The 71,216-nt window shown below is 38.1% G+C and overlaps 4 protein-coding genes and 2 long non-coding RNA genes across 14 annotated transcripts; 4 read left to right on the top strand and 2 right to left on the bottom strand.

Moving 5' to 3' along the window:
• Positions 1 to 15,737: 15,737 nt before the first annotated feature.
• Positions 15,738 to 22,262, top strand: LOC110709075. 7 transcript variants are annotated; one of them, XM_021887287.1, is made up of 4 exons: positions 15,738 to 15,914; positions 20,571 to 20,618; positions 21,024 to 21,080; positions 21,156 to 22,262. In XM_021887287.1, exons 3-4 carry the CDS (start codon positions 21,027 to 21,029, stop codon positions 22,014 to 22,016), a joined length of 915 nt encoding a protein of 304 aa, XP_021742979.1. In that variant the 5' UTR covers positions 15,738 to 15,914; positions 20,571 to 20,618; positions 21,024 to 21,026; the 3' UTR covers positions 22,017 to 22,262. The 7 variants fall into 7 exon arrangements, with proteins under 7 accessions (XP_021742979.1, XP_021742980.1, XP_021742983.1 ...); XM_021887286.1 differs by lacking the exon at positions 15,738 to 15,914 and adding an exon at positions 20,071 to 20,292; XM_021887288.1 differs by lacking the exon at positions 20,571 to 20,618.
• Positions 17,066 to 18,424, bottom strand: LOC110709076. Its single transcript, XM_021887293.1, has 2 exons — positions 17,878 to 18,424; positions 17,066 to 17,789 (listed from the first exon to the last, which is right to left on the bottom strand). Exons 1-2 carry the CDS (start codon positions 18,044 to 18,046, stop codon positions 17,167 to 17,169), a joined length of 792 nt encoding a protein of 263 aa, XP_021742985.1. The 5' UTR covers positions 18,047 to 18,424; the 3' UTR covers positions 17,066 to 17,166.
• Positions 22,263 to 29,239: 6,977 nt separating the features above from the next.
• Positions 29,240 to 30,578, top strand: LOC110709077. The gene is made up of 2 exons (XR_002508837.1): positions 29,240 to 29,857; positions 29,977 to 30,578. It is a non-coding gene; the product is annotated as an uncharacterized LOC110709077 (long non-coding RNA).
• A 669-nt stretch (positions 30,579 to 31,247) lies between these two features.
• Positions 31,248 to 34,553, top strand: LOC110709078. 2 transcript variants are annotated; one of them, XM_021887294.1, is made up of 9 exons: positions 31,248 to 31,375; positions 31,737 to 31,998; positions 32,104 to 32,206; positions 32,302 to 32,429; positions 32,510 to 32,588; positions 32,674 to 32,785; positions 32,902 to 33,080; positions 33,170 to 33,290; positions 33,562 to 34,553. In XM_021887294.1, exons 4-8 carry the CDS (start codon positions 32,315 to 32,317, stop codon positions 33,267 to 33,269), a joined length of 585 nt encoding a protein of 194 aa, XP_021742986.1. In that variant the 5' UTR covers positions 31,248 to 31,375; positions 31,737 to 31,998; positions 32,104 to 32,206; positions 32,302 to 32,314; the 3' UTR covers positions 33,270 to 33,290; positions 33,562 to 34,553. The 2 variants fall into 2 exon arrangements, with proteins under 2 accessions (XP_021742986.1, XP_021742987.1); XM_021887295.1 differs by having other exon boundaries at positions 32,347 to 32,429.
• Positions 34,554 to 35,611: 1,058 nt separating this feature from the next.
• On the bottom strand, positions 35,612 to 38,230 carry LOC110709052 (clumping factor A-like). The gene is made up of 9 exons (XM_021887262.1): positions 38,026 to 38,230; positions 37,657 to 37,956; positions 37,039 to 37,122; positions 36,899 to 36,990; positions 36,406 to 36,447; positions 36,253 to 36,315; positions 36,039 to 36,125; positions 35,743 to 35,808; positions 35,612 to 35,650 (listed from the first exon to the last, which is right to left on the bottom strand). Exons 1-9 carry the CDS (start codon positions 38,228 to 38,230, stop codon positions 35,612 to 35,614), a joined length of 978 nt encoding a protein of 325 aa, XP_021742954.1.
• A 1,522-nt stretch (positions 38,231 to 39,752) lies between these two features.
• LOC110709079 lies at positions 39,753 to 44,837 on the top strand. 2 transcript variants are annotated; one of them, XR_002508839.1, is made up of 3 exons: positions 39,753 to 40,675; positions 43,442 to 43,743; positions 43,832 to 44,837. It is a non-coding gene; the product is annotated as an uncharacterized LOC110709079 (long non-coding RNA). The 2 variants fall into 2 exon arrangements; XR_002508838.1 differs by having other exon boundaries at positions 43,442 to 44,837.
• The last annotated feature ends 26,379 nt before the right edge of the window (positions 44,838 to 71,216 follow it).

Consider the following 71,216-nt stretch of genomic DNA (forward strand, 5'->3'; position numbering starts at 1 on the left):
GAAGTTAAGCTTGCTAAGCTGAAGCAAGCAGCAGCTGAAGAGAAGCAGCAGGAGGTTGAGGAGTACGGTAAAAAAGCTGTCGAAGCTCTGAAAACCTTCTGCGATGCTATGGAGATGGAGGTTTTTCCCCCACTGATGGAAGGGGAAAAATTCCTCCAGGAGCATATGGGAGTGGACGTCTCCAAATTCAAGGCTGCTATTGAGAGCCGAATTCAAGAAGGAACTGCTGCACAAGCTGAAGTACAGCAGCGTCTAGAGGCTCTTGAAGCCAGCCGAATGGCTGCTGAAGAGTTGCTCCTGGCCAAAGACGTCCAACTCTCAGAGGCTGCTGCTGCTGCTGGAGCTCAAAGAGCTAAGTTCCAAAAGGCTGAGGATCAACTGCTGATCCAGAAAGTTGAAGTGGCCCAGGCTCAGACAAAGGCTTCCCAAATTCAGCAAGAGCTGAATGAGCTGAAAGGCTCCTCCTCCCAAGTCGCTGATGAGCTGAAGAAATCCAAGGAAGACTTGGAGGAGACCCAGAAGAAGCTGGCTGATGCTGAGGCTTTACTCAAAGTCCGTGTCTATACCCAAGAGGAATATGAGATGGGTTTCAGAAACGGATTCCGAGTATGCCGAAGAGTCTGCCTTCATGCTGAGCCGAAGCTGGACTGGTCTAAATGTGCTGAGTGGGTCCAGAATCCCGAAGACCCTCACATGAAGTTTGCAACTCCAGCTGAAGCTGAAATTCTTAAGGCTGAGGAAGCCGAAGAGGAAGCTGAAAGACTGGAGTTGGAAGCTGAGCAGAGGGAAAGGGAGGCTCGGCAAAGTGCAAAGCCCGCCTCTTCTGCTGCTGGGGCTGAGGCCACCATGGGACTCAACGCTGATCAGTCTGATCCGCCGGCTGAAGCATAGGAACTCGGGCAGTCGTCTTCAGAATCTTGCGGTTCATCATGTGCTTAACTTTAGACTTGCCGCTTTCTGAGTTTTTTGCCTTGTTTTTTGCTTCAGCTTGCCTTGTCGTACAGCAGTTTTATTTTTTTTGCTTATGTACGTATTTCGGCAGCTGTTATTTTCCGCTTGTGGGCGGCTGCCGATACTGAATTATTGAACTTGTAGCTCAATTTTTTTCTTCAGTTGCTTTATTTTTGAATGCTTTACTGTTTCTTTTCTTCAACTCTGCCGAACATAGCTGCACTGCGTGCTTCTTGCCCCCACAGAAATTGAAGTATGACTTTAGTTGAATAAGCAATTTCTGAACTTCTTCAAAATGGATATCCGAAACACAGGGCCAACTGAAGGCAATGCTTCTGGGATACAAGTCTTACTGAAGATTGACTGTCTGAAAGTTGGATATCCGAAACACAGGGCCAACTGAAGGCAATGCTTGGGATATTAGCTTTCTGGGACTAACCTCTTTAGAACAAGTCTTACTGAAATTTGACTTCAGCTGAAAGACCAGCGTTCTTAAAGAAGACGCATATCCGAAACACAGGGCCAACTTAAGGCAATGTTTCGGATAATGGCTCTCTGGGATACAAGGCTCAGTTAAGGCAATATCCCAGGATTGTCCATGGACTCATGTCTTTGGAGAACAGGTCTTACTGATGTTTGATTTCAGCTGAAAGACCAATGTTCTTTAAAAAGACTGAGTTTTGTAAGCCATCTGAAACCCAGTTACCCGAAGGCGAAGGTTTCAGACGAGGCTGATTTAAAAAGGCTGTTATCCTTGATTTTCTGTCTATCTTTGAAAAATGGATACCCGAAACACAGGGCCAACTTAAGGCAATGTTTCGGATAATGGCTCTCTGGGATACAAGGCTCAGTTAAGGCAATATCCCAGAATTGTCCATGGACTCATGTCTTTGGAGAACAAGTCTTACTGAAGTTTGACTTCAGCTGAAAGACCAGTGTTCTTTAAAAAGACTGAGTTTTGTAAGCCATCTGAAACCCAGTTACCCGAAGGCGAAGGTTTCAGACGAGGCTGATTTAAAAATTTTCAACTGTTGCTGTTATCCTTGATTTTCTGTCTATCTTTGAAAAATGGATACCCGAAACACAGGGCCAACTTAAGGCAATGTTTCGGATAATGGCTCTCTGGGATACAAGGCTCAGTTAAGGCAATATCCCAGAATTGTCCATGGACTCATGTCTTTGGAGAACAAGTCTTACTGAAGTTTGACTTCAGCTGAAAGACCGGTGTTCTTTAAAAAGACAGGTTTTGTCAGCAATCTGAAACCCAGTTACCCGAAGGCGAAGGCTTCAGACGAGGCTGAATAAAAAACCCTCAAAGAGTAGATAGAACAAAGAAAATTTTGAAAGGATAAAAAGTTGTAAATTTTATATAAATGGCGGCTCCAAGGCCTGTCATTAGTTCAAAATGTACTTACAAAGATTGTTCTGCCCCGAAGGGTTTACACATGGTATTTTTTCAGTACATCAGCATTCCAGTGATTCTTCAACTCAGTTCCATCCAACTGCCGAAGTCGGTATGTCCCTGGCTGAAGCTCATCATAAATTTCATAAGGTCCCTCCCATGTAGCTGAGAGCTTCCCATGGATTCGGCCTTTCTGAACTGCAGCAGCATTCCGAAGGACAAGATCCCCAATTTTGAGAGGCCTTGCATGGACCCTTCGGTTATGGGAGATGAGGTCTGAACTTATCCCGGGCATATCAGCTGCCGAGAAAGCAAACACATCTCTGTTATCCCGCAGGAGCTGAATAAGTTCACAACGGGTGTTAGGATCAAGGTCCATCCCGATTGTTACACATTTCTCAGCATCTCCTTCGGCCAACTCTGCTGTTTCAGTCTGTTGGTCCATGTCCATTGCCGATGGACTGGACTCTTCAGAATCTGGTCTGCTGCCAATGTCAGCAGGTGTCCCAGTCTTTGTGTTCTTCGGCTGGCACTCTGAGTCTTTCGGCTCAGATGAAGAGTCAACCTTTTCCCTTTCGGGACCTTTTTCTCTGGGCACTGATCCTTGGGCCGAAGCACTTAGGCCTTTCGGCTTTTTTGTGCTTGGCTCTCTTTCTTTTTCTTTCTCCTCCTCATCCTTGTCGTTATCTGGGCGACTACTGGATGGCTTGAGGTAGTTGCACCTTCGGGCGTCCTTCTGGTTGCCCTGTATCCTTTCGGGGAAGCCGGCGTCTGAGACATAAATCATCAGCTGATGATAAGTTGAGACGACCCCTTGGATCTCGTGAATTATGGGTCTCCCCAAAATCACGTTGTACACTGAAGGAGCGTCGATGACCAAAAACTCAATCATGACGTTCCGGGCTGCCTCATCGCAACCGATGGTGACAGGAAGTGTCACCTTCCCATCTGGATAAGTTGAAGCCCCATTGAACCCGGATACCGGATAGGGTACCGGCGTAAGGTGCTTGGGCTTCAGCTTAATTTGGTTGTAGGCCTTTCGGAACAGAATGTTTGCTCCGCTGCCACCGTCAACAAGGACCTTACTGACGTCGTGGTTGGCCACCGTGGCGATGATCACCAACGGATCCTCGTGAGGGAACGTAATCCCCCGGCAGTCGGCGGCTGTGAACGTCATGTTCGGCACCGGCGACTGGGGAGATTGAATGTCAGCGTTGTTCACCTGGTGAGTCAAAGCTCTAAGGTGACGCTTGTGCTCCCTCCGAGAGTATATTCCTCCCGAGATAACATTGATCGGAGGGAATTTCCCCTCCGGTTTTTTACTGTTTTTCCGGGGGAAATCAAGGTCCTGCCGAGGGTCCTTTGCTAGCCTCTCGGATTCTTTTTTCTCGCGGTGATCCGCGATGTATTTTTTCAAGTATCCCTTCCGGACCATGTCCTCTATCTGGTCCTTCAGCTGGATACACTCTTCAGTGTTGTGGCCCGAAGACTCGTGGAACTCACACCACTGATTTTTATTTTTTCGCTGATACCACTCTGGGAGTGGTCTCGGCTTTCGGTAACTCTGCTCCTCCTTCGTCACACTGTAAATTTTGGCGCGTGGAAGAGAGAGCGGAGTGTAGGACTCGTATCTGCCTGTGTATGAGGCAAACCTGTCCTTCTTTAGGTCGCTGGCCGAAGATGGCTCCGAGGCCTTTGATTTTCCCTTTGCCTTATGGCCTTGGCCTTCAGACAAGGGTATTTGCCTCTGTTTCCCTCCCCCGGATTGAGGTTGGGTTTTTGCTTTATTCCATTCTTCGGCTCGGATGAACTTATCCGAAGCACTAAGAGCTTCCTCCAAGGTCTGCGGGGTATGCATGACCATGAAGTCTAGGAATTTTCCTGGCTGAAGGCCATTCTGCATTGCAAAAACAGCTAGCCCCTGGTCCAGCTGAGAGACGCTTGATGACTCGTTACTGAAACGGGTCAGGTAGTCTCGGAGGCTTTCGGTTTCCCCCTGTTGCAGACCCATGAGCTCTGCGGTAGTCTTTTCTCGGCGGTTTGCCGTGGAAAACTTGCTCCTGAACTTGGAGGACAGATCATCCCAACCTGTTATGGAGCCTTGCCTTACTCCCTTGGAGATCCACGCTTGCGCGACCCCCTTGAGAGTGGTTGGGAAATATTTGCACCAAGTCGCCTCGGATCTGGGGCAAAGATGCATATGAGTCTCATACGAGGCCACGTGGTCCTTCGGATCCGTGGTCCCGTCATATGTGATATGCGACGGTATTTTAACCGTGGGTACGCGCTCTTCCAGTATCCATTGCTCGAATGGTGAACTAGCGGGAAGCATAATGGCCTTGCCCTTGTTCCTGGCCGAAGGGACCGCGCTCCGCCCTCTTAGAGAGGTAGGAGTGGTTTTCGTCCCTGGCTGGGAAGTCTGGGCCTCGGCTGCAGGGAACGAGAGGCGACTACGCACGCTCGGTTCCTGGCCGCCGAGTCGGTCAAGGACGCTTCTGCGAGCAGTCTCGGGTTCCCGGCGAGTAGATTCTGGCCGAGAAGCTGAGCTGCTGCTCTTATGCGCTGCTGGTCTTGAGGATGAGGATCCTTTAAATAATTGAGAGTTCTTCTTCCTCTGTTTTTCATTTTTCCAAGAATCCTCCTCCCACTCTTCCAGTTCCCGGAAGGAAGGAAGCTTCCCACCGTCATGGTCTAACTTCCTCCGCTGATGCCGGGTATGCGGAGGAGTTCGATCACGAGGCGGTGGCATATTCTGTGCCCTCATTGCCTCCATGAGTACTGCCAGCGCTCTTGCCACCTCTTCCGAACTGGGCCCCGTCAAAGGGGTCCCCGGCCGAGTGTGGGCATGAGGCCGTGCAGCCGATGGTTGGCTTCGGGACACTGAATATGTCCTATGATCAGACTGACCCCTGCTAGACCGAGAGTGGTCCGGCCTATATTGAGAGTCATGCATTATAGGAGATAGGGAATCCTCCTTGTGTGATCCTCCCCCCGAGCCGGCACCCTTGGGAGAGTTCCGGTCCGGCGTGGGCGATGGTGTAGGGGTTTTAGGCTTTTCGCCCGCTCCTTGACGGAGGCTTTTGCTCTTGCGGTTCTTAGCCATGGCTGCTAAGATAATTGCAAGATGATCTTGGTTAGGAATTTGGCTTAAAGATTTTTGAAAGTCTTCCCCACAGACGGCGCCAAATTGTTTCGGTTGAAAACAATGGGACCTTGCCGAAGGTCCACTGAAATGGAGAAGACTGGATTCGATCCAAGTTGTGTTGGGCCGAAGGTTTCCTGCACAGTGAACACACGTAAACTAGCCTCGGGGGTGTTTCCGAGGAAGGCCCCTCCGATGCTAAAGTCAGTACAATGTGTAGAAGGAAGACACTATGCAAGAGAGTTTGTAGCTTGAGGCTTTTGTGGAATATTTCTGAATGCAAGAATGAGCATATGAATTGGAATGTCAATGATCATATGTGATAATGTATCTGATCTCCCCTTGAATGTGTTAATATGAGGGCTTTTATACCTCATCATACTTGGAGAGGTTGGGCTTTAGCCCAATTGGCTTACTTTGTGGGCTGACTTTTGACTTTTGAGCAATTGGAGAGTTGAACCTTGACCTTGGGCTTTTAATTGGATCATTTAGTGCTCAGGCCCAATTTTGACTAAATTGGACCCAAACAGATAGTACAATGTATTACCATCAAAGATACCTACTAACTTACTAAGTGACATAATGATGCACATGGTTTATAAGCACTAGGAAAATTTGTTAAAAATGACCTTTTATGTGCATTTCTTTGTCTAAAAGGACCTTTTAAAGCCAAAGTTATGAAAGGGGTACAAATTTTGGAAAAAAGTTATGACTTGGGACCACATGCCGGAAAGTGGAATTTGACCCACCAACTCCGGCGTTGACCACCCTAGCCCAACCCCTCCCCCTTCCCCTTTCACGGCAGACCCCCCCACATTAGCCCCCCTCTCCCCCTCCATTGTCTAAGCAGCACCCAAGCCTCCCTTTCCTCCACCCCGAGTCCCCGATCCTTTTCCTCACCCGATTACCCACCCCCTTCGTTTTCAACTTACTCTCCGGTAAGGGTTCTTAATCTCCAAGATCTCAACTTTCCCCAAATTCGTCACAAATTAATCCAATTTTAATTCATACCCTAATTTCATTAAACTCATTTAGAAATTTGATTTCAACTTCTCTCTTTGCTCCATTCTCTCATCCCTAAATTATAAGGTTTGGGTGTAGGAAATTGCTTGAAGATTATACAGTAATCGAGGTGGAGGAAAGGGAGTGGAGGTGGGGAAAGGGGAGAAGTGGGCTGCTGTGAAAGGGATGGGGATGGGGTTTCGGGGTTAGTGTCGGCAACGGAGGAGAAAGGGGGTGGCTTGGACTGTCGACTTGTCGTGAAAGGGGAGGGGAGAGAACGAAGGAGGCGATGGGGTGGAGGAAATTGGTGGCTGCAAGTGTTGGTTAACGCCGGAGTTGACCACTCAACGTTGACATTCTGGCATGTGGTCCCAAGTCACAACTTTTTTCCAAAATTTGTACCCCTTTCACAACTTTGGCTTTAAAAGGTCCTTTTAAACAAAGAAATGCACTTAAAAGGTCCTTTCTGACAAAATTTCCTTAGTACTATTGCAGTAGTAACCCAATTGCGTAAATAATCTTGAAAAAGTGAAATTGGATTAATTGACAAAACAGCATATGGTGTAACAATGAACCGAACTGCAAGCAAGACAGATAATATTCAGTTGATACAGCATACGACTATACGTGTATATAATTGTATTCAATTACAAGTAGTTGATTGACAAGGACTTAGGATATGAAGGATCTACTATTGCTTCCTAGGAATGTGATTTAATTTATGGGTTCTTATATGTAATTATGAAGCACTAATATTGTGTGCATCATCTTTTAACAACATTAAATTTCATTTTGTGAATTATTAATACTATATACACTAAATCATGTTCACAAGCTTTCAAGCCTAGCCAGATGCTTGTTCCTCAAGATCTCAAAAAGACATGAGCTCAAGTTGAGCCTGTTCAAGCTGTTTTTTTATCGATTAGAGCCTCGAGTAGCTCACGAGTATTCTTGGCTCGTTAACACCCCTACCCTCTATAACCATGATTCCTTACAAATACAGGAGAGAATTTCCAAAGAACCTAGTTACTTATTCCTACTTATTATCTGATATGACCTTAAGATAATCAATGACGCGTTAGCAAAACAAACATCTAATGATGAAGTGATACTCAAAAATTTTATCACATGCAAAGATTATATCATCTTATTATCTTTATTAACACTCTCACTCACCAATTTAGCTACAATATTTCCAGTCGTAAGCTTGCCAGAACCATACATAACTCCTGGATAGACCGCGACAATGGGAACCCCCTCTGATGCAGCCTGTAATGCAATCTTATCAGCTGCAAGTTTCGACCTCTCATACTCCGTACAAAAGAATTTCTCATGGTGTACCTACAAAATAAATCAACAGTTTCAATAATTTTGGTTAAGACCCAAGATTACCAAACTTTTCAATACTATACCCATCAAAATTTTCTCATACGAGTGAACAAATTAAAAACATTAAATTTGTAACGTTACATAACATAATAAGCTACCCAAACTATTTATGAAAATTATATATATATAGGGAGGGATCCGGTAAGAACCCCTCCTTATGTAAGAACCCTAGTTATATAAGAACCAATCTCATCCGTAGGATTAGATTAGGATGAGCGGTCAAGATTAAAACAAAAAAAAAAACTCCCCCAAAACCCTCCCCAAACGTTCATACTTTTCTCTCTCCTCAAACTTTCAATCCTCTTTACTTTCTCTCTCCTCAAATCTCAAAATCTAGCCCAAATTGCTGCAAAACAACCTAAATTGCTCAAATTAGGTACGTTTTTCTTTGATTTTGTTCTAATTTTATGAATTTCACATGATATTCAAGTCGATTTTGTGCTTTCAATCGCATGATGTTTGCAAATTGGCGATTTTGATTTTTGCGATTTGATTTTCATGAATTTTGCATGAGTTAAAGCCGATTTTGTATGTTTTTTTCTTTTCGATTTTGTTTAAATTTCTATGAAATTAGCATGATGTTCAAGTGGATTTTGTTTTTCTTTTCGATTTTTTTGAGTTCGATTTTTGAAAATTTAGGGCTCGAATTTAGGGTTCGATTTTTGCGGCTTTAGTGTTCGAATTTAGGGTTCAATTTTAGTTCGATTTTTGTTCGATTATTTTGTTCGATTTTTGCTCGATTTTAGTTCAAATTTTGCTTGATTTTAGTTCGATTTTGCTAATATTTTGATTTTTGTTCATTTTTGTTCGCTTTAATTAGTTCAATTTATGTTCGAATTATTTTGTTCGATTTTTGTTGTTTGTTTTCTGTCAATTTCGAACAGGCTTGTATAATGTTCTAGACTCTTTTTTTTTTAATTATGTTCTAAACTCATTCTATTATGTTCTATGTTTAAATTAATGGATAATGTTCTAAACTCTTTTTTTTAAAAAAATTATGTTCTAAACTCATTCTATTATGTCTACGTTTAAATTTAATGGATACCCGACAACATAATCATAATGGAGGTGGATCTTTGATTTTTACGATATATAATTCCACGTTTTAAAAGCATTGCTAAATGCTGCTGAATTATTCAATGGGAAAATGTACCGAAGAAAATTCAATAATAGAGCATCTAGAACAGAGACAACATAAAATCAGTTATCATCCCGACCCATAGCTGTCAATTCGTTCATAATAGGATGTGACATTACAATCAAAGAGGAATCATAAAAAAGGCGTAAAATTAGAATGCTGTCAAAATTTTGATCAATTATACGAATGTTTGGTTTTGATAGTTCATTATTAGAGTTCATATGAGATTGCAAATAATATGAAGCATTTGCTGGTAGTTGCACAAATTTAGTCATTTAGGTTAGTTCATGTAAAAATAAGAGTATTATAGTAAGATATTAGGTTAGCACTTGCAGTAGATAAATTTGCATAATATTTTATAGGAATGGAATCACTGGATGAACATCCAACTGTATATTTTCCTCTGTCAGACTGATGTAATTTACTTGATAACACTTCCTAGTAGTACTGTAGTAGTTGTGTTGGGTAATGTGTGAGCTATGGTGGTTGTTTTAGCAATAATGGAGGCATTTGAGTTTCTACATGTGATCGTTTTCCTCTACTTCTATGGGAGGGTAGTGTGTTGATCTATATCAAAAACCTATTAGCTCAAGTGGTAGAGCACTATGCAAACTCCATAGATGATGTAGGTTCGAATCCTACATAGGCTATATTTATAAATAACTATATAAAAAAAACTTAATCATCGTTCTTTCCTTAGAATAAATTTAGAAAAAATTAGATCATAATTCATAATGTTATAATTTAGAACATAAGAAATAATTTTAGAACATAGGGAAAAAAATTAGAACATAGGCTCAAAAGATAGGTTTAGAACATATAAAGAATTGAAATTTAGAACATGGACGAAAAAACTAAGAATATAGGAAATGATTTTAGAGCATAGGGGAAAAAAATTAGAACATAGGCTCACAATATAAGTTTAGAACATAAGAAAAAGTTTAGAACATAGATTAAAAAAAAAATTTAGAACATGAAAATGTAAAATTGAACATAAATTGAAAATCAAGCATAAATCTAAATTTAGAACATAGAAAAAAAAAAATTAGAACATAGGGAATAAATTTAGAACATAGGCTCAAAATATAGGTTTAGAACATAGAAAGAAATTTAGAACATACACGAAAAACTAAGAATATAGGAAATGATTTTAGAGCATAGGGGAAAAAATTAGAACATAGGCTCACAATATAAGTTTAGAACATATGCAAAAGTTTAGAACATAGACAAATTTTTTTGAACATAGACAAAAAATTTAGAACATGGAAATATAAAATCGAACATAAATCGGAAATCAAGCTTTTTATGTTCTAACTTTTTTCTGCTTATGTTCTAAATTTTTGTTTGCTTATGTTCTAAATTTTTTCTGCTTATGTTCTAAAAATTTTCCTATATTCTAAATTTTTATTCTATGTTCTAAATACAAACTCTTCAAAATTACAGAAATGCCATTACTAAGGGATCATTTTAGATGGTTGGATCAAAACAAATAAAGGTTAAGACTGGTTCTTATATAAGATTGGGTTCTTATATAGAGGAGGGTTCTTACATGAGTCTCTCTCTCTCTCTCTCTCTCTCTCTCTCTCTCTCTCTCTCTTCTCTCTTTTCTCTCTTTCTCTTCTCTCTCTCTCTCTCTCTCTCTCTCTTCTCTCTCTCTCTCTCTCTCTCTCTCTCTCTCTCTCTCTCTCTCTCTCTCTCTCTCTCTCTCTCTCTCTCTCTCTCTCTCTCTCTCTCTCTCTCTCTCTCTCTCTCTCTCTCTCTCTCTCTCTCTCTCTCTCTATATATATATATATATATATATATATATATATATATATATATATATATATATAGTTTTTTTTGGTGCAGCAAGTCAGTAAAAATAACGGATTCTGACGCGCGCATAACGGGGTTACTGGTTTTGTACAAGCTACTTGTATTTTTCAGGGGTTACTTGTATTTTTTTTTCAAGAGTTACTTGTAATTTTTTTTTCAGGGGTTACTTGTATATTTTTTTTTCAGGAGTTACTTGTATTTTTATTTTCAATAGTTACTTGTATTTTTTTTCAGGGTTACTTGTATTTTTTTTTCAGGAGTTACTTGTATTTTTTTTTCAAGGGTTAATTGTATGGATTAGTTATTCAAGGGTTACTTGTATTTTCAGGGGTTACTTGTATATTTTTTTTTCAGGAGTTACTTATATTTTTTTTCAAGGGTACCTTTTTTTTTTTTTTTTTTTTTTAGGGGTTACTTGTATGGGTTAATTCAAGGGTTACTTGTATGAGTTACTTATTCAAGGGTTACTTATGTGAGTTACTTCAAAGGTTACTTGTATGAATTACTTATTCAATGGTTAATTGTTACTTATTCAAGGGTTGCTTGTAAGTTGGTTTCAAAAAAAAAAAAAAATTGCTTATAGGCCCCATACCAAACCAGTAACACCCTACAAGTAACCCCCGACCAAAACCAGTAACACCCTACAAGTAACCCCTGACCAAAACCAGTAACACCCTACAAGTAACCCCTGACCAAACCAGTAACACCCTGCAAGTAACCTAACCCCTGACCAAAACCAGTAACACCCTACAAGTAACCCCTGACCAAACTAGTAACACCCTACAATTTTTGACGTAGAATGTTCGATTTGAGATTCCACGAAGAAAAGGAGCTCAAATTTCTTTGGTTCTCATCAATTTCACTACTTCAAATGGTTGTTCACGATCTTAAGGATAATTAATCACAATTTTTCACAACAATTTGACACCCAATTTCTACAATTTCGGGCTTTAATTGTAGCAATTTAGCAAAGAGGAGAGAGAAAATTGGTAGAGTAGGGATATGGTTGTTGGAGATGTGTGGTTTGGCTTGAAGAAGAAGCTAAGAAAAGAGGAGAGAGAAAATGGGTGGAGTAGAGATATGGTTGTTGATGATGTGTGATTTGGCTTAGAGAAGAAGCTAAGAAAAAAGAAGAGAGAAGAGTTGTGGTATTTTAAAAAAAATAAAAATAAAAAATGTGGCTGGCCACACGGTGTGGCCAGCCACATACAAAAATTTGTGATATATATATATAAAATCATCCAATTCAAAAACTTGAACTATAACTACGTAGACAATATTTTATAAATCATTTCAACTTTGCATAGATCGACTCAAAAACATCGATTCCAAACCCGAAATCAAGCCAAAGTTCACCCATGTTGACCCGACACACGAACTATACCCAACCCGAAGTTGACCCGATATCCAAAATGATTTGACCTGACCTAAAGTTGACTTGAAGTGTTTGACCAAAACAAAAATGTCATGAACTAAAATTACCATATTACTAATCTAAAAATGTCTAGAGCTAAAAATGACTCAAATTGTTCATCTCCAATCATAGCCAACCTCATAAATTAACTTGATAATTCTTATTATAATAATAACAAAATACGAAGTATAAAATTATGGATTTGAGCTTGATACACAAATTGAACAACCCGGACATGATCCTACCCGAATATAATCCGAACATACTCGATCCGAAAATGGTATGACCCGTATAGACCCAACTCGTACCCCGCCAACCTGAATGTTAGCTAATCCAAAATAACCTAATTTTAATGTGATTCGACCCAAGCCCAACCTGAATGACCCGTTTTCCACGTCTAACTATGAATAACTTGTGTTTTCAATTCAATCACCTGATTCTCGTCAGCAATGACACCACCATCAGTAGGTCCAAGAGCAAAAAATGACGACGTATAGATGATCTTCTGTATCGAGTTACTTTCTTTACAAGCTTGAATCACGTTCTTCAATCCACCGACATTAACCTGCAACCAAAAATTTAGTAAAAGTCAACCTTCAAAAATCAAAAATATTACTCCCTAAGAATATGCATTAAAATATGACTTGAATCTATTAACGACTATCATAGGGTCTCACAAACCGGTCAGTCATCGTTACTGAACCAAGTAATTATAAAATATGTGTTTATGTTTGTTAATTTCTCTAATGATCTTTCTTGTATCAATTATAACAATGTCCTAAGGAAAAATTGGTAATATTAATCTCAACTTTAAGCTATTGTATCAGTCATTTGATCTGTTAAAAGAAAACACTCCTAAAAGTTTATTATTAAAAAAAAAAAAAAAGTTAGGATTAGTAAGGTTGGTGGTTTGGCGGTCAAAACCTCGGACTGAGTAACCATGGTTGAGTAAGGTGTGACATAGTTTACCACCTAAGAAACCTGATGAACCTGTTACAAGTACCTTTTTCATCTCCATGTTTTTTTTCTTACTTGATGGAAGTTTTGCCGGGAGAGGGGATTTTAAAAAGATAAGGGAGTTGGGAGAGGGGATTTTAAAAAGACAAGGGGAGTTTCGGGGTGGGTGGGGTGGGGTGGGGTTGGGTTGGGTCGGGTCGTTTTGAGTTTTGGGTCAACTTTGAGTTTCGGGTTAAGTCTGGTTTATTCCACTTCAGGTTGGGTATGGGTCGGAGTGGGTTGATTTTAGGTTTCGAGTCAATTTCGAATCACTATTTTTGGGTCGATTTTGGGTCATGGGTTAAGTCATTCAAGTAGGGTCATCGGGTCCGGGTCAGGATTCCCAGATCTAGGGGAGTTTTTATAGTTTTTTTTTTTTGGGCAAATACAAGTTTATCTGGCAGATAAATGAATTTTTGTTAATCTGATGGCATTTTTGTAAATATATTGAAAAAGCATGATCATTTATTTAGTATTTTTGGTGAGCTGTCCAATTATTGTTTGCAACTTGCTTTTACTTTTTGGTGTGGAAATTACATATGTACCCCTAAATTAGTACATAAAAAGACACGTATACCCCTCCACTGGTACTTGAAACGACAATTATAATTTATTTATCTGGGTAATTAACTAGGTACATATATTTTTTTTGGGACCCAAACAAAAAAGTGGAAGGACCATATACTATTTGGACTTATCTGAGTAGTATTTGTGGTTGTCCACTATATTCATGTACCCGCTAGGATATTCAAGGCTTAGGGTTTAGTGGTTTAAAAAAAACCTATCCATTGTATATGTATATATATCCCTAGAAAAATTTGTCAATTACTACCGCAAGTTAATATCACTTTGTAAATTACTACCGCAAATTAAAAAAGTTGTGAATTACTACCGCAAAAATTTTTAAGTTGTTGCGATTACTAACAAACCCCATTAAACCCAACTATGAGTCATTATATCACTTTAACCCATGGTTAAAGCTCTTAACCATGGTTAAACATGGGTTAAAGCCCTTAAACATGACGTCATTATATCCCTAACCCATTTTCTTTTTCAGGGGGGCTGGTTAAAGCCCTTAACCATGGTCAAACATGAGTTAAAGGGATATAATGATGTCATAGTTGAGTTTAATGGGGGTTTGGTAGTAATCGCAACATCTTAAAAAATTTTGCGGTAGTAATTCACAATTTTTTTAATTTGCGGAAGTAATTTACAAAGTGGTATTAACTTGCGGTAGTAATTGGCAAATTATCCATATCCCTAGTCAATGAAATTAAATAATGGACTAATCTGTTTTCTCCCATATTTCTCTCATATTCACTTTATTTTACAACACATTATAAGCAGATAAGAATTTATAAAAACTAAAAGACAAAGTTATTGATTTCAAATATCTGATTTTTTATATGTCGAATTTAAAATGTTTTTATTTGGAGCAAATTCATGTTGTGCATATGATTAATGTTGTTAAAATTGGTGATGGAATTTACAAGTGGCTCTCTTACAATGAGAAGGACTTGTACTATGCTTTGGAAAGTAAGGTTAAGATTTCGCCGTACTCGATAATTCACATTGATGGATCATTATGTGGGTTTGTTGCTTGGTCATTTTCTTTGGTTAATTCAAGAAATCAAGAGCACATGTATTTTAATTTCTTTTATTTAATGCGTTTGCATTGTTAGGCAAGGGGATTGTGATATATAGTACTCCCTCCGTCTCCGAAAAAACGACCTTTTTGGGTTGATTTCACGGGTATTAATAAAGTTAAATAAAAAGAATTAAAAGTATATTGAAAAGATAAATTTATATGAGATTTACAAAAAAAAATAGAGAGAGATAGTAATAAAAGTACTACCTCCGTTACCTATTATTTGCAACAAAGGAATATTTTATATTTCACAAATAATACCCCTTTGTTGCAAATAATAGTTAACGGAGGTTGTATATGGAAAAATAAAATTCTATATGGGGAAGCTAATTTTGTACAAATATTGTTGCAAATTGGTGGGTATTTTAATGCTAATGGGTCATTCTTTTGGGACTAAAATTAGGCCAAATGGGTCGTTTTTTTTCGAGGACGGAGGGAATACTATAAAAAAATAAAAAAAACACTAATTACATTGATTTACGCGTGTTTTTGTCATGAATTCCTAATTTTATACAATTTTCAAGAGTGTATTTAATGCTTATATATAACCCTTAGCTACATATAACATTACCCATTCTTTTATGCTAATTTGTAGTAGTTAATGTTTACTCCATGTCTATACTCTATTTTAAATTTAATTGCTAATGGCACGTATATTGTTATATGCACTCCTGCAAGTCTATAACCATTATAAAACATGCAAAAGTATTCACTGTAGCTGGTGAATAGTTATTTTGCGTGTTATTACATAGAAACCCCTGAATTAAATGAAATGCCGAGTTTGCCCTTGCTGCCAGTTGTTTCCTATCTTGCCATGTGTATGGAAGTCCAGCTGTTCTTCATGCCTTGGTTTGCCTGACAGCTAAGGTGCTTGTTGCTTGTATGAGTAGTTTTGTGTCTTGGATTTCTGATTCGGTTTTGCTTGGTTGCTTTGGTTTGGGTCTTTTGCTGGTTTGTTTTGCGAGCTTTTGGGCTTGATGATCTGGTCAGGAATGGAGTTCTCTTTCTGTGGCTCTGGTATGTTTTCCTCAATTGCTAAACATCGCCCGCGAATCTCCACATAAAGCCCACAAAATTAGAGTGAATTGTCACTTTTGCCCTCAAAGTAAAAAACACAATTTCTTCTCTCAATTCTCTACTTCCACTTTCTCTCTCTAAAAAACTTTCCGAGCGATGTCGAGGCGGCCCGGCAAGGAAGTGGCGGCACAGGCGGCGGGTGGACAGCGGTTTTCCGGCGAGAAGGTATTTTTTATTAATTTTGTGTTTAAAAATTAAAAAAAAAAGGTCGGAGGCGGTGGTGGCGCCTAGGCCAGACGCCACCACCACGGCGGCGGCGTCTAGCCCAGACGCCACTACCACGGCGGCGACGCCTAGGCCAGACGCCGTGACGGTGGCGGTGGCGTCTGGCCCAGGCGCCATAACCACGGCACCGGCGTCTGGCCTAGGCGCCGCCGCCGTGGTAGTGGCGTCTGGGCTAGACGCCGCCGCCACCGTCACGGCGTCTGGCCTAGGCGCCGCCGCCTTTTTATTTTTTTTTTTTTAATTTTTTTTTGGTTTTAAATTTGAAATTTAATTTTCGAAAATAATTATTTTTTTTTTTGATTTTTTTTTAAATTTGTTTTTCTTTTTTTTAATTTTAAATTTTATGTTTCTGATTTTTTTTTTTATTTTGTTTTAAATTTTGTTGGTTTTTTTTAAAAAAATTTTATGTTCCTCTTTTTTTTTTTAATTTTTAATTTTATGTTCTTGTTTATTGTTCTTGTTTTTTTTTTTTTTTTGAATTAGTTTTTTTACTTAAAAAAAATTTTATGTTCCCTTTTTTTTGTTATAAATTTTTTTTAAAATTTTGATGTTCTTCTTTTTTTAAGTTTTTATAATTTTATATTTTTCACTTTGTTATTGATGACTGCAACAGGCAGAGCTGTTATTGATGAACTGCAACAGGCAGAGCTGTTATTGATGAACTGGAACGGGCCCTTGAGCAGTGGCAGTGGGCGTCACAGAGAGATTATTGATATGTCGGCAGTGCATTTATAAAACATTTTCCTAGTTGTTTGTAAAAGTTAACATTATCTGTTCTTATAATTATTATTTTAAGTTCTTAGAATTTGACATTATATTTTTAGTTTTTATAACTTTTATTTTAAGTTGTAATTAGTGGGCATACGAAAACTAAATACAGGTTCACATTTAAATGGGAAAACTAAATACGAAAATTAGAATCCGAAAATTAAATAAATGGGAAAAACATAGCAATAGCAATATTAGGTCACATAGAAAAGGCAACTAGATTGTTCCACTGCTGCACCCGGTCATGATATAACGCATCCCAGCCCTCTACGCTTGCTGTACGAATGGTGTACCACGTTGGTATAATCGGTGGGACCGGAAAATCGGGTGACAGGTCCAGTCGGATGAAATGTCTGTATGACGGCCCCAGAAATCCAATAGCAACCTCTCTTACCGGTCTGGTGACGGTCTCACGCGAACACCAAGGCAGAACCGTGGTACACGGATAGTAAGCTCGACCATGCAAACCAAGGCCGAAATGCATCACTGCACACTTGTAGATGTTTGCAACGGCGAAGAGATCAAGGGGCGCGTCGAACCAATGATTTTGACCGCAACGTCCTCCTCCCCACCGGATACGCTGCAGAGACCTATCCAAGTCCTGTCCGTACACGTGGCGATAAACAGCTCGGTTTGAGGCGATTTCACTGTACATCAACTGACGCACTAAACCGTAGTTGTCTTCACCCATCTGAAACACATCAGCCACAACCCGAAATCCACAGTTACCATCTGCAACCACATCATTCCACCCGTCCAGGAACGGCATCATGATGTTAGGGATCCTGTCTTTATATGGAAAATGTTCAATGTCCATTCTGCCTGTTGCACACATCAAAAAACACAATTAACAAGTTAGCAGAAAACTAAACAAACACTCTAAAAAGTAAATTAAACTAAAGTACCGTACCGGTGCCGGGCATATTCACCGACGAAGATGTTTGACTACCACTTGATGACGATGTACGACCACGGCACGTGGCGATAAATGAAGAACTTGGTTTGTCCAATATTTGACAAACTTTTCCCTCTGAGGCACCCACTGCTGCATCACATAGTCTACGATTGCCGGGCACCATTGGTATGCATCCTTGAAGTTATCCAAGGCTCGGTCGTACTCTGCCTCCGTGGTAGCTTGCAGGATCTTCCGCCACTTACCATTTACCAATCTCTCTGCTGAATCTAAGTTCTTGTTGAAAAGGTTGTAGGCTTTGACTTTCACGCATTTGTTGATGTGCCATGTGCACAGTAAATGGCTCGACTCCGGAAACAGCTCCGCTATAGGGGCAAAGAGACCTCCCTCACAATCGCTGACGATGGCCGATGGCTGAACACTTGGGCCGATGTAATTTCTCAACTTCTCCAACACCCAACGGTAACTCGCAACCGTCTCATCCTTCATAACTGCATAACCAATCAAAAAGTTCTGGTTCGTTGGAGTCATCCCAACCATCTCAACCAGTGGAAACTTATACTTGTTTGTCTTGTACGTTGAATCGATCAGAATCACAGATGGCCAAGACGAAATCATATCAGCACAATCAGGATGCACAAGGAACAAATGAGTCACCTCCGATGTGTCTTCATCAGATTCAAACCAGTACAGGTAACCACGTGCTTGTGCCTGGTGTAGAAGCTGCTGTATAGGGTTCCTTCCCTCTGACCGTTCAAACCTCAATTTATGTCTGACGTTGTAGATGTGTCTTCGGTTTGGCTGGTCTTCAGGAAATTTCTCCAACACAGATGCTAATATTTTAGCAGGCTTCACTTGAGCATCACTCATTTCTTTTACAATTAGTTTCGCAGCAGGACTTAGGCCACTTAACTGTCGATGACCCACTTCATATGCGATCATCTCATGGTTGTGATACCCCCATTTACCGTAACTCTTCACTTCCCAACCGTCACCCCTTTGCTGTTGTCGAACCTTTACTCTGAACTGACACCCACAACCTTTCCGCTTTGTATCAAACCGAATCGCTTGACTGAAATCTCGTTCCTCCCTTTTGCGATAACGGTCGCATCTCAAAATGCGATCCATTCTACCATCCCGTTGAGATTTATGAGTTGCTACTACTAAACAAAAACCTGATCTAATTGCAACCTGTTTCGCCCAATCAACCGCTTGTTGAGCATCTTCGAACAGACCATCGTGTACAAAAATCCCACTATAATCATTTCCGTCTCCACCATAATCCTGCAACAATAACATATAAATATAATCACATAAGAGTAGATTAAATTAATACATTTGACACAACATTAGCACAAAAGCAAAAACAATAATAAATTATAAACAACAAACAAAGAAATAAACAAAAAGTATTAAAAAAAAAAAAAAAACAAAACACAAAAATAAAAAACATAAACAAAACTTTAGATTAAATAAATAAAAATAAACCAAAAAAATAAAAACAAAAAAAAAAACATAAAACGAAAAAAATTGTAAAAAAAAAAATAAAAAATAAATAAATTAAAAACAAAAACAAATTAAAACAATTAAAAACAAAACAAAAAAAAAAACCAAAAAAAAAAAGAAAAAAATTGTAACACAAAAAAAAAAAAATAAACAAATTTTAAATTAAATTAAAAAAAAAAAAAAAAAAAAATAGTGGTGGCGCCTAGCCAGGACGCCGCGACCGTAGTGGTGGCGTCTAGCCAGGACGCCGCCACCGTGGCGGTGGCGCCTGGCCAGGACGCCGCCACCGTGGCGGCGGCGTCTTGGCCAGACGCCACGGCCACGGTGGCGGCGTCCTGGCCAGGCGCCAGAGCCACGGTGGCGGCGTCCTGGCTAGGCGCCACCACTACGGTCACGGCGTCCCGGCAGGACGCCAGCCGCCAATTCGTGGTTTTAGATGGCTTCGTACCTCCTTTTCCGGCGTCAACGGCGTCTCTCCGGTGCATCTACCCGACGTTGAGGGCTCTTCGGTTTCACTCGGCGATCCAGTCCTGCTCCACATTTTTTATGAGTGAAAAATTTTATTTTCGGTAAAAATTAAAACAAGGGCAATAATGTCAACATTTTTAAAAAATGTGGGCTTTATGTAGAAAAACGCGGGCGATGTTTAACAAATCCCATGTTTTCTTGCTCTTTTTGTTATCTAGGTTGGGAGTATAATTACTGTTCCTTTTCCTTGCATTGGAATGCCTTACTCTGCATTTTCTAGGGTTATTGATGTCGGTGTGCTTGTTCGCTAAAGTGTATATAAATAGCTTGAGGGTGTCTATTTTTTTGGACATGGCAAGCGATCCGTGCCTAGTAACAGTTTCTTTTTGGTGGTGGATGATTTGAGTTTTTTCCTGTGCACAGTAGTTTATGTCAAAGGTGGTGCTTTGCTGTAGATGATATTACAATACTTATAGTACAGTCTTAATTTCTCCATATGCGCTTTGGTTCGGATTGTTCTAGCAAATTGAACCTTAACTTACTAACAGATTATTATATGTAATGTGATATAATGACTAATATTGAATATACAATTATACAATGTGTGGATATGAATATAATAAGTAGATAGGTTTAATTGTTGTGGTAATAGGAATATCAACAAATAAATTGATTTATTTGCATGTTCTTATTTTAGTTCTTTTTTGGGGTTACAGGTTCAGTGATATCATTGTTTGTGGTGTTGTTGTTGGACATTTGTTCAGGTACTTCTTTTGCTTTCTTTTATGTATTTGATGTTGTATTGTTAGGACCATGTGTTCTATGTGGTGCTTTACTGGTAGCTTAGCTGCATATAACAATTTTTGATTTATTAATCAAGTGTTTATGTAGTCTGTTTCATGTGTGATTTTAGTGAAAGCAGTACCTGTTAACTATCGTATATAGAGGAAAAGAAATATATGTCTGGTTGTTTTAAGATGGCATTGGTCTTTAATTTTAACTAAAGATGGAGTATGAGTGAGTGTTTAGCAATGGTAAACAAGGCCACTAAACCCTACGAACACTGGACTGTAAAAATATAATTTAATTCCACTAATAAGAAATCTGATAAGAAAAGAAAAGCTACAATTCAAAAAATTTTGGGCTGAATATCGTTTTTGCCATTGCAGGTTATGGCTAGATGGTCAAATAGAGTTTTTGTTCCTTTTCAGCCTCTTTTGGAAAAGGTTATTGCTTGGTTGTTGTTTCCATCACCGGTGTATGGATTTATAGATGTTGATAAGAATAATGTCTTTGTGCAGGTTAATAAGCCAAACTCTCGTACAAAGTTTATTTTCTATTGTGGAGATGCCAGTTCAGTTGAAGAGTCTCGTGAAAGAGCGGCCCACAAAGCTGTGAAGAGATTGATGTGTCGGTTTAGTGTGCGCGTGTCTGATTTCACTTATGAGCGCATTAAGATGTATCGATTGTGTGTGAATTTGTTTAAGAATAGATGTGATGAGTTAGTGCAGGACAGAGAAGATTTAAGTCGCATACGTGCAGAATGCAGTACAAGGGAGGATGCATCGTTTCATGATGTTCATGTTTCGTTGGATTTTGCACAGGTTTTGGGAGTTTTAGTTAGGAAGACTGGCGTTTCTGTGACTGGCATTGAAACCACTAGATTAGAAGGACATGGCTATATGTCTTGGTTAATGGTCACCTGCCCTCGTAATAGTATTTCTATGGAATGCATTTTTAGTGACCCCTGTCTTGAAGTGCACATTGCTGAGCAGCGAGTTGCAAAGAAAGAATGTTTCTTTGTAGCTTCTGTTTGCAATCTCGAAATAGTGGATGCTTACTACGGTTCTGCGGCAAAGATTAGTGGGGAATGTTCTTTGCTAAGGGAGAAGTATCTGATTTTGAAGGGTCATCTTGAATGCTTAGAGAGCAATTCAAAGCAAGCTGATTCTGTTAATGGATTAGGAAATGACGCATGTGTGACGCCAACTGATGAAGCAAATCAAATTCCAGTTTTAGTTCTCCCACCAAATCTTCCAGCTAAGCGTAGGATTAATAGCAGTGAGCCATCTACCAGTGGTGTGGGAGTGCAGATTCCTGACAATCTTGTTCTTGGTCTGTCGGATTTAGAAGCTGTCTATAAATGTGCTAGGATTGAATAACTGTTTTTAGTATGCCTAACTATCTTTTGGATTAAGGTGATTGAGGGTATGTAAGCAACTGTTAATCCTTTGGTTGGGATATAGTAAATTAATTAGGCAGCTTTTGTCAATTAGTAATAGATGTAATAGTTGCTGTCATGTTGCTAAAATCCTGTAGTTTAGTCCTTGTGTTGTAATGATGTTCCTACCTTGACTGTACTGCTATTATGGCTTCATTTGAATGAATATCGGTTTTCTGTGTTTCTATTTTAGTGTGTAAATTACTTTTCTTTCTGCCTTAATGTACTTTCTTTGATTATCATCTCTGTTGCATGATTTTTTGCTTTTTTTTTTTTTGGTGTAACCTAATTTAGTATGTAAAGGTTGTTGTTTCTGTTTTTATGTACTATTTTACAGAGGGTTGTTTTGTTTGTTATTTTCCTGCAATTAATGGTTACTTGTTTTTACGAGTATTACAGATGTAATCAACAGAAGGTTTTCAGAAATTCTATTAGGTTCCAATTCTTCAAAACTGCTCTATATTGGTGGAAATGGGTATTGCCCTAGCTGAACTTAGTTTCTCTTTATCTTAGTTGATAAATCTGTGTTAGTGTATCATTTCTACCATATAGTAACTGCTGTATACTGTGTGTTAGATTGTCGTTATGGCATTCCTCGCTTATCTCGGAACAGCTGTAGTAGATTGAATAGGGCAGCACACAGAACATCGCAGTCAGTGTTTGCTAGGTATATAGTTTCATCAGATGTTAGACCATTTAGGATTGCCATTATTGTGCTTGTGATAAAATTGACTTGTCGTATATTTCCAGTCCATCTTTACCAGACACTCGGTGTGCTGCTAAGCGCTCTCGACAAAGTTCTACTTCAAAACGACAAAAATGTATACAAGAACTTAGTATGTCACAGCTACATAGGTACGCTGTATTAATTGAAGTAGGAATCTTTATGCTCATCAGTGCTGTGATGCATGTATTATAATTTCAATAATTAGGTCAGATGCCATACTAGGACAATACTTGTTCTGCTTCATTATCGTGCAGATGCCATAGTAAGATGATCTTTGTTCCATGTAGTGGAGCAGACCCAACAGTACCTGTACCTTCTAAAAAGAAGACTAAACAAACTCATATACAAGGTAAATAGGTATACTTATTATGTACCTTGTGTTGTTTATTACTGTGTTTGATATCAATTAACCTATGTGCATGTCTTTCCCTGTGTTCCTGTAAGATATCCTTGGTGCTGCTATAGATCGGCAGCTTCCAGTGCAGCCTTTCAGACTTTCTATGCCTGTTTTTTTGTGACAAATGTGGTGCGAAGAAATTTATGTTTGAATCCTTGCATTTCTGTTGTGGCAATGGAGACATTATGATAGCTGCAACTGATTATCCTCATGAGCTTGTTTACTTGTTTACTTCAAAGGATGAAGGTGTTGTGCATTTTCGAAAGTATGCTAGATTGTACAACAATTTGTTTGCATTTAGTTCATTAGGGGGCCATTATTATGCAAGCACTTACAAAGGGATTTATTTATTCAAGCTGCACGGCCAAATGTATCATTTTGTGCCGGATTTATTGCCCGATGATAGCAGCCCTAAGTATCTGCAATTATACTTCTATGATGGTCAACATGAAGCAGAAAATAGAGTTGGCTGTTTTCCTCAAATAAGAGAAGATGTGGCCAGCATTTTTATGCAGGTATCTGAAAAAACCCGTATGCTATCTTCTTTCGATCTTTACGAGACAGGGTTATTGATGCAGATACACAAATTGTTCTTAATCGAAGTTCAGTGCTTGATCAGCGCATTTATAATGCTCCTGCTGTTGATGATGTTGCTGTAATCTGGCCAGAAAACTATTCATCAAGCGAAAGCTTAGGCCCTCATATATTAGTCACTAGAAGATCTGATGAGTCTCACCGAATTTATCATAGTTATGGTTTCTATGATCCTCTTCAGTATCCGTTGTTATTTCCTCGAGGAGGATGTGGCTGGACTCAAGGCCTTAAAAAAAATTCTCATCCAAGTAGGAGAACAGCTGATTCGATTCCAGATCCTATAATGTTGTGCGCTGTGCATACTGCAGAAGATTTATTAAGTCAGGAAGAAGCCCATAAGTATTTTAGGTTTTATAAGTCTTACTTCATTTATAAAGCATGAGCTTGGTTCTACTTTTTAAAAGGTTTTTAAAACAATTTCTTATGTCTTGTTGCATGTTTGTAATATGGGCTTCATATTGTTGTTTTTTTTTTAACTCTTTTTCCCAATTTTTAAGTACATGTTCAAAGAGGAAAAATACTAAGCAGACAAGTTCATTTCTGCTAGGGAATACTATGCATACAAGCTGTAAATCCGACCAAACAACATGCTGCTACGAGCAGGTAGATGCTTTCAGCAGTACATAGTAGATATGTATGTAAAGATTGAAAATACCAGGCTTGATTACTTCAGAAACAACCAGGAAACAATAAGGGCTGATTTGTATAAAGGTATATTGGATTCACTAGATTCTGGAGAAACTCTTGGTCATAATGTTGGTCGGAGAGTTATATTGCCTCCTACCTATATTGGTGGTCCTCGGGATATGAAGAAGAGGTACTTAAATGCTATGGCTTTAGTACAACGGTTTGGTAAACCAGATCTTTTTGTAATGATTACATGTAATGCTAATTGGCCTTAAATCAAGGCCGAGCTAACAACTGGAGAGACAGCCCAAGATAGGCCAGACTTAGTTGCTAGAATTTTTAAAGCGAAGTTGCTTGCGCTGAAAAAGGAAATTATAGAAAAGAAAGTATTTGGGGAAGTCGCTGCGATGGTATATGTTGTCGAGTTCCAAAAAAGAGGTTTGCCGCATGCTCATTTTTTTTAATTGTTTTAAAACCTGAGTACAAGCTGAAATCCCCTGCTGACTATGACAGATTTGTTTGTGTTGAAATACCTGCTGAAACTAATCTTACCTTGAGAAGAATTGTATTGGCCCATATGATGCATGGTCCTTGTGGTATATTGAATCCTGAATGCCCATGTATGCGGAAGAATGGCATAAAGCTCAGCTGTAAGAACAAGTACCCCAAGCAGTTCCCTATAAAGTTAAGTTTTGCAATGACAATTAATAAGTCACAAGGACAGACTCTAAGTCAAGTATCCATTTATCTTCCACAACCATGTTTCTCCCATGGGCAACTTTATGTTGCACTATCACGAGCCAAGAAAGCAAAAGATGTTCGTGTCTTTACAACAGGCAGTACAGCTCAGTGTTCTGCAAACACAGTAAAGAATGTGGTGTCTTTTGAACTTTTATATCTAGTAGGCATAATCTGAAAGGAAGGTTCAGCAATATGACTAATTTGCTCCGTTGCTGAAGGCAACTACAAAACGATCTAGGATGCTGTTAATGAACCTTTATAGGTAGGCCGGTCTTTTCTTTTATGTAGCTATATAGTTAGTTATTAGATTTAGTACTACTCAACCTGTATTTCCTTTCCCGCAGTTTGGTATAACTTCTTACCTTATGATGCTATACCTTATACAATACATTTATACTTACATTAGAGCAATTGGCAGCACATTATTCTTTTCTTCAAACACGATAGACAATGAACTTGATTATTACTTATATGGGTGTTTTAGATGTTAACAATTAAGTTTTTTGCTTTTAGCTTCCTTGAATTTGTTATGTAGATTTTTTCCCTTTTTTTCCCCTCTTTTTTGCCTGTGCTTGTATGAATGTGTAGACACCTAAAAATGTCTCCCCAAACCAAACCCGATGATGAACAACCTTTCACCGCCATTATTGGTCGGGTTGAGTATTTAATCTTGGAGTGCTTAAATCCATATTTCCATTTCATAAACCAACCCAACTTCTATCCCATTTCCCCAAACCATAACTTACTTTCCTCTTTTCGTGCCTTTAAACCCAAAATAATTCATTTCGTGTCCATTAAAATCATTCATTTCGTGTCCTTTTTATAAAAACGTTTAATCCAGTTATTTTGGTCCATAATCTGGGTCCAATGATTAAATAGTTGTATGGGGCTTTAAAAGAGCTTTCCAACGATATATTATAAGCCCAAATCCGTTATAACGAATAAGTTATGGCCAAAATATTAAACTGAGCCCAAACCGAACCTAAGCCCACCTTACCTACGACCCAATGATCATGTAGAGGGTCAAAATTATTTAATCTCATTCCTAAACCAATTAGGATTAATTGGAAGCTTCTATAAGTTTCTAAAAGATCTTAATTATCCGTTTTGAAAAGATAAGATTAAAGAGTTTGAAATTGAATAAAACTCCTTTTTTTTTTAAGTCCTAATTCTATTTGAATTAAAAGACGTTCAAAGATAGACAGATATTATTTTTGTGACTCATATTTTTTATCCAAATTTTATATGGTTGGATAGCCCTTGAAATTATCTTTCCAATGATATATTATAATATCAATTCCAAGCTATAACGGAAAATATATGAATAAAATGTCAAACTCTATCCAAAACTGACACCGTCTCACTATTTCGGCCATATATTTTATTATAAAAATTATTTAAATCTGATTCTAATTGGGTTAGAAAGTAGACTTCAATATCTTTCTAACGATATCTTAATCATCTTATTCCGATTTCTGTATCAAAAGATATGATAAAAACAAAAACCGCAAAAACTGCTGTCTATCGCAAGAGTTTTATCCGATTCGAATTCTTATCTTTTCTTGATTCTTCGACCCTCTTTATTCTCTATAAATAGACGTCATATCTCCCCCTTTTTTGGAATCATCAACAAGCTTGATCATCATATCATTCTCTTCTCCTTCTTTAAGCCTAAACACTAACCTCCCTATTCTTCCAAAATACTTCCCTTAAGCACTCCAGGGAGTTCATACTTAACCCAAAGTTCTATACTTAAATCAAAGGCGTGAAAGGTATAAATAACTGAGGGTTTGGACCAAATCAAATCTACATTTATTTAATTTAATTTTCATTTGATTTATATTTTTTATTGAAGTTACTAACAGTTTATTCATGATGTAGCAATTCAAGGAAACGCGGAAAGTGAGTAATTAATCACTTAATTACTCTTATTATTCTTGTTTCTAGTATCATGATTAGGTTATTATTATTATTTGATTTGACTAACACTATTATTGTTAAATTGCTTCCAATATTAATGTTGTTTTTATTATATTATTTTTTATGATCACCATATTGCATGTTAAAGGAAATATGTAATTGAAAATCACGCGTAATAAGATAATTTGGACGACCGGTTTAGGTTCCTTTTTAATCTTGTTGCTTAATTGAAGTGATCACGATATTTTAGAATTATGTGTTGCATTAATATTCAACCAATTTAACTTAATAATAGTTTGGAGCAAATTGAATTTTTGTTTGTATGCCTTTGAGATCGCAGGAATCACTTTTCACTATAAGAATCGAGTAGAGGCCAATACGGGCGAATGTGACTCCATGACTCACTTAGTACCATCATCCTTGATCCTCCTTTCGTGGTTCCGAACCATATGGAATTAGTAATCTCATGGATTATGAATGGGGTGTAACCTTCACGGGTCAATCGTTGTTGCCTTCGTTGTCCCTTTATTCGTGGTTGCCTTTTATGATCCGTGAACGGTTTACAAGTTCCTTAAAAACTTGTTGGTGGCTCCCTACTTTCCTTGTCCCTAATCGTATATGTCAATTCCCACTTCCTATGATTGCCAAGCATATTCACCACATGCTTTTACGTAGGCGCAATTCGAACGACGCCTACAGAATGTTTACTGCTTTTTTACAAGTACATATTCTCCTCTCCTTATTATGTCAAATTTGGTGATTAGTTCAAATGGGTTTGGTGAATTAATGAGTGAATTGAATGAATTAGTATGTTAATTATTGTATAGTTGATTTGTAGTAGTTCCTCAATTTGTGGGTTGTTTAGCTCTAACATATTGCAGAATGTTTTAAGTTTTTCCTTTTTTACAAATATTTTTTTTGCATTCCCCTCTTTTACAGTACTATAGATTTAGAATTTAATATGAAAAACTCTAACAGATTGCATATATTTTGAAAATGCAGCAACTCCAAATTTGTTCAACAATGTCGATTTGTTTCCATCATATTTTTGGATCCCCTTGCTAGCAAGACAGTGTAAGTTGCCCATCTTCCTTTTATTGAATAGCTAAGACAGTATACTTCTTGTGCTTATTTTGCATTAATATGTTATACTTAGTATGGTCTAAGCAGCGAATGTACTTACATACTGATGTACCACAGTAATCAAGACAACTTGCTATACATGTCAAGCATTGTTCTATTTTCACAATCTTGCTTGTAATTATGTAGTGCCTTTAAATGATACAGTCTTCAAGCTTTTACTTAAATTACTCTGTTTCTTAAACTCAGGTTATACTTACTGCTATATGCTTCACCGAGTTAGCTTTTCATGGGTGAGGTGTATGCTACAGTCTGAAGTTGGGTTGTATACTTTCATGATTTGTAAGGTAAAGCAGTTATAAACCATATATTATTAGTTTAACAACTATTTTACTATAGATGTTGTGTATAATTAGTAAAATTAGAATGCATTTTCCGAGTCACACATTTTATTCTCATTTTTAACAAAATAAAACAACAAATAATTAGTTACCATTTCGAAGAATGTGTTTAATATGTCGTGTTATATTTAGTTTCTTACTTATAGTTCTAATAGCTTGTTTTGATCTTAGAGTTCTTTGGTATCTTTAATAAAATATAAATGGGCTTAGTTGACTCTAGCCCACAACAAAAGTACTAAGAAGGCATGAAAAATTACCTTATTTCAAAATTGGAATACACTTTGTATTATATTATAAAGTAAGTAGCAAGTACAAGTCAACTTTACTATTCATAAAACAACTTGTTTTAGAATAGTACACAGCTGTACTCCTCTTTCACTTTAACCACAAATAAATCGAAAATTTTACATTACAAGTACTTGAAAATTATCTTAGCCATAATAAGTATTCCCTTTTTACTTAATAAATAAGAAAAAATTGTACTTAGCAATAACATTATGCTTTCTAGCTGTACCCAACCAGCTTAACCAACAGTAGCTTCTTAATCTTAGCCGTTAATTCGTGGGAGAAGGTAGGTTAACTTCTTCCCCTGCTTTAGCTATAAATACTAAAGAAGTTCTCACTTTTTGGAGCAAATCTTTTTATTCCCTGCCTTATCATTCTTAGTCATGGTATATTTTTCTCCTTTTATGGAAAATCTTTGTGCTGCTTTCATGTTAACAGTTGTTACTGTTACTGTTATTCAAAGATTAAACTAAATATCAGTGCATGAAAATCTATCTTAATAAAGCCACGATTTTCTTTTTTTTTTTTTTTTTTGATGTTGTGTGTATGCTTTGCACACTAGTACAAAAACTAGAATAAGAAACGCAAGATATAGAACGGTTAACTTAGATATGCGTTCTCCATGTTTATATAGAACGCCTGTCTTAATTAACCGTTCTATTTGATTTTTTTTTATTTTATTAAATTGTGATTTTATTATATAGGGAACGAATTTCTTAGTTAACCGTTCTATTTGATACATCTAAATTTAACACTTACAATATAGATCGCCCCTCCTAGTTAACCGTTCTATATGTTTAACATTATTTTTTAAGAATAAAATAAAAATAAAAATCTAACCTATCAAGAGGCCCAAAATTCTAACCCTAACTCCTCCTTCCTCTTAATTAAGATAGCCGTAATCCGTTTCCTCATCCTCTCAAGAACTTCTTCCCTCCTTTGAAACCCTTACTTCTTTCTCATCTTCTACCTTCATCCCTCAAAGTCCGATCCTAGTAACTCCGGCTGAGGTCCGATTACCCTCTTCTCCGTCATCTTCTTCCTATATTAACAACTATCCTATTCGCTGTATCGCTTTGTTTCCAACCCCAACTCCGATTAAAATCTCGATTTTGCTCTGTTTATGCAGTATGGGTCTTGATGCAGTACGGTGCTTTGTTTCAAGGTAGGTGGTGGCTGAGATTGAATTGATTGGTGGATCGTTTAAGGTGGTTAGAGGTGTGCGAATTATGAAGTGTATTTTAATTCTAAATTATTAATTTTAGGTCTATAACTTTCATTAATTGATTTTTATGTTATGATTTGAATTATAATTTCTGATTTTTCATCTTTGATTTGTGGGTGTTTGGTGCGGCTTCACTATTGGCGTGCACTATTGCTGGAGGTGCTGCGGTGTTGAGGTTATTGGAGACGTTGCGGTGCTCGATGTTGGTGGAGATCAGATGTTGCAATGGTCGAGGTTGGTGGAGGCGTTGCTAATGCTTCAATTTGGGGGAAGCGCTGCTGGTGGTTCTGGTTTTTGAAGCTCCGTTGCGGTTGAATCGGTTGAATTGGATTATTAAGGTGGAGGTGGTTCGAATTTCATGGTTGCACTTTTAAAGTTGTTAGCAGTTTAGCACATTGATAATTATTAAGTTGGTATAGAATTGTATCAAAATAAAGAGTTGAGATGTAATTACTATGTATTTGAATATAAAGGATACTTCGTAATAAAATATATTTTTAATTTGATATTTGACTTTTACCATTTCAATTCTATTTGATTTGATTTATTAATTAATGGTGTTGATTAGCATATATATGCAACCTCTGTTATAAAATAGGATAGAGAACGGTTATCTCTTGGATATAGAATGCCTCCTGTATCCGTTCTATTTATCCTTGCATATAGAACGCCTCTTGTATCCATTCTGTAAACTTTACACATCGCTTAGCAGAAGAACGCCTCTGAGGCGTTCTATAAGGCCAATTTTAACCGTTCTTTATTCCCTTTTTTGTAGTAGTGGCAACTCTGTTTTATTCAACATCTGTAATTAACGATACCTTATTTGCTTTAACTGCATGTACATCTTGAGGCTTACCTTTTATACTTGCACTAATTTCTGAAACAAGATACACTTTTGCTTTCATTAGCCTTATAGACTGTTGCTAAAATGTATATACTTTTTTTTTAAAAAAAACAAAATTAATGAATGTCAGAACAACCTTCTAAATTTGCTCATTATAAGACATATCATTGTCTATTATCGTCTTCTTATAATTTTTACATGCACTGGTTTACTTTTTACAGCTTTCAACTCTTGAAGTCCAGCATAGCTTACTTCTAGATCTATATGTACATTATATTAATATCTTATTTATCTATACTTACTATTTTGTATATCATGTATTGTAGACCATGAACACACCTCCAAAAATGAAGTTGGAACCAGTATACTTAGACGAGCTAACTACTCAAAGTAAGGACTACAAGGTGAAAGTCATAGTCGCTGAAAAGGGAAGAGCTCAACCTTCCCCTAAAAAACCTGGTGTGATATTTTAAACTATCATCTTAGAGGACGAAAAGTTGATTATACTTTGCTATATGTTCGTTCTTGTAAAAAATATAAAATCAGCTGAAATTCAAATATAATGCATTCAACCTTCTACTAGATATAGAATATCATGCAGACTGCTTTCTTTGACTGAAATAGTACAAATTTTAATATACATAAGTATATAAAACCTGATTACCATAAAGATGTATAACAATTGTACATTTTCAGCTATGTCTTATGTGTTATGTGTTTACCAGTACAAATAATAGACTGTGTTTCTTGTACTTTGCCACCTCTATGTATCTTTATGACATAACCCTAACACTGATTTCTGTCGTATCTATTTAACCAGAAAAACAAAATGCGATGTGCTTTATTTGGAGATCAAATCGAAGCATATGAAGAGGTTCTCAAGCCATCTAGTCAATACGAAATTTCTAAGGCTCCTATAACAGCTGTAGATGATCAATATAAATTCAACTTGGAAGAACTTCCATACCAGATGACCCACCAGACTATTATTCAGCGTTTAAATCCTGAGAGCGGTCCAATCAAACCGAAGTATTAGCCTCTGTCAACTATTCCAAGATCACCTGATCCAAATGGAAGATATGGTATCTTAGATTTTACATATTTAATGCACATTCATACTTTGATTCCCAGCTTACAAACTTGTCTACTTTCCATGATATTTACTAATGTTCCTTTGCCAAAATTAGATATAGTTGGTGTAGTTCTCTTTGTTGAAGAAGTGCCAAGGATGATACCTAATGCAAGAGGTTGAGACAGTCCAGTTCGAGAAGTATCTATCACTGACACTAGGTAAATTTACAGTTATATAAGATAGTCTGCATTTGACCCCTTATCATAGTAGATTGTCTTAGATAACTTATAACATTCAGTATACTACCAACCAGCCAAGAACATGCTATGACAATCTCTACATGGAACGATCTTACTAGGAAACCTTGTGATGCTATGAACAACTGGGCTGAAAAATTCAATGTTGTTGGATTTACTGCACTTAAAACCCGTCACACAAGAGGTGAAGTTAGTAGCATTAGTGCACATATCAAAATTACCATTGCCTATAAAATATTGGATTACTTAACTGCTTGTTTACAGGATTCACTTTGAATACAACAATGTCAACTAGAATAATCATGAATCTTAAGGGAGCAAGGGCAGATATGCTTCGAGAATGGTACTTACTGTGTTTTATTTATTATAAGTGTAGAATTAAGACACAATTAAATCACCACCTAATTGAACCCATTTTTCCGTTTCAGGTGTAAATTATATCAGCATGTATTGCTAGACAGACAGGAGAGAATTCTGAACGTGAGATATCCAAGCACAGATAAGAAAGTCGTGACAATAGCTGAACTAAGGAGAAAAAAGGTTAAACCTTTTTAAAGTCATTGCTAATTTTACTTTTTTTCTTTACAATGCATATTATTCTATTAGAGTATTGATGTTAAGTGCTATCTAATATGTGATTGCTTATATTAATTCAGGCAACTAATGCAACTCCAGATGAAATTGCTTGGATCAAGGTTATAATACCAAAAGCTGATCTACAAAGAGTGAATGCCTATATAAGTTGCCTTGGTTGTGGAAAACGGACACATCTGGCACTTGGGACTCGCTTTCCCTGCATTTCTTGCAAGAAAGGAGACACTGTAGCTGTACACAAGTATAGTGTTACCACTTAGCCTCGCATTACTTCCCTTACAGTAAAATATAATACACGAATTCACTTCATTTTTGTGTCCACATCTGCAGAGTTACATTCAAGTTTGAAGCTGTTGATGACACCGGCACAATGTCATTTACAACTTTCAGCGATGATACGGAAAAGCATTTCCGAAGGACAGCAACATAAATCTGGAATATCAAAGCCACTGTAAGAAATTCTGCTACTGCAACCATCTGTGCCTTTTTACAAGTTCTACACACTCAAATGTGTCTACACTTATATATGATAACATAAGTAGATACGGTATACATTTCACATTTAATACGCTTATCTGTATCATACAAAACCTTAAGTGTTTGTTACAATTGCTTATGAAAGATATACATTTTTTAAGTTCATGTTTCAATCATTACATTAAATAATGTATAGATTACTCATAGCATCTATAATACTTAAATGATACTTTTTGCTGTCTTAGGGGAATTTCGAAGCTTTTAAGGTTGTCCAAGCAATACTAGCAACAAAGCCTTTCTTCATTCAGGTAACTCCCACTTTGGAGTTAGCTAGGAATAGCGTTCTCTTATGGACTCTATAGACTGTTGAGGTAGAAGATGCAGAACCACAAGGCCAGGTTCTAGGCTCATCGTCTTCGCAGCTTAACAAAGAATAGCCTGCTTTCGAAACGGATAAGAAATACACAACAAATCGACCACTGATGCAAGAGAGTCCAGCTTCTGCCTGCACTAAGGCTCATGGCAAAGGACTCACTATTTCTGACCCAGAGCTAACTGTTGATTACAGTCAGGACAACACAGAGGCAAGTGATGAGGTCCTTGCTGAAATTGCTCAGTTTCATGAATTCAAGTAGCTTCTGAAGCATTCAATGTAGATTCTTTCGATATTCCAGTACATCAATCAAGAAAAGGGATTACCATTTCAGAATCAGCAGCACCAATTGCTGAACTCCCTACATGGAACAAGCTCGCTCGCACACGCAACAATGTCAAGAACAAACGGCCAATGGCTGTTGGTGAAATTATGGAATCAGATGATGAAGATCAGGGTCCGAGGAAGAAACTCAAAACATCCCTATTCAAAGACATTTCAGAGAAAGACAGTCCAGAAGACAAAGAAACAGCTTGAAGCCTCCTTGATAGACCATAAACAAAGGCAGCATAAAAAATCTTAGAGTACACTAGCTTTTGCTATTAAAGTGGTGGTAGTAAACTATTATTACGTATGCCTTGCGTAATCTGAAGTATCTTTTGAATGTTTAGAAGGAACATTTTGGGCATCTTATGTTCCCTATAAACATCAAGTATTGTATATAGTGCTAGAAATATGCAGCAGTGTCTGCTCTAGAATAATATCTAGGGGAAAGTACTGTAGTAGAACTGGAAACTTTTGGCATGCACATAGAAGTGGTAATCTACCTATGATGTAACATCTTGTATCCTTAAATTAGGATACTTATCTATAATATATGAAGTATGTTCTTATAACTTGCTACTTTGAGTTTAGAATTAAAGTTAGTAGATTGTCTTTCAATGTTGCAGAATATACTCTACAATACAAGTAAAGCCTTTGCAAAATTAAGTCCTTCCCTTATTCACATCTAAACACTTATCAGATTTTTACACTTCTTAGATTTTTACTTGAAGATTTTTTTTTTTTAAAAAAAAAAAAAAAGGAAAGCTGCATGCTTTATTCCTGTTTATAAGAAACAGTGTTACTACTCATACTGTCCATGGTCCCTTTAGTAAAGTAGTAACCTTGAATTTATGAATTCAGGTTCGTGCAAAAACAAGGGTATCAAACAGCCCGACCAAGCAAACAATGCAGCAAGGAAACTTTGACTCCTCTGCAGGACATAAAATCAGTCTGTCTCAGCTTAAGGTGTATTATGCTTTTTTTTGCATGAACCATCTTTAAATCTGAAACTACTATACTTATACGCTCGCAAATATTTTACATGCATATTTACTAATAACTACAAGAACTTATAATGCTCTCAATGCATACCCTTTCTAATGACATAAGGCATAAATTGTTATATACTTGCTCCCTATAACAATAAAACATTTATTGCTTCAGAAAACAATCTTAATTAGCTGGTGCAATACAATAGCCAAAACCTACCAGGCTTAATAAACTAACTGGTGCTTTATATAAGAGTTCAGTCACAATCGAAACCTAATGACCTATTACATACCATAAATGCACCACAGTAGTACATAAAAACAACATTTATCAGCTACATTTTATTATACCTACAATATCTGTATTACAAGCTAATTAACCAGCCAAACTTAATTTGGTGCAAGAAGAAATTCAAATAAAGGAGGATATCCTTCACGATAAACCACTAACGTTCTTACACCACTAATAATACACTGATCCTCATACAACATTTGAACACCATTTCTTAACGAGCAACCAACAATTACATTCCTTTGCTTGGCTATATGTAGTTCTGCACACCATTGCTTAAGTTTGTGCCGTATCAAAACAACACTGCAAGGTGGCATCTATTGAAGATAAATACTTGCAAAGGACACAGGGACAATCTGCACAAAACATCATTTACAAAAAAGTAAGCCACATTAAAAACTCATACAACTCTGCATTTAAAGGAAAGAAGAGAAAAAAAATCACATACAAGACTTCCTTCCCTAAGATATGGAGCACGAAATTTATACTTAAACGATGGATACGAACATCTTTGCTGCATTAAAGACAAATGAGCATCAAGATCTAAATTTCTCAATGGGAGCATTCTGTCAGGTATAACAGCTCTGGTTATTAATTCATGTGCATGCGTTTTTTCATGACCATGATGAGCAAATATTCTGGTATGCCATATACCATGTCCTTTGAAGTACATTATTAACGTATCTCCAACCACAATATCATTATCTGATATAAAGTTTCCTCACCCCCTGCCCATACGCATACCAATAATTCCGTTAGCATTAGTAAATCTAACAATAGTGATCTTCCATGATAGACCTTCCATACCACGAAATACTTTGCATTCTTCACCTTCATTAGCAAGAACATGATAAAATCAACCAGGAATTGCCTAAATATACATAGACAACAACACAGTCGTGTAAGAATCAACACAATAGAATAGCTATAACATTATACAACAAATAACACCACATACCGCTGATGCCTGATGCTCTTCTTCAATGCATAAAATCCATTTCAATAGAACATTATTGTTTGCCTAAGTTAACAGCAAGACATGTTTAGTTTTATAAGGGAAACGTGGAATAATAGCAAAACTGAACTGTAAAACAAACCTCTGTAAACATACCATAGCAGACGAATGAATACTACCATTCATATTAAACATAACCTATTTTATACAAATTTTACCCCAACACAAGCACCATATAATAACCACTGCAACTGTATCCATGTGAACCTATCTACACTATAATTACACTCAAATTCCTTCCAACCTTTAGATTCTCAATCATTACAAAATACATCAACCTTACTCAACAAAGCACAACAGGACAACATGAACTATTGTAGATTCTTTATACTTGCAGCCTATTACATTAATTTTCCACACACTCATAAACACACATAGAACTTAGATTCTTATAGGTACCCTCACTACATAAACCAATTCACTAAGAAAACTGTGAAACCATGGAATAAAGGGAAAAAACTTTATAAATCTGAAAAAATTGCACACCCTTTACAGGTTTACAATAAAGCATAACCAATTATACTCATAAGCAATAGACAAAAAGTACAAAAAAAACCCTTCAGAAGAAACTCAAGCATTATATATATACTTCATAATAAGAATCAAAACTACTGCCATTATCACCATCAGAATAGTCGCCAAGATCAGGACCACTACCTAATTCAAGTAGTCCATATGATCCTGGGACACAATCTACGTAGTCTTCAGTACATCAGTTAGACATTGAACCACTCTCCAACTCTTCATCACTCTTAAGGTCTTCCTCAATCTCGTCCTCTTCACCATTCTCACGGTCTTCCTCAGTCTTGTCCACTATATGAGACTACTTGTATATAGGAACAAGTACTCACAGGTGTTTGTTTCACCTTTATTTTAACCTTGTTAGCATACATTTTTCAAGTGAATTCCATTATGTCATTATCCAATTACATTTCTTGATACATATAAAGAGATTATCTATGGAATTCTATAAAGCATACTTATTAACAGGATACTATAATAAATATACAACCACGCAAAACACAAATTATATAATCAAATTAAGCCATTCATTATACCAAAAGCAAGAGCTTAATTTCAGATAATTAAAACCTACTATCATCCTTTACTAATTAAACTGATTATGAACTTCCCAAAAGCTAACTACGTATCTACATCTAACAATTCAAAAAGGATACCCAAACAATGAAAATCATCAAAATACATCAGCATAATCTGATATCAAAAACTAACAACCCAAAAAACAGTCCTACCAAGCCTTGACTTCATACCCTAGCAGTAGTGCAATTGAACCCCAAAAAAACACTTAACCATGAACAGTATACAATCAATCAACAATCTTCATACGAAACATTGAAGAATCTTCACGTGTCTTTGGATTTCCTTCTTCATTGTTCCCAAAAGAAGAGTCTGCACCAATGTTGTCATCATCATCCTCTTTATAGCTACCACCACTTGATTCCATTTCTTCATCTAAATCAGCAACACCTTCTTTCTTTGATTCAGTTTCTGAGTCAGAATTCAGATCACTTTCAGTACTTTCATCAGTCTCTTTGTCTTCCTCACTATCATCTTCTTCTTCACCGTCCTCTTTTTTCTCCTCTGCACCAACACCCTCCTTGCCTTTTTTGTCCCCTTCATCATTTTCTGAATCAACAATAATAACAGGTCATTCTCCACAGCCATTCCTCTCAACGCCTCGTCTTCTCTTATTACTTGTTTCCCCTCTTTCTTTGTTGTTCTCGACCTTTGAATTTCCTTGTTCAAGCAGTTGTAGATGACGGTCCATCTTCATCTTCATTTCAATGGTATACAAACGAAATCTTGCAACATTTTCTTTTTTAGATTTCCGTTCATTAGGCCTCCAACTTGGTGGTGAAAAAACCTTCCCGGAAGTCGCAGTACTATCGGTGCTACCCATTACCACGAAATTGGAATTGATATTTTAGAGAAGAAGAAAAAAAATGGAGAAGACATACAGAGCGCAGGAACAAAAACGCCACAAACCACGCAATATAAGGACATGAATTGACCAATCAATGTAATCATGACAGATTCTTCAAATAGTAAATAACTATGACTGTATGACTTCATCACTAAAGCCGTTCAAAATCCTTACATATTCTATTGTTGTACTTGCATTTTATAACAACATAAAAATAGAAAGTTCCTTTACATAGATATGATTATATGCACAATGTTCATACACACGTGCGTCAACCGCTTCTACTATCTTTAAATTTACATTCCGATTTGTCACGACACATAACGGTTTTTGACCAGTTTCCTATTTTTAGACAAACAACTATCACACAGTACAGCTTTTCACCGATAAAAAAAAGACATACTTGATTTTATTACTACTATTAACAACTTTGAAAGCGTACAAGATATTTATTATCTCATATTTTAACAACACCACGAATATCACAATAGCCAAAACGCTCAGCGAATATTGCTTATCTTGCCGTCGGGGGGGGGGGGGGGGGCACGCGTAACGCGCATGCTCCAACGACTAGTATAATAAAAATTGCAATAATTATTTGCAATCTGATACGCTAATATGGTGGAATGTTAACAATCTTTTATTTTCGTCATTGTCACTACTAGAAGTAGGCCGAATTCCGGCGGACACGAAAATCCGTCGCAAATCACAACAATTCCGACGGATTTCAAACAGTTCCGACGGAAATTTCGTAGGAAAGTATATTCCAACGGAAAAATCCGTCAGAAATAAAATAATTTCCGACGGATTTAAACCCGTCGGAAATTTCGTCGAAAAGGCATCTGATACTATTTATTTTAAACGGAAATTTCACAAAATTCCCCTGAGTTATTTTTTTATTCATCATATACCCATGCAAATTTTCAAATTCACCGTATACACTTGAGTTTCACAAAAAAGTCACCAAATGCCCTTAATGACTAACGACGGTTAATTCCATTAGTTATTAAGGTTAATTATGCCACGTGGCATGCTGCAATTGGTTCTCTTTTAAATAATTAATCAATTAATTACTTAATTTATAAAAAAATAAACCCACCCTCCCAGCCACCAGCTCCAATACCAAAGCAACCCCTGCAAGCGGCTGCTGGCGCTGGTGGTCCCCCTACCCCTAGCCAGAACTGGCGCCCGTGGTCCCGATCCGCCGGCGAACTCGACACCCCCCTCCCCTACCCCAAGCCCCCTCTCCCTTTGATTCCCCTCCCCTTAAACCCCTCCCCATCCCTCGAAAACCCCACCTCCTTCGCGGTCGGCGTCCAAACCCCTTCCCCGACGCCGACGAACCTTTTTTGCCCCACCCCCACCATACCCACCCTATTTCCACCCTAAACCACCACCCATAAAAACCGAAAAACCCCTTAATCGAAAAAACCCTAAATCAAAATCTAGGGTTTTGATTTTGGGGTTTTTCGTTTTTTTAGGTGGTGGTTTAGGGGGGAAAGGGGGTGGGGATGGCGGGGGGTGAGGTAAAAAAGGTTCACCGACACCGGAGGGGGGGTTTGGATGCCGACCGTGAAGGAGGGGGGTTTTTCGAGGGATGGGGAGGGGTGGAAACGGAGGGAGAAGGGGCTGGGGGTAGGGGAGGGGGGTGTCGAGGGTAGGGGGCAGGCCTCGTGGGCGAATAGGGACCACCGGCGCGCAGGGGGAGGGGTAGGATCTAGCGGCCGCCGCCGGCGCGGTCTTGTAGGGGCAGGTGGTGGGGCGTTGGGGTGGGGTGGGTCTTGGGTGGTGGGGTTTTTTTTTATATAATTTTTTAAAGTTTTTTTTAATAATTAATTAACTAATATTACAACAACCTATTAGAGGCTTCCACATGGCTTATTAGTCATTAATGACTAACGGCGGTTAACTGCCGTTAGTCATTAAGGGTATTCGGCGACATTTTTCTTAAACTCATGAGTATTTGGTGGATTTAAAAGTTTTGATGGGTAATTGGTGAATAAAAAAATAACTCAGGGGCATTTGGTGTAATTTCTGTATTTTAAAAAATAAAAAAATTTCTTATAAATAGCCCTAAAAACACTCCCCTCATTTCAGTTTCCTTTCTCTCTATCCTCTCTCTAGCCGCACACCCTCTCTCTCTCTTCTTTCTTCATCTACCTTCTCTCTGTATCTATCCTCTCTTGCTACTCCCTCTCTTCTCGATCTCCTTCGCTACTCCCTCTCTTCTCTTTATCTCTCCTTCATTGTTGATTTCCGAAGCTAGCCCACGAAGCACCCCGATGTATTTCCTGACCAAGTTCCCGGCATGTTATGGTTTTAAGGTCAAGTTCGACCATGGAAATGCTAGATCTAGCGTTTTCATGGTCGAATTTGGCCTTATATAACAATTTCAAGACTAACCATGGTTGAATCGTTGTGGTAAGTTTTTTGGTCTGAATTTCAATTTTTTTGTTCTGTTTTCATTTTTTATTTTGGGTTTAAAGTTTACTAGATCAAATATATGTGCTTATGGTGGCTGTTGGAGTTCGGGTTTAGGGTGTTGGGATTATATATTTTTTTCATTTTTTTTTGTTAATTTTTTCGGGTTTCGGAGGTTGTCTGATGTTGGATTTCGGCGGTGGTCTCATGTTGGGTTTTGGCGGTGGTTTTAGGTGGGTGGTGGAGGTGGTCTGTTTTCATTTTTGTTAATTTTTTTCGTTGTGTTTTCATTTTTTTGTTATGTTTTCATTTTTTCTTTCGAGTTTCAAGTTTTCATTTTAATTTTTTTTTTGTTATTTTTTTGGGGTTTCGGCGGTGGCGGTGGTGGTTTGCCTAGGTGGGGTGGTAGATCTGGTGGTTGTGGGTGGTGGGGTTGTTCGGGACTGTTGATACGAGTTAGGGGGCTGGTGGTAGTGTCGGTGTCTGATGTTGGGTTTTTTGGTGGTTGGAGGTGGTGCTACGCCGTGCTGGTGGTGGCCCGACGTATTTTTTTTAAATTTCAGAAAAGCATTTTCCAATCGAATTGATTCCGTCGAAATTTTCTGACAGATTATTGTAGTGCCTGAAAATATTTTTTCGACGGAAAATTCCGTCGGAATAGTGTTTCCGACGGAATTTTCGTCGGAAAAGTTCGTTTTTCCTACAACCGCTTTTCCGACAACCTTTTCCGATGGAATGCCGTCAAAAACCCTATTTCCGACGGATTTCAAGGTGTTTCCGACCGAATTTTTCCGTCGAAAATGGGCCTTCTTCTTGTAGTGTGTTATTTTATTGTAAAATACTAAAATTTATTTGGATTTTCTTGTTTTTCGGTGATAGTGTGTTATAGACTTTGCTTTATTTGCACATGATTTTGCCTAATATATTTAATCTTCCTCCAATCATTAATTAGTGAATAATTAGTAAGAAAACAAAAGGTGTCTTATAAGAGTCTGTTCTCTTCAGCTTAATTTCAATTCAGTTCACTTCCTAATTTTCTTATCTCATAAACAATTCAGTTCAGCCTTAACCAGTTCAGTTCAGCTCCAATCAGTTCACTTCCTAATTTTCTTATCTCATAAACAATTCAGTTCAGCCTTAACCAGTTCAGTTCAGCTCCAATCAGTTCAGTTTAGTTCAGCTCAGTTCAGTAAATCAGAATAAACCCTAAGTGTCTAAAAAAGGATGAGGATTATATATTTACGCAGTGAATGTTTGAGGAATTAGCCTTTTATATTTCTATAAAAATGGAATGTCAAGTTGAAATTGTTATTTTTCATAGTGTTTGCCTTCTTGAATTCTTACTTATCAAGGATTAATATTGGTTTGGTTTTGCTGTTTTTTATTTTATTTTTTTTATTTTATATAATCCTCCTATAATGTGGGGTGAGTGATTAGCTCATTAACTGTTGCGAGTGTCTTATTGTCTTAATAGATAGTATCTCGACCCCTTAGAGGTTAACTAAGATTTATACAGGTGAGTAGTTCTTAATGCTGCTTTGTTGGGCAACCTTTGGGTCTTTAACTGTTCTCAAATTGGTTTACTTAATCTTAATTCAAATTTATTATAGGATCCATTCAAAAACAATAAAAAAAAAGTTATTATAGGAAATATAATTTTTAAAGAGTTTTTTTTTACAATACACGTTTTTCTAGTAGCATCCTCAAATACACAAATGTTTTAATAACGCTGCAACATGAAACAATATTCTGTTTTCTTTTTTAAATCACACGTGCCAGGCAGTTTTTTAAAATTCATCAAAACAAATATTTTCTCTCTCTTCCTCATTTATTCAACAACGACTTTCTCTATCTTCTTTCTTCCTCAACTTGCCATTTTATCTCTCTTCGACCTAAAATTTTCGCTCTCTTCAATCCTTCTTCTTCAGTCGATTGTTGCTCTCTGCGTTTCAGTTACGAAGTTTATTTGTTAATTTTTGGTTTCTTTACTTAATTTTTTAAGATTTTTGTTAATTTTAGTTGTGTTTATTCTTCAATTTTTAGGTTTTTTGATTTTGTTTTTGTTTTCGTTTTTTGTAATGTTTGATTCTGCAATGGTGAAGAAGAATATTACAAAGAAGTCTTCAGATATTGAAGAAGTGCAAGTTATTTTTCGAGTTTGCACTTGATTTTTCATGCAGATTATGATAATTGACATTGAAATTTGAAGTTAATGTGTTTAATTTTGCTTTATATTATTGTTTAATGTATATAATTGGTTAAAAATTGGTTATACATGTGTTGTTATATGTTAAACAACTTTTGCATGTTATTTTTCAGAATTTTTGTTTTGATTTTTTTAAGGGAGATTATGATAATTTGTATTGATAATTGTATTTACTTGTTTATAAATTGCTTATTATTCTTCAGAAGTTGTTCTTTGTTATTTTTTGCTTAGGTTTTATGCAGAGAATGCTAATGAAAACTGATTTTTGTTTTAGTTCGAGTACGAAAATAGGCATATGTGTCATTGTGTTTCGAAATCAAAGTAAAAGGGAGTAATAGGCATATGTGTCACTAATATGCATGACAAGGGGTACTTTATGCTGTTAAAAGGGTCACTTTATGCAGTTTAAAGGGTCACTTTGTGTAGTTACAAGGGTCACTTTTTGCAGTTAAAAGGGTCACTTTTGTAGTTTATATTTTGCCTAGGGTAGCTTATGAATTGATAATTTGTTGTAATTTATAAGTTGCTTATTGGTGCTAATTTTTTTCTGTATTAATCAGATATAGGTGGTTCTATAGGTGGATATCGCTATAAAGAGTCTGCTACGAAGGCCAAAGTAGTATCTAAGAAGGTCAAAGCAGTACCTAAGAAGGCTAAAACAATGCTTCAAGAGTCTCTTAAGGGTAAAATAGTGCCTAAGAAGGCCAAAACTATGATTGAAGAGGCTTCTAAGGGTGAAATAGTAACTAAGAAGGCCAAAACAATGCCCAAAGAGTCTGCAAAGGAAAAAACACAGTACGTAAGAAGAGAAAGATAAGTCCTCAATTAGAATTGGATTCTGATTTTGACCTTGATACTTCATGTAAGAGAACTTGTTTTCAATGATTCTTGATTTGCATTTGTTTATGATATTGTTTTATTGACATTTTTTTTTTGTTTTTTTTTACAAGTAGGTGTAGACCATATAGAGGGACCAAAGACCTTTGATTACAAGGTGTAGACCATATACCTTGGAAAGCTTGGTGCAGAGCTTTAGTGTTAATAAAAAACAAGATGTTGAAGAAGTTGGTTTTGGTGGTTTATTACATTTAAAGTTGAAAGCTCTCTGTCGTAAAATGCTACCTTGGCTTGTGAAAATCTTTAATGGTGGTAGCTGCCTGTTTACTATTGGTAGTGGTAAATAATTTGTAGTTACTAGGAATGATGTATGTGGCGTGTTTTGTTTTCCTATGGGTGATATTCCTGTTCCTGAACTAAAGAAAAATGTTGAAAATGCAAGTGTAGACAACTGTATTATTAAGGCTTGGAGATTTGATTTTGATATTTCTGATAAGCAAGCTATCCCTTTGCCAAAATTAGAGTCTTGGATAAAGGCTTTGGTTGATGGAGGGGAAGAATTTAAGAGGTATTTTGTTGTTCATGCTATGTTTAGCTTTTTAGCTCCTGCTACTAATAGGAACGCTTCATTGAAGTTGCTAAAGATTGTTGAAGAAGTTGATGAAATCAAAACTTTTGATTGGTGTTCTTATGTTTTGAAGAAGTTAAAGAAGGATGTGGATAACTATAACAATGAAACAACTGCTCAGATTGTTAGTGGATGTTTGGTGGTTTTCAAATTCTGTATTTTCATCGTTTAAATATTTAAGGAGTAAAGGAGAGTTGTAGTATTCCTTTTATTCAGCATTGGACAGATGCTAAGATTAAGAGTTGGATTAATTTATAAAGCTGGTGGTTTTGGACAGGGACCATTGGATACCACTACGTATCCTGTGTCACAGTTTGCTATTAGCCAATCTGTTGTTGTTGTTGTTGTTAAGAAACCTCTTACTTTGGGATCTAGTCAGGATGGTTTAAAGTTATTGGTGCTTCTTCAAGTGGTACAATTGGCTGCTTTATTCAATTAGAGCTTCCAGAAGGTGTGATGACTGATGATGAAATAAAAGAAATTTCAACTAATGTAAGTGTTTTTTTATATGTTTAGTAGTTACTCTATTATGTTTACAAAAGTTACCCTTTATTTGCACAAAAGTTTCCCTTTATGCGTACAAAAGTAACCTTTTATGTGCTCAAAAGTTGCCCTTTTTGTGCACTAAAGTTAAAGTTACCTTTTTTTGCGCACTAAAGTTACCCTAAATATTCAGTTTTAGTTACTTTTTTATTATTTTTCTTTGTCACATTTGTTTAATTTTTTCTATGTTTGTAGGCTATTCATGAATCATTTATTTTTCTTAAAAGAAACATGGATGTTCAATCAAGTGTTCACGCAAATGGTTTTAAAACCTTGAGTGATTTGGTTTCCAATTTTCTTTCTAAAATAACTGTTTTATTATCTTCTAAGGATACTGTTGCAGTTTCTCAAACTCAACAGTTACTTTCTGATCCTCATTACCATAAGCTTATAGATGGTATAATTGAGGATTATATTAAGATGAAGTTTGCACATGAGTTGTTTCGTGAAGTGTAAGGTTGTCAACAACGTAATAAGGATGATGTTCATGAAGTTAATGCTGATGTTGGTGGTGTTAATGAAAATGTTCCTGTTCCTGAAGTTAATGATAATGTTGGTGGAGTTAATGAAAATGTTCCTGTCCGTGAAGTTAATAATGATGGTGGAGGAGCTAATGAAAATGTTCCTAGATCTAATGAAGTTGTTTCCGGGCGTATTATTAGATCCAATAAATCTTTATGCTCACTGGACTGTGGGCTAGTAGGTCAGAAAGTGTTTTTTGTTACTTTTTTTTAGGGGTAATGCTCAGATTTTCAACAGTTTGCCTTAGTTAAATTTGGAAGTTCTAGATTATTGTTTGCTGAAGGAAGAATCAATGCATAGGAAATTAAGTGTCATTCTCTATTATTACTATTACTATTATTTTTTCCCTTTAATTTTTTTAATGTTGATCTTATTTTTTTTATCGTTGTAGTGAGAATCTTGCGACTTTTGAAATGAATTTTCTAGTTCCAAGAGAAGATATGGTGTCCCTTGTTGCTCCACTTAGGATTCGATGGTGCATTATTGATTGCTTTTCTCTGTATTTGAACGAGAGAGCATTTTTTTTAGTCTTCTGGTCCTCGAAAATTCTATTTTGGTGTTAGGCAAAGTGTAAGTAACTTGATATTTTTATATTTAAACACATTGACTTTAATTTCTATATAAACAAGATCTTATACTTTAATAGTTTGCGTTGTTGTATGTTTGTGAAAACATTGGGCAAGGTGACATTTCTAGTGTTGTTAAGGATTTGCATGAAGGGTGGGTTAGCTACGAGGATCCTGAATGTGATATAATGGATGCCGAAGTGGTATGCTTCATGCTAAACTAATATAATACCATTAAAAGAGTTATGTCTGTAAAATGCTCTGTCTAAATTACTTTTAAATTTTCCATTTCAGATCTATATTCCTATTCTTATTGAGAATCACTACATTGTGTTTGTTTATGATCATTCAAAAGAGTTGATGTATTATCTTAACAATATTATTTGGCGTAATTCTAGTCTTGACTACTTTAGAGATTTGTCTTCTCAAGTGGTACATTTCTTGTTAAAAGGGTCACTTTTTGTAGTTAAAAGGGTCACTTTTTGCAGTTAAAACAATTACTTTTTTACTTTAGAGTTTAACCTTTTTTATGTATTCAATGTATTCTAATCTTTTATATTTTTTCATCAATGTGATCAATTGGGTGCTTTTCTTGGCAAAATAAATTGTTGAGTAAGAATGGAGAATGGATAAGTTTGACAACTTGGACTGTGGAGTGTTTGTCATGTACGACATGTTCTATTTTTGTTGGTGAATCATTCAAATTAAATGAACTCAAAACGGTAATTATTCATCTATATGTCTTTTGTTTTTCCCTTTCTGATGTTTTATTAATTTCATATTGATAATTTTTTGTTCTCTATTGTGAGATTACCGGAAGAAAATTTCTGCTTGGACATATCTGCACCACACTCGTATTGTGTGATATGAATGAAATCTATAACTGATGTCTTGTCAGAATTAGCCAAGTTCAATGAGAGGAAGAAAAATGCTGATATGTCAAGGCAATTGAAGTAAGAAGAAAGGCTGCAATTGTTTAGAAGAAGAAGAACGAAGCTGAGGAAAGAAAAAATAACGCAAAAGAAAAAAGAAAGCAAAAGAAAAAACAAAAGCAGAGGTAGAAGAAGAAAAGCCCAAAGATAAAAGGGAAAAAAAGCAAACAAAGAAGTACACTCATTCTAAAGAGTGAAATGACTTTTTAGTGATTAGGTGTAGAAGTATTTTATGAAAACTTAGGGCCTGTTCTCTTCCGTTGAAATTCAGTTCAGTTCAGCTCTTAATTTACGTCTAATGATATTGCTAATGATATAAAGCCAAATTTCATTCTTTTAAGCTCTTATTACAACGACAACAACAACAACAACAACAACAACAACAACAACAACAACAACAACAACAACAAGAGTAATAATAATAATAATAATAATCAATAAGTAATAAATAATAATAATAATAATAATAATAATCATCATCAATAAATAATAATAATAATAATAATAATAATAATAATAATAATAATAATAATAATTGAAATAATAATACTAATAATAATAATCAATAAATAATAATAATAATCATCAACAAATAATAATAATAATAATAATAATTAATAATAATATTATTATTATTAATAATATGTACATTTGTATATACACATATGTATAATAATAAATAATCAAAGATCACTAATCCGTAGTTAGAAATCACTAATTAATAAGTTCAATTTAGTTCAGTTCAGCTCAGCTCAGTTCAGTTCAGTTCAATTCAGTTCAGTTTAGCTGAGTTCAGTCAATCGGAACAGGCCCTTAATGTATGTGCATACATCAAGTGCAATGATGTAATTAAATTTTTATAAGGTATAGTTTTTGGTGGTTTTTTTCTTTCTTTTTTTTTTGAAAATTAAATGTATTTTTTGGATGCTTTGTTTTGAAAACTGAATGTATGTGCACACATTAAGTAATTTGAAATGTTATTTTGTATATATCTTTCTTTTTAATTGTGCATTTAAAAAGAGAAAAACATGCACTAAAAAGGTCACTTCATACAGGTAAAAAGAGTTACTTCATGCAGGTAAAAGATTCAATTTAGTTTTTTATGGGGTCACTTTAGTTTATAAAAGGGTACGTCTATGCATGAAAAGGGTAATTTTGGGTAGAAAGGGTAACTGTTTAAGGGATTTTTTGACTTTACCACCAAAAAAATCATGAAATTGTTTTTTAATGCCAAAAATTTTAAAAGTTGTATTTTACCAACAAAAAAATTTCTAATTCTTTTTTTTCACCACCTAGCGTCAAGAAAACCGTTAAATTTAACGTTTAAATAAAACTCTTCAATTTTCGTGCGCAAAACATGTTGTTCATAGGTTTAGGGGGGCATTTTGGTCCTATGTGTCCAATTTGAAGTCAGAATTGACAAAAAATGATCGGAAATGCCTCATTTTGCGTGTTTCTTGCAAACCGAGATATTTTTAAACACGCAAAATGAAGTATTTCAAATCATTTTTTGTCAATTTTGACCTCAAATTGGACCCATAGGGCCAAAATGCCTCCCAAAACCCCCTAAATATGACGTGTTTGGCACGAAAATTGAAGAATTTAAAATATTCCGTTTAGTTTTTTTACTGCAGGTGGTAAATAACAATTTTTAGTTTTTTTTTGTGGTAAAATAAAACTTTTAAAATTTTTGGTAGTAAAAAACAATTTCATGATTTTTTTGGTGGTGAAAGTAAAAAAAATCCCTGTTTAAATCCTGGGAAAACTATATTTGGAAGCACCTACATTCAAAGTGAGTGGCTAACTTTATACATTAAAAAGGGTCATTTTATGCACTAAAAAATGGTCACTTTTGTGGGTAAAAAAGGAAACTAAACATGTGCTACTTAAGTAATAAGAGTATCATTCAAATTTTAACCAAACTAGTCATAGAGTAAAACTAAAAAAAAAGTATAACAATACAAAGTAATATAACAATAATTAAAAAAAAAAGTTCTAAAGCAGGTAATAAATTTTTTTAAAAGAGTTGTATGTTAGGTGTCTTTGATACAAATTCTTAATGAGGAGGTGGCAGTACTGGTTTCTTTTTTCTCCTTCCTTTTCAAGTCCTCATTTTATTCTCTTGCTTCTTCCTTTTGTTACAACTCTTTTAGGATCAAGTATATTTGGTACACTTGTGCTTGTAATGGATGCTGAAAAAACATAATTGCTCTAAGTGTTGTCTGCCACATCAGGAATGTCAGAAGCAGCTTATGAACCTTCTTCTCTCTGAGCAGCAGTGGCAAGTAAGTCTTTCACCATTTTTAGACTATTTCTGAAGCTTTCTTCCATAAATGCTCTTGTCTCTTCATTTTCTTCACGTTTTAAGATTAGATTGTAGTATTTCCTCATCATAGTTTGCCTCCATGGTATATATGGTTGTGTAGGATCCCGACTCTTCAATCAATTCCATGTCTCTGTTTTTGCAAACTTAGTCCATCTTTTTGTAACATACTTGTATGGTATTCTTGTTACTGAATGTAGGTGTAGAATTCTAATACAATGATAACATAACCATCTAGATGCATGCTTCAAAATTTTTTCAAGTACACCATACACTTTGGCTCTCACGTATATAGTTTACATGATGTGCAGACTGTGGCTTGTCTTCTAGGGTTACTTGATAAAGTAGACATTCTTCAGTCGCCCCTATCATTTGAACAGTTGTTGCCATAGAGTATCCAAAATTCTCTTCAAAGTCTCTGAAGAGTGACAAAGTGAATACCTGTTCACCAAAATCATGTAGCTAGATTTAAGCTGTTATATATTTTGTGTTATTTCTGTACTTTTGAGCGAACTTTTTATCTGTGCAGCATGCTTTAGCATTCTAAACAGTAGAATTGAAGTGAATGCTATTGATTTGCTACTGGTAAACTCATCATATTTCTATGTGGTTCTCCAACGATTGGTTGCCTTCTTAAATATGGTATAAAATTCTGTCAAGGTAGTTGCTTTATTTGCTTTGAATCCTATAGCATGATTAGTGTTTTCACTCCTTTGTGATGACAAGATTCCTGCTTAAAAGAAATACCTTCTAAGGGAAGGACACCATTTCTCTTTCAATTCGGTACCAAAAGTGTGTCAAGTCATATTTCTGCATCATCGTCTGCCACTTTTCTTCAAATTCTTGTTCTGTCACACACCACTTTAAGCACTGGTTAAATGCATACTTGAAATCTTTGTCTTTTTTAAGACCCCCAAGTTTGGTTATTGCATTTTGTTCCAAATGCCAGATACTATGTCTATGCCTTGTATTGGGAAGCACCTACATTCAAAATAAGAGGGTTACTTTATGCAATAAAAAGGGTCACTTTATACACTAAAATGTGTAACTTATTATTTAGGGTCACTTTATGCAGTAAATATAAACTTATTACTTGCTCAATGCCATTGCTTGGTCCTGGTTAGTGAAAGTTGAAATTGGTGTTTTACCCTATATAGCTTTCAAGAAGGTTTCTAGTAGCCACGCAAATGATTTAGTTTTTTCATCCCCAATAAAACACATGCAAACATACAATTATGCTAGCGCTTGTTTGTGCCAACAAATGGAGCACATAAAGTTTATACCGGTTGGTTTTTTATGTTGTATCAAAGACAATAACATCGATATCCATATATTATATAATCTTCTAGCATCATCGATTATCTCCAATAGATATTGGAAATTCTTCCTTCATTGTCATATTTCACTCTAAAAAAGAAGTTTGTATCCTCTGATTGTATTTGATTAAAAAGGTTCACTAAAGTTTGAGCATCTCCAGCCTCAATTTGCTCCATTCTTAACCTTGAACAGAAATTTAGGTGATTTACAACAATGTTCCCTACATTTTGTTCTCATCTAGCTTCAGTAGCCTTGTAATTATAATTGTCTATTATAGTCAAACCTGAAGATTTCATTGTTTTGATTGCTTCAGCTTTTTCTTCTGTCTTTTTTCTTTCAGAACGATGCAAATAATGCAACTGTGACCTTGTTAGCTCATGGATATATTGTATTACATGTGACACCACCTCGAACTGTCCTTCTTTATTAACTTTTGCTCTTATGCTTGCCTTACAATCAGATCGTGTAATGGCTACATGTCTTTTTCTTTCTTGCTTTCACATTTACATTCTCTTCATCAATTATTTCAACCAATTTTTTTTCTTGTCGCCTGAATTTCTCTTTCCTTTAGCAGAACACACATAATATTTTTCACTTACTATCTTTGTGTGTGTGAAATATCTTGTTGTATGTTTTCTTATTGAAAACGCGAGTATAGCAGCATGCTTTTCATATAATTCCAAGATTTCTTCAAAAATTTGTCTTAACACACAACCAATTGAGCCTCTAAGATCTAAACCAGAAGCATCAATTAGATTTGCATCTGTGATTTAATACTGTCATATCACATAAGCAGAAGCAGCATATCATTTTGTTAAAAGAAATACTATGTTTTATGGGCCACTTTTATGGATAAAAAGGAAAACATCTACGCATAGATAGGGTAACGTTATATTACAAAAAGGGTAACATGTGAGCATATAAAAGGGTAAAATTTGTGTATACAAAGGGTCACCATTATGCATAAAAAGGGTAATATTTGTGCATAAAAAGGGTATTGTTTGTGCATAAAAAGAGTAACGTTTTTTCATAATAATTACAACGTTGATTGTACGTTTTATTATAAAAAGGGTAACATGTTTGTATACAAAAGGGTAACATTTTTTTGTACAAAGGGTCACCTTTATGAATAAAAAGGGTAACATTTGTGCATACAAAGAATAACAAAAATTCAATTCCAATTATCATAATCTGCATGAAAATTAAGTACATTAACCTCAAAATTGAGTTTCATTCCAATTAGAAGGTTGCACTACCACAAAAAGGAGAAAAAGTAACACACTATACATGACTGTCAAGTTGGATAAACGTTCTCTATAATAAAATAGAACGCCTTTGGTTAATGACAGTCTAGTATGTGGAATAAAACATAATGCCTTTCTTCGAGAATCGATCTATTTGATTTTACTATAATAATTCTAAAAAAATTAACATAATCCTAGTTTTAAATTACAGAACGCCATTATATGACATTAGTTTTATAAGTTTAATAAAATAGAACGCTTGTGTTTGGTAAGAGTTTTATGTGACATTACTATATCAAATAATAATAAAAAAAAACTTTAACCATTTAAGCTAAACTCTACCCATCTCCTTTGTTTTGGGTGTTTTTGTCCCTCGGGAGAGTTACGTCATGAAGTCTGGTCCGACTGAGTTGTACCTGAAAAACAACGGAGACTCCGGGTGGTTGGAGCTCCGCCTCCGACGATCAAGTTAGTAACTTGAAAGGGAATAAATAATACGGAAACTTAGGCGGGGATCTGCTTGGATTCCAAGCTTAGGTTCTGATGAGAGAGAATGTGGGTGTTTCTCTGATGAGAGAGAATGTGGGTGTAATAAATGATTGAATGTGTCCCCAAAATGGGGAAATATCTCCCTATTTATAGGGTCATTGGAGAATGTGCCCCCATCTAGGTCACTTGACCTAGATTTTAGTGGGCTGCTGATGTGTCCATTTTATATATTATTTTACCCCGTCCCTTGGTCATAATTAGTAGTGTTTTTGGCTCTTTAGAGCCACTTTTATTACTAATTGGTGTTTTCTAGTGTTTTCGTAGATTTGGTTGACTTTTGCAGGGATTTACACTTTTGGAGTATTTTCCTGAGATATTTTGGAGCAATCACGAGCATTGGAGAAGCACGACCAGATTCAATAGCCCAGGGCCGGTTAGAGACATCGAACCGGTGATTAAGGGCTCGGTATAGGTGATACTGGGGCATTTGGACAAAGTATTCAAGACCTAAAGAGGAAACCCAGATTGGCCCAAAGAATTGGAGCCCAATCGAAGTCCAAATAGTGGCCCAAATGAGCCGCCCGACCAAAGAGGTTGGCGCCCGAAGGCGCGCCAGGCCGGGCGGGAGAAGCTTAGTCTGGCGCCCGGTGACGCGCCCAGCCAGGCGCGAGATTAGTGTTAGAGTCAAAAAAGGCGCGCCCGATCGGGCGAGTGTATTTTTAGGAGACGATTAGCGTCGTTTTAATTTGCTTTAGTTTAGGATTTTTATACGGAGTATAAATACTCCTCCGTAATACGATTTTAGGACCTTCTTTCGGAGACTTTCTCTCTCTACTTAGTTTTCTCTCTCTCTTAAACTCTCTCTAAACCTTTGTTCTAAATTCTTTCATTAATTCCAGATTTATTTTGATAACGATTTCTTTTCCCTTAATCTTAGTTATTTATTTTATTCCTTTCATCATGATTTATTTTATTACCTTGATTAGTTTAGTTTTTAATATGTGTGAGTAGTTTTATTTCTAGGGTTTATGGGGATCTAATAAATAATATGAAGAGGTAATTTATTGTTGTTAATTATCAATGCTAGATTAATTTCCTATTGATTGATTTAATACTCTGTGACTAGATTAGGCCTATCTTTTATGCATGAGTTTTACAATATTGATTCAAGAATCGAGAGATGAGAATTAATGTTCAGGTCTAGTTTCAATAGGCAAGTTAATTTATAAATGGTTAAGTCAAGATTCGAGAGATGAGATTTAATACCGGTAAATTAATTGTGTGATTGTAATACGTAGCGAGAGCCCTTTACAATCTGGTTAATTGATGCATTGATGATTGGCTATTATTGATTATTGGTATTGCATGATGATTTCTTATTGGATTGTTTTAATGTTTTACAATTGCGGCTTGTAACAGTATAACAATATTAAATTGATGAATCGAGCAGGTGTTAATTTGATATTAAAGGCTATTTTAAATAAGAACTTAGATCTAGTAAATTGCGAGAGCCTGTTAGATCTATGTTGATTAATAAATTGCGAGAGCCTGTTAATCATGTTATTTATGCAATGTCAATGATTGATTACTATGTTTTACCCTGGAGTATTATTTATTGGTGAACCTATGCCGTAGATCCTTTCATATATTGTTTTCTTCCCAATCTCAACCTTAGTAGTTTAGTCTTTTACTTAATTATAAATATTGGTTACTTAAATAATTTAGATTATAATAATTAATTAGGAGTAAAAAGACTTGTTTCCCTGTGGAGATTGACCCTACTTCCCTATCTACCTTAGTTAGTGATTTAGGTAATTATTTTTGATTAGGGGATACGACTTTACCCTGTCAAAATTTGGCGCCGTTGCCGGGGAAATGGTTTTATTTTTTATTTCTGATTGTTTTTGTAGTCTAGATTATTTCCTTTTTTGTCTCAGAGAGCGTTAGTTGTCTGAGACAAATCTCATATTTGCTTCTAGTTTTTGTTTATGCCCAGGTGTTCCAGATCAGGTTACATCCCATTCGATCCTGAGATCAAACATTCCTTCCATAGACAAAAAAATTCTACAAGCAAATCCTGGCGGATTCTGGTGATAATAACAATAATCACCGCAATCCTCCAACTGATTTCAGCGATTTAGAGGCATCATCAGACGCAGAATTAGAGATGACGGCTCCAAAGAAGCTTAGTGATTATTCACAACCAAAGCTTACGGATTTTCCACATCTCACCCCTACTTCGGCTCTTGATGGGGTTCAATTTGAAATTAAACCTCAATTTATAACGATGATAGAGAGGAAGCAATTCAGTGGAGCAAAGGGTGAAGACCCGAATCTTCACATTGGCGACTATTGTCAATATTGCAACACCATCAGGCAAGCCGGGGTCACTCAAGACCAAATCAGGGAGATTCTCTTTCCCTTCTCTTTAACCGGAAAAGCTAAATGGCTTAAATAGAACTACACTTGGTATAACTGACTGGGAAACTCTTGTTTTGAATTTCTATAACAAGTATTATCCTGCAGAGAGAACAGTAGTACTACGAAGTGCGATTCAGAACTTTGCCCAAGAAGCTAATGAGTCTTTATATGAGGCTTGGGAGAGGTTCAAGGACCTACAAAGAGAATGCCCTCACCATAATTTAGCACAATGGCAGTTAATCCAAGCCTTTTATAATGGCATTGGAAATTCTTCTAGAATAATTTTAGACTCTGCAGCTAGTGGGAGATTTATGAATCTTAATGTAGATGATGCAGGTCAGGTTATTGAAGATATGGCAATACACAATTCCCAATATGGGAATCCCAGAGGATTTGCTAACAAGGGGAAACATAGTGTCGACTCTGTATCCTTTTTGCAAGCTCAACTGACCTCTATTTGCCAAAAATTAGATAATCTGAGCACTGCTAATGTAGCTAATGTTTCTGCGATTAATAATAATTCTAATGAGGCTTTCTGTGAAAATTGTGGTATTGTAGGTCATTGGGAGCAGGATTGCAGGAGTTCTGTGGAGAAAGTTAATGCCTTCCAAGCTTATAGGCAGAATTACCCATACTCCAACACTTACAATCCTGGGTATCGAAATCATCCATACCTTTCCTACCGGAGCACTAATGTTCAAAATCCATCGCCACAAGAACCACAGGTGCCACAGCAACAGCAGCAGAAATATTATCATCCCAATGCTAGCCAGAAGAATCAACCACAACAACCCCCCTCATCTTCCGACCCTTCTTTGGCGGAACATAGAGCAATGTTGGTCAATATGCAAAAGCACATGGAGAGCAGAGATGCGACAATTGATCAAATTCTAGCGCATAATAAAATTGTATATAATCAAATTGCGCAACTCTCCGCTACTCTACAAGCTCGCCAACAGGGAGCCCTGCCGGCACAACCGACTAGGCCTACGGTTCAAGCATTTGCAATTACTCTACGGAGTGGTTCAAACTATGAAGGGCCCTCTATGCCCAGAGTTGATGAACCTGTTTTATTGAATAATGCTAATCTTGATTCCATTAAACCAAACAATGTAGTTGATAGCCCTGCAGGGCTAAAGGATAATACTAACATATCTAACTCTACATTACAGGGTACAACTCCAGAGAAGGTGGCTACTCCAGACAAGAATAAGAAATCTCCAAAGCTAATCATCAAACTTCCTTTCCCCAATCGTCAATTGAAGACAAACTTGGATAAGCAGTTTGGTAAGTTCCTGGAGGTGGTTAAAGATTTGAAGGTAACAGTTCCCTTTACTGAATTGATCACACAAATCCCCTCATATGCAAAATTTATGAAAGAAATTTTGACGAGAAAAAGGTCTATTAGTGAGGTAGAGACAGTAGCTTTCACTGCTGAGTGTAGTGCCGTACTTCAAAATAAGTCTCCACCTAAATTAAAAGATCCGGGTAGTTTTTCTATCCCTTGTCATATTGGAAATCTCTTGATTGATAATGCATTATGTGATTTGGGTGCTAGTGTTAGCGTCATGCCATTATCTGTGTGTTCCAAGTTGAATATGGGCAAGTTTAAAGCTACCAATATAACTCTACAAATGGCCGACCATTCTTTCAAATACCCCTTAGGTGTTTTAGAGGATATCCCTGTTAGAGTAGGTAAATTTTATATACCTGTAGATTTTGTTGTTCTTGATATGGCTGAGGATATGCAAACCCCAATTATTTTGGGTAGACCATTCCTTAACACTGCATGAGCAGTCATAGATGTAAGAAGTGGTAAGTTAACACTATCAGTAGGGGACGATAAAGTTGTTTTTAATCTGAATAGTGCCCCCAAAAACTCCATGACTGAGGAGAAATGTTTCAGTGTTAATGTGGTTGTAAATTATTCTAACAAGCCCCAAGCTCTTGAAAAAGATCCCTTGGAGGCGGTATCTTGTGTTGCATCCTTTTCAGATGAGATAGACAAATGGCAGAAGGAAGTCGATGCAATAGAAAGAGAACTCTACAATGTTGGTCTTGGTTTCGAGGATGAACAAGTGGAACCGATCGAGCAAGTTGTGCGAATTGAGCCTACGGTAAGTGTTCCGCCAGATCGAGTTGCAAGTGTTGAACGCAATGACAATTTGAAGCAACATTCGATCAAAGAAGGGTTTTTTAGTGCGTAGCATTGAAGATCCCCCAGTCTAAGTCAAGGAGGATCCACCAGATAAGGCGATTTGGCGTCCCACAGGTTATGTTAGGAAGCCGCATCGCAGCCTAAACATCGCTAGACCGGGTGAGAAACCACCCGATCAAGCGTTAGGCCAAGGGTCCTAGAAATTTTACTTGGTAAGAAGGTCGTGCGGGACCTAGATAAACCAGCGCTTTGCGGGAGGCAACCCGTATTTTTAATGTTTTTTAGTCTAGATTTTCTTTTCTTTTTCTTATGAGAGAAGAGATGAGGGAATTTAATGAGTTTCATGAGTGTTTGTACAGGTTTGAAGGAAAAGAGTTAGCCAAATTTTGGAGAAAAGAAGAAAAATAAATTTCGCCGATTTAATCTCGGGCCCGACCGGGCGAAGCCCGCCCGATCGGGTGTGAGAGCAAGGGTCTAAAAATAAGAAATTTCGCCCGACCGGGCGCAAAACTTGACGTTTACGGACTAATTTGTCCGCCTAATCGGGCAAGCCTGCCCGACCGGGCGCGAGAAGGGAAGGAATTTTGGCCTAAAATTCGCCCGACCGGGCGCGAGAGCAAGGCGAAATCAGATAGTCAGATCGCCCGACCGGGCGAATGGCGCCCGACCGGGCGCGAGAGGTTACGAATTTTAGTGAATTCAGATCGCCCGACCAGGCGAAGGCCGCCCGACCGGGCGCGAGCTCTCCGCGTCTTTTTCTTCTCCCTTTTCTTCTTTCTTTCTCTATTTCTTCCTTCTTTCATTACTTTCTCTCTCTAAAAACTCAAATTTTCTCTAACTTCTCTCTAAGATTTCTCCTCCTTTTCTTACCCAAATTCAAAAACTCTTTACTTATTTGTGATCCTCTCTTCATCCTCTTCATTCTCATATAAAAAAATTTCAGTTTTAATTCAACAAATTTTCAACCCATTTCTTGAACATGGCATCAAAGAGGGCTAGGTCCATTTTTGGTAGGAGCTCCAGTTCGAGGGAGGATTACAACCCAGACTTGCAGCTCCCGTATTGGCCGACGATCCGGATCGTTAGCCGGGAACAAAAGGAACTATTGGAGCATTTGGTCGGTCGTGAGGTAATTCCTTCTCGATGGTTACACCGCCCTACCTTAGAATCATTTGGTTTGTATGATTTTGTTAAACGATTTTTGAATGATATAGGCATGAGAAAATTTGTTGACATGCATTATCCTACATACCGAGAACTTACCTGTGAATTCCTGTCCACTTTTCATGTTGTTAGTAGTAGGAATGAGCCTAATTTATTTTTCAAGTTAAATAATAGAAATATTAGTTTAACTTTTGTTGAATTTTGTAAAACTTTTGAATTAAATTCTGAATTATCTCACCAGTGGCATGCAGACTATAAAATGGGTGACTTATATTATGCTTTGACTGGTTTACCTGCCCCCGACCCCCAACATGCTAGCACCAAACCTATTCACCACCCTGTGCCAAAAATCTGGCAAAGATTTACGGGTTTGTGTTTTTTAGGTAGGGCCGAGCCTCATAACGCTCAAACTAACGAACTAGCTGTCTTAGGAAACTATGTATACGGGTTTGGGAAATTGAACATAGGCAGGTTTATAGTTCACCATTTGAGTAGGCATGCCACAACCAACACCACTTCCAAGTCCCCTATCCGTTTAGGTGGCCTTATCACTCGAATAGCGGTGAAAAAGGTCGGTTTTGTAGTAGACGGACCCCACCAGCTGACCAACTGTGGACCAGATACCTGCATGACTACTAGGTATTTTGAGGATGTAGGGTGGGTTAGACCGGATAGCGAGCAGACACCCTTTTGGTGTATACGGACTGGGAACGATCAACCTTTGCCCATTTTTCCCCTTCCCAGTCCAAACTTGACCGCCTTTCCCCCAGGGCAACTTTCTTACACTTACGATGCTTTAGTTGCCAACTCTAGGGGGCTGGCTCCACCACCAGTTCCACCACCCCAGCCTCAGCCCGAGGTGGCTTTCTCTCCACCTCGTATGTCCCATTCCGTCCCTCATGTTGACTCTGACCTAGTTTGGGATCTCCAGAGTATAGGTCAGGCCCTAGGACGTATCGAGCATTCGCATACTGACCTTAGGAGGATGGTAGGCTCTATTGACCAGAGGTTAGGGTACCTAGAGAGGAACCAGGGTAGAGCTCTCTACCATATGTACGATGATTATGCTCGTCGGGGCAACATTCCCGAAGACGCTATTCACCCTGACTGGTTTCAGCCACCACCCCAGGGATACGATAGGGATCCCACTGCCCGTGGTATTTACACTGACTATTCTTCTTTCTTCGGGTACGGGCAGGACATTCCTTTCGGGGGACCGACGGGGGGGGGGGACTTTTCACGCTGATTATTTTGGTGGTAGCTCTTCTGGTGCAGGTGGCAGTGGAGGTGCGGGTTTCGGCTCGATGGATGAGGATGATGAGGACTAGCTATGCTAGGCTAGTTTCCGAGCCAATGAGGACATTGTCTGATTCTGGCTTGGGGGAGATTTTGGTTTGGTATTTTTCTTTTTCTCTTTTCTTTTATTTTTGGTGTGTTTTCTTAGGTTAGATTTCTTGCTTTCATAGTGTAGTTTTTATTGCTTTCTTATATATAAAATAAAAAAAAATCGAAAAATAAATAAAAAATCCAAAAATACGTTCCAATGAATTATAAATTATGCTTCCCTGTGCCCCATACTTGAGAAAAATTGTTTTGTTTCTTGGTATTTGATGATAGGCATTGTGGATTAGTTGATCATGATTTAATGTTTGATTGCCTTGAAACCTTTACATGCATCAATTTTGTCCAACTACTTATGAATGTAGTGCTTAACTAGTTGATTTGGTAAGGAATGTGTGATAGTTCCATAGTTCCTGGTATGCCAATTAATTTGAGTATTAGTTTGCAACTATTAGTAATATTTATATGATTCATTATTATGCACATTGAGGAGGACAAAGGCATTTGTTCTTTTAGGTAGCCTCCAGACATTGTGGATACATTTGTTCCCTTCTTGCTACCCATGTTGTTTCCTTGACCTTTTGTTGTTTATTAGCCACATTACAAGCCTATTTTGCCCCATTGGTTACTATTCCCAAGCTTGGCTTGGGGGAGCTATTAGTGAGTGATGTGAGGGAGTTTGTAGTGTGCTTATTATTTGCACAATTTGGGTGGGATTTGAGAAGTTTTTTTGTTGTTATTCATGTTTATTTTTGATGAGTTTGAGAGTTATATTGTTTTGAAAAAAATAAAGCATGATATTATGAGAAAGAAAAAGAGAAGTTCAAGAAAAAAAATGTGAAAAAAATAAGTGAACTTCGAAAGAAAAAAAATGTTCAAATGTTCTAGTTGGAGGTTGATTCAAAAGAAAAAAAATAAAGAGCTTCATTGAAAAAAATTCAAGTTGAAAAATAAAGTTTGTTTATTCACTCTATTTCTTCATTATCATATTTTTATGAGTGATTATTGTAAGTGTTGGGATTGTTTATATTGTTTGGAGTATATTTGGTTGATGTTAGAGTTGGTTATGTAGGAGATGGATGATCATTATTTATTTTGATCATGAGTTTTATTAGGATATGGCTCCTTTAAGCATAGCTTTTCTCTCACTTATTTCCAAATTTATCCTACCCTTTACCCTAGCCTTACATTACAAGCTTTAAAGACCTTCCGACCTTTGTGCATAGAATTGTATGAATGTGAAAGTGTTGTTTATCAATGCAAGTTATGATTTGGCATATTTCGAGTCGACTAGTAGGATTGAGCGTTCATTATCTTATACACACGAGAGTGTGAGTTGGGAGGGCATTGTTCACTTTAAAGGGGTGGTTGGAGAGCGATCGAGTACATATTTTACTCGTCACATAAATGAGAGTTGAGTGTGTGAGCACTAGTCTTGAATTCTATATGCTCTTGTGGTTGCTCTTTTTGACAATTGTTAGGGAAGAAAGTTAATTGGATGGATTTGATTGGTTGACTCTGAAGCATGTTTATTTGATTTACCCTGGATCGTTTGTGCTTGATTTGTACTTTTGGGGTAAAGCACATTTATTGATTCATTGATGAGATCTTTGCTTAGGGACAAGCAAAGGTTTGGCTTGGGGGAGTTTGATGTGTCCATTTTATATATTATTTTACCCCCGTCCCTTGGTCATAATTAGTAGTGTTTTTGGCTCTTTAGAGCCACTTTTATTACTAATTGGTGTTTTCTAGTGTTTTCGTAGATTTGGTTGACTTTTGCAGGGATTTACACTTTTGGAGTATTTTCCTGAGATATTTTGGAGCAATCACGAGCATTGGAGAAGCACGACCAGATTCAATAGCCCAGGGCCGGTTAGAGACATCGAACCGGTGATTAAGGGCTCAGTATAGGTGATACCGGGGCATTTGGACCAAGTATTCAAGACCCAAAGAGGAAACCCAGATTGGCCCGAAGAATCGGAGCCCAATCGAAGTCCAAATAGTGGCCCAAATGAGCCGCCCGGCCAAAGAGGTTGGCGCCCGGAGGCGCGCCAGGCCGGGCGGGAGAAGCTTAGTCTGGCGCCCGGTGACGCGCCCGGCCGGGCGCGAGATTAGTGTTAGAATCAAAAAAGGCGCACCCGATCGGGCGGTGCCTCGCCCGATCGGGCGCGTGTATTTTTAGTAGACGATTAGCGTCGTTTTAATTTGCTTTATTTTAGGATTTTTGTACGGAGTATAAATACTCCTCCGTAATACGATTTTAGGACCTTCTTTCAGAGACTTTCTCTCTCTACTTAGTTTTCTCTCTCTCTTAAACTCTCTCTAAACCTTTGTTCTAAATTCTTTCATTAATTCCAGATTTATTTTGGTAACAATTTCTTTTCCCTTAATCTTAGTTATTTATTTTATTCCTTTCATCATGATTTATTTTATTACCTTGATTAGTTTAGTTTTTAATATGTGTGAGTAGTTTTATTTCTAGGGTTTATGGGGATCTAATAAATAATATGAAGAGGTAATTAATTGTTGTTAATTATCAATGCTAGATTAATTTCCTATTGATTGATTTAATGCTCTGTGACTAGATTAGGCCTATCTTTTATGCATGAGTTTGACAATATTGATTCAAGAATCGAGAGAAGAGAATTAATGTTCAGGTCTAGTTTCAATAGGGAAGTTAATTTATAAATGGTTAAGTCAAGATTCGAGAGATGAGATTTAATACCGGTAAATTAATTGTGTGATTGTAATACGTAGCGAGAGTCCTTTACAATCTGGTTAATTGATGCATTGATGATTGACTATTATTGATTATTGGTATTGCATGATGATTTCTTATTGGATTATTTTAATGTTTTCAATTGTGGCTTGTAAAAGTATAGCAATATTAAATTGATGAATCGAGCAGATGTTAATTTGATATTAAAGGCTATTTTCAATAAGAACTTAGATCTAGTAAATTGCGAGAGCCTGTTAGATCTATGTTGATTAATAAATTGCGAGAGCCTGTTAATCATGTTATTTATGCAATGTCAATGATTGATTACTATGTTTTACCCCGGAGTATTATTTATTGGTGAGCCTATGCCCTAGATCCTTTCATATATTGTTTTCTTCCCAATCTCAACCTTAGTAGTTTAGTCCTTTACTTAATTATAAATATTGGTTACTTAAATAATTTAGATTATAATAAATTATTAGGAGTAAAAAGACTTGTTTCCCTGTGGAGATCGACCCTACTTCCCTATCTACCTTAGTTAGTGATTTAGGTAATTATTTTTTATTAGGGGATACGACTTTACCCTGTCAGCTGCGCCGTTTTACGGCGCTTCTTGGGATTTGGGCCCTTGAAGGCCGCCATTTCAGAGATTTATCCAAGGGGGCCATGTGTCAAGGGGATATTAGGCCACGTGGGCCATCCTGAATTCGACACATGGCCTCCTCTCATTGGTCCACGTGTCTAGGGTATTTTTTACCCTAAACATTTGCCCCTCACAAGGCTCACGTGCGTATCACGTGGGGCCTGTGACACGTGTCCACCTATCAGAGGTGAACAGTAACGGGTAGTAAAATTTAAATTTCAAACAAGAATTTTTCCCCCGTTTTCACCTTCTATAAATAGAATTTTACCCCCCCCCCTTTTTCTCTCACCTTATTTTCAATTTGACTTTTTTAAAGAGAAGAGAGCTTTTAGAGAGAGATTCTCTGCCTCCGCCTGCGTCAGAGTATTTTCGAGGTTCCGTGTGCTAGCAGTTCAACACCCGGTTTATCGGTTGTAGCGGTTTCAGATTTTTCTGAGTTAAAGTAAGGTAACCGTCTGTACCATTTTAGCTTTTCTCTTTTTCAACTTGTATACATTTTTCCTCCGCCTGTATACATAGTTTTAGAAAATAAAAATGAGTTCTCAATCCACACACTCGACACTGCCTAGGACACTCAGTCGGTCCCCCGGAACGGCTAAGTCTAGAACAGGGGGTGCCTTTTCTGGACTCTCAAAACCAATGTGCTCATCTCCGAATTCCTCCCTCTCTGTGTCTATGTAGGACACAATGGCTAGAGTCAAACAGACGGCCAGAAAATCTAGGAGCCGGCGCACTATGTCAGTGTCAGCCGATGAGGTCGTTCCAGACGAGGAACAGAGGGATTTGGAGGAGAGTGGTTCTGATGAAGAGTCTCCCTCTACTTTCGGGAGCTCACGAGTACGAGAGGAAGGTGATAAGGAAGCCGCCTCCTCTAATGGAACCGGTGACGACGAGGCCGGTGAAGGGTCAAAGGCCGAATCTTCTGGCTCTGACCCGGATAACTTTGCGGCTGACTATCAGCAGCCGCCTAAAGTCGTTGACCACCCTAACCCAAAAAGGACTAGAATGCTGCCGGGTGACATCGCCCTATTGAGAAGCGGCTTTAGGGCCTTTACAGAGAAGCACCCCTTTGGGAAGGGGTGCGATATCATCGTTCCGCCTGCTGACGCAATAATGGCGTGGGACGATGACATTCATAATGCAGACCATTATTTTCTCTGCTACGAGGCGGTAATCGAAGTCGGCCTCCGGTTCCCCCTTCATACCGGGATTAGGAAAATCCTGAAGGGGTATGATTTAGGAGTCTGGCAGCTCACCCCCAATTCGTGGGTTAATATTCTGAGTTACATCACCGCCTGCGAGCTCCAAAACATAAATCCCAGCTTCTCCGCCTTCGCTCACATGCATTATTTGAGCAAGGCACCCAGGCGGTCATGGGGCATGGTACACTCTTTCTACCTTGCCCCAGTATCTGATGAGTTTGGACAAGGTGTCCAAATGGTCCAGGTGGAAGGACAAGTTCTATTTGATTTCTTCCCCAACTCTAAGACACAACCGAACTCTTCGCCGGTACAACACAGCGCCGGCTCTTCTGGGAAGGAAATGCCCTCTCCCGGAGCTATATACTAAGGCCCGGGAGCAAATAATAGAGTCGGGCTTCTTTGAGACCACAACTGAGCCCATGGGGGATGGGACTCATATTATAGTTCCCAAAAACAGGATCCCCCATCCGGACTATTTCAAGGATGAATGATTCATGTCCGCCTGTGGGTTAAGTCTCATGTTTCCCAAGGCTAGATTACCTTACATCCGGAGTGTTTGTTATTTTTTTTTTTGCAAACTTGCCGCAATTTCTTCCTACTTGAATTCTATTCATGCAGCCGACGCCTTGAAAATGGCTGATCCAGCGAAGACTCCGGCTAAGTCGGCGGCGCTGCTGCGCAAAGAGGCGATGCAAAAGAGTCTAAGAAAGGCGGGGTAAGACCGCCTGACTTTATATGCGTATATATACACACATTTTTTTTACTAAGGCAATTTGTCGGTTGGGTATACTCCCCGGTCAGACTCTTCTGTCAAAACCGATTGTCCAACGACCGGTGGCAATCTCTTGCTGCGATGAAGATTTTGAGCGAAAGCTCAGAACGCTCACAGTAGAAAGCGCCGGATGCCTCTACGGCATCGAAGGGTGGCGAGCCACCTAATGTTGCAGCCGATGCGGCAACAACCGGGGAGGAGCAGAAGCCTACGCCCCATCCGGATACCCAAGGTAAGGGAAGGATTGAAATACCTTGGCCACTTGAGTTCATGAGATTCAAGACTAAGGTTGATCCCTCTGGGGGTTCAGTCAGCAGCCGGCAACGGATGAGTGCAAACTATGTTGCCTCTTTCTCACAGAGTACTACTTTTGATGCAGATCTGACATCCGACGAGCCAGATCTTGTAGGTTTTGCAAAACGGATGGTGAGGACCCTCACCCGGTCAGAGAAGAACTCCATACCTGATCTGCAGGTGGTGGACTTCGACCAGATAATGGGCCAGCAGGATGAGGTAAGGAACCCCACAACCTTGATATCTTTTCTTTTAATTTTACTAAGTAGATCATAATCCGGCTGCTCTTTTCTCAGGTAATGATGAGGGTGGACGGACTCTGGGGCCCCTTTAGGCGGAAGCAAGAAGAGGTAAATGACGCTAAACGGAGGGCCCTTGAAAACCTCAACTCTGCTGAATATGCTAATTATATGTGTGATTTAAAGATTAAAGCAGTAGAGTTGAAACAGGAGGAGCTGATCCGGAGCTTGACGGCTGCGAACGACGAAGCTAACAACCGCGCTGATGACCTTGAGCAAAAACTGAAGGATGCCAAATTTGAGCTCAAGGCATTAGCGGATGCTGATCAAGAAAACACTCAACTCCGAGCAGACGTTTTCCTCTTAGGGGTTGAGCTTGTCACTCTGCGAAACAAGCAGTCGGACGAGCTTGCCCAAGAGCAAAAGCGCCTGATGGAGGAGAATGAGCGTGATAATCTGGCCCAGTTGAAGATCACTTGGAGCCTCCTTTACCCAGATGTAGACTTTGAGGTTTATAAGCTCAGGTATGATTACGCCACTGAGGTGTATGATGCCCAAGTATTGGGTGAGGCTCCTCCGCCTCGTTTCAAAGATTGGGCTGCAGAGCAGGGATATGAAGTCTCTGATAAAGAGGATCCGGCGGCGGATGATCAAGATGAAGGCCACCCCAACCAGGATCAGCCGAGCAACATCATCCACCTCAGCCTTAGGCCGGGCCTTCCCACTTTCTGCGGTAGTATGCCATTCTGTTTCTTTACCGGCTTGTATGGCGTGTAATATTGTATCTTTACCAACCATGGGGTTGGGTTAACAATTTATTTTTTTGTTTCTTTACCGGATGTAACTCCGGTTAACACAACTTCTGGCCTTTGAGCCATTTAAATATTTAATGAAGTATTCCGACTCATTCGGTGTTTATATATGTTTGTGTTTGAACGAATTTTTCAATTTGAATTTTGCGTATGTTTGCAATTCTTTAATATTTTGCCTAACTTAAAAAAGCATGCGGCAATTTGCAATCCGGGTGCTCTTGCCCCTGGACGGCTGTGTGGTTGGTTTTGTTTTAAATTGATTGATTGGCTTGAAAACACATGATACTAGGAGAAGTATGGAGTGTTTTTAGGCCAATCAATCACAATGGTGATTGCCCCAAACCAAGTGCACAGCCGGCCATTAGAGCGGGTGCTTTGAGCTTCAAACCCAGGCGGTTATATTTCGTCTGGGGTTATCACATAGCCATTACACAAAATCTTTTTCCCCAATAGGAAGAGAGAGTGCAACTTTGGAATAAATAACCTAAGTGAGAACTTCAGCCGGTAACCGACTGATGCCTCAGGGCATCGGGTATACGGTAACTTAATCGTTCTTCATAGATTATTCTGGTCAGACGGCTATGAGTTGACCAATTTGGTCGTTCAATTGTCGTCGTCTGCATAGGTACGTAGAACCGACGAATAGTCTGTTCTCTGCGACGATTGCACCCGGAGGGGTGTCGCCGGACGCCTTTGTCCATGTTGGGGCATGCGGTTTTATAAAATAAGCAACCATCCGGCCTCTTTGGCCTTTGGTCTTGTTTGAGACCGGTTGTATAGCCACTAAGCGTTTTTGTGCTTAGCTTTTTAATTGGACCATCGGCGAGCATTATCACAACATTGAATTTACACTAAGTGTGGAATTTAGTTGGTTAAACAAATAGTCCGTCAGAGTATTTTCCAGGCGGATAAGTGATTATTAAATTACACTAAGTATCAAACTTAGTTAGTTAAACAAAGAATCCGTCTTAGTATTACCCAGGCGGATAAGAAATTATGAAATTATACTAAGTATCAAACTTAGTTAGTTAAACAAAGAATCCGTCTGAGTATTACCCAGGCGGATAAGCAACTATTAAATTTCACTAAGTATCAAACTTAGTTAGTTAAACAAGGGGTCCGTCTGAGTATTACCCAGGCGGATAAGCAAAAAATAGCAAAACAATTCTGCAAACAGAGTCTGAATTCTCATTAATTGACTTACTATTTAAAAAAATTTACATTTCTAAGAAGTAGTACTTTTTTTAGGTTATCTACATTCCAAGTTCTAGGTAAGCGCCGTCCTTCTGGGGTTTCCAGATGGTAGGTGCCGTCCCTGACTCTTCATAAATCCGGTAGGGGCCTTCCCAATTAGGGGTTAGCTTCCCAGCCTCATTGGCCCTACCGGTTGCCTCCAATTTTCGTAACACAAAGTCATCCACTTTCAAAGGACGCCTGTGCACTTTCTTGTTGTAGGCTCTGGTCATTCTCAGACGGTATATCTCATGGCGCAGGGCAGCGTTGCCCCTGCGTTCCGGGAGGCAATCCAATGCTAGCCGCATGGCCTCCCAATTTGCCTCTTCATCATAAAGCATGACTCGTAGAGTCGGCTCGTTATGTTCAATGGGTAAGACGGCTTCAGCACCGTATACCATGAGGAATGGGGTTTCACCGGTTGCCCTTTTGGCAGTAGTCCGGATGGCCCATAGGACATGAATTAGTTCTTCTGCCCATAAACAACCGGCTCTTTCGATTTTCTTTTTTATGCCGTCTGAGATGAGTTTGTTGAAGGCTTCAACTTGGTCGTTTGCTTGGGGTCGGCCGACTGATGTACAACAATGTGAGATGCCCTGATCTCCCAACCAAGTCTTAAGATGAGGGGTTTCAAACTGAGGGCCATTATAAAAAACCATTGACATAGGTACCCCAAACCGGGTGATGATGTTCTTCCAAATGAAAGAGATGACATCCTTTGTCTTGATATTCTTGACCGTCTCAGCTTCTACCCATTTGGTGAAATAATCCACAGCCACCAAAATGTAGCGCTTTCCACCTGGAGCAGGCGTATAAGGACCCAAGATATACATGCCCCATTTAGCAAACGAGACTGGGTTGTGGATTGCCGTCAGGTCAGTAGCCGGGCGGTGAATAAGTTTGCCAAACCTCTGGCATTTGTCACATCTCTTCACCAACTCTTTAGCGTCTGCTTTAAGAGTAGGCCAAAAGTAATGCCGCCTATATGACGGCTAGGGACCTGCCGCCTATATGAGAGGCACAGTACCCAGCATGCAATTCTTCGAGAACTTCTTTCCCCTTTTCTGAGGTAACACACTTCAATAGAGGTTTAAGGAAACCCGCCTTGAATATTTCCCCGTTTCTCAGAAGTTTGTTGCTCGCTTCCTCATGACGGCTGCTTCCTGTGGTGAATCAAGAAGTGTTCCCGGATGCCATCCATCCTGGTAGAGCTTTGGTCCAGAATTCCAATGGGCTCTTCATATATGCTTCTCTTTTCAAGAACTTCCCAAAAGATCGACCGAGGCGTATCACAGCAGGCAGATGAAGCCAATTTGGACAACGCATCCGCCTGATTGTTATCCGACCTGGGCACTTGATTCAGACGGAATTTCTCAAGTGCCCCAGCCTCTTCTTTGACTGCCTAAAGGTATTTGATCATAGCCAGATGAGTTGCCTCATATTTTCCCTCATACTGGCTAACGACCAACTGTGAATCAGAGTAGGCGTCAATTTTAGTTGCCCCTGCTGCCTTACACATGCGGACTCCGGCTAGCAGGGCTTCATACTTCGCCTCGTTATTTGAGGCTTGAAATTTAAACCGCAGTGCATATTCAAATCTGTCCCCCTCAGGGGACTCATATAAAATTCATGCACCGCAGCCGTTCTTCGTTGAGCTCCCATCTACATACACTTTCCAAACCTGTTCAATGTTATCCGGTTGTACCGGTCTTGTCATTTCAACAATGAAGTCGGCAAACGCCTGACCTTTCACTACCTTTCTAGGTTCAAAAGTGATTTCAAGACTTTGCATTTCAATAGCCTATTTTAACATTCTGCCAGATGATTTCAAGGTAGACATTGGCCTCTTGAGGGGCTGGTCAGTGTAAATTACCACCGGATGGGCCAGAAAATACGGTTTCAACTTCTTGAAAGCCATATACAAAGCAAGGCCAAATTTTTCTACTATGGGGTACCGGAGCTCAACTTTTTTTAGAACATGGCTAATGAAATAGACCGGGAGCTGAACGCCGTCTCTCTCAGCAAGGAGAACAGCACTGAGGGCATGATCTGAGATGGCTAGGTACATGTATAACACCTCTTTAGGCAGTGGACTAACAAGCCTTGGCAAAGAGTGCAAGTGTTCTTTCAGCCGTTGAAAGGTCGCCTCAGCATCATCCCCCCATTCAAATCTGGCCTTCTTCCTGATTACTTGGAAGAAGTAAAGGCATTTGTCACCTGGCTGGCTGAGGAATCTCCCCAAGGCCAACAGGCAATCGGTTAGTCTCTATGCCTCCTTAACAGTGCGGGGTGACTTCATGTCAATTACCGCCTGTATCTTCTCGGGGTTAGCCTCTATCCCCCTTTGATCAATCAAGAATCCGAGAAACTTCCCAGACTCAACACCAAAGACGCATTTCTTAGGATTTAACATAACCTTATGCCGCCTGAGTGTGGTGAAGGTTTCTCAGAGATCAGCAAGGTGATCCGCCTGCTGCTTGGATTTGACTATCATGTCATCAATGTACGCCTCCACATTCCTCCCAATTTGATTAATGAAGACCGTATTAATCATCTGTTGGAATGTAGCCGACACATTTTTCAAGCCAAATGGCATCACAGTGTAACTGAATAACCTCTAATCTGTGACAAAGGCCGTCTTTTCTTGATCTTTCTTCCATAGGGGTATCTGATGGAAGCCGGAGTAGGCATCCATGAAACTCATCAAGGCATGCCCGACTGTTGAATTGACCAGACTGTCGATCTTAGGAAGCGGATAACTATCCTTAGGACATGCCTTGTTGAGATCTGTGTAATCAACACACATACGGCAGGTACCATTCGGCTTCTTTACAAGCACAACATTCGCCACCCAGTCGGAAAAATTACATGGCCAAATGAACCCAGCGTCCAACAGCTTTTTTACTTCGGCAGCAGCCGCCTGACTTCTTTCCTCGCTGTGATTTCTTTTCTTTTTCCGGATAGGCTTCTTTTTAGGATCCACGGCGAGTTTGTGGACAGCAAGATCCGGGCTGACGCCTGGCATCTCTTCCACTTCAAACGCAAAAATGTCTTTGAATTATTTCACCAGAAGGTGCAAGTCTGCACCCAATTTAGCATAAGCAACCGTCCCAACCTTTACAGTACGCTCCGAACGGCTTTCGTCCAGAGGTATATCAACATGTTCTCCAGCCGGTTGGGGACGGAGCTCATCTGACAGTTCCCCGGTCAGTGATTGCTATTTTTTCTCTTTCTTCACCTCCACCAGCAGAGGCGCCTTTCTTTTCTTTCCGGCTGCAGGTGGGGCTGGGTCCGCATCCTTGACATTGTCAAGGTCTATTGGTTTCTGGCCATCTGGGGCCACAATATCTTTGACGACTGAGAGATAGCACTCCCGGGCCGTCTTCTGATCCCCATTCAAGGAACCAACAGAGACGTCATCCCTCTCATACTTGATGAGCATGAGGGAAGGGATGATTACAACCTTGGCTTCGTTGAGGGTTGGACGGCCCAGAATAATGTTGTAGGCGGTCAGCTCCTCAACGACCAAAAACTTGACGACCAAGTGTTGCCCTTTTCCTTTCTCACCCAGCCGGATTGGTAAATCAACCCTTTCGACTTGGTAAACCATTCCACCACCAAAACCAACCAAGGGGTAGGTAACCGGATGCATGCCGCTGACATTGTATTTCAGCTTTTGCAGGCACCGAAAGCTGATTATGTCTGATGAATTGCCAGTGTCAATAAGGATCCGTCCAACCAGCTGGTTGGCAACCTTACATTCAATGACGACCGGGTCGTCATGCGGACGGCGGACGCTGCCCCTGTCCTTCTCAGTGATCAGGACGTTTGGGAAGGAGGAGCTAGCAGACGTCTGCTCATCATCATCTTTGTCCATCTTTTGAAGATGGCTCTTGGTGCCCCGGATGGTTGGGCCACCGCATGAGAACCCGCCTG

The sequence above is a fragment of the Chenopodium quinoa genome, unplaced genomic scaffold, assembly GCF_001683475.1.
Source record: "Chenopodium quinoa cultivar QQ74 unplaced genomic scaffold, ASM168347v1, whole genome shotgun sequence".
Classification (NCBI taxonomy): Eukaryota; Viridiplantae; Streptophyta; class Magnoliopsida; order Caryophyllales; family Amaranthaceae; genus Chenopodium; species Chenopodium quinoa.

Excerpts from the sequence above, each read along its gene's own strand:
- LOC110709052 (XM_021887262.1), bottom strand. The coding sequence starts at position 38,230 with ATGGGTAGCACCGATAGTACTGCGACTTCCGGGAAGGTTTTTTCACCA. Across the intron at positions 36,991-37,038 it reads TGATGAAGAGTTGGAGAGTG|GATCATATGGACTACTTGAA; the intron begins GTTCAATGTCTA and ends ATTGTGTCCCAG. Across the intron at positions 36,126-36,252 it reads AAGAGCATCAGGCATCAGCG|GTGAAGAATGCAAAGTATTT; the intron begins GTATGTGGTGTT and ends TTGCTAATGAAG.
- LOC110709076 (XM_021887293.1), bottom strand. The coding sequence starts at position 18,046 with ATGGTGCCCGGCAATCGTAGACTATGTGATGCAGCAGTGGGTGCCTCA. Across the intron at positions 17,790-17,877 it reads GGTGAATATGCCCGGCACCG|GCAGAATGGACATTGAACAT; the intron begins GTACGGTACTTT and ends TGTGTGCAACAG.
- LOC110709075 (XM_021887287.1), top strand. The coding sequence starts at position 21,027 with ATGGCTAGATGGTCAAATAGAGTTTTTGTTCCTTTTCAGCCTCTTTTG. Across the intron at positions 21,081-21,155 it reads TTCAGCCTCTTTTGGAAAAG|GTTAATAAGCCAAACTCTCG; the intron begins GTTATTGCTTGG and ends GTCTTTGTGCAG.
- LOC110709078 (XM_021887294.1), top strand. The coding sequence starts at position 32,315 with ATGACAATCTCTACATGGAACGATCTTACTAGGAAACCTTGTGATGCT. Across the intron at positions 32,589-32,673 it reads GCAGATATGCTTCGAGAATG|GTGTAAATTATATCAGCATG; the intron begins GTACTTACTGTG and ends TTTCCGTTTCAG. Across the intron at positions 33,081-33,169 it reads GACACTGTAGCTGTACACAA|AGTTACATTCAAGTTTGAAG; the intron begins GTATAGTGTTAC and ends CCACATCTGCAG.